The sequence below is a fragment of the Hippopotamus amphibius genome, chromosome X (assembly GCF_030028045.1).
Source record: "Hippopotamus amphibius kiboko isolate mHipAmp2 chromosome X, mHipAmp2.hap2, whole genome shotgun sequence".
NCBI lineage: Eukaryota > Metazoa > Chordata > Mammalia > Artiodactyla > Hippopotamidae > Hippopotamus > Hippopotamus amphibius.
In genome coordinates this window covers 31,474,026-31,545,529 of record NC_080203.1, presented here as the reverse complement: position 1 = coordinate 31,545,529, position 71,504 = coordinate 31,474,026, and the positions used below count along the sequence as shown (strand labels likewise).

General features: G+C 44.0%; 2 protein-coding genes and 2 pseudogenes across 2 annotated transcripts; 2 read left to right on the top strand and 2 right to left on the bottom strand.

The window, feature by feature from the left end:
* Positions 1–13,962: 13,962 nt before the first annotated feature.
* On the bottom strand, positions 13,963–20,310 carry LOC130841399 (rhox homeobox family member 1-like). Its single transcript, XM_057717579.1, has 3 exons — positions 19,919–20,310; positions 17,119–17,164; positions 13,963–14,079 (listed from the first exon to the last, which is right to left on the bottom strand). The coding sequence occupies exons 1-3, from the start codon at positions 20,308–20,310 to the stop codon at positions 13,963–13,965; spliced, it is 555 nt and encodes a 184-aa protein (XP_057573562.1).
* A 19,233-nt stretch (positions 20,311–39,543) lies between these two features.
* LOC130841398 (rhox homeobox family member 1-like) lies at positions 39,544–45,603 on the top strand. Its single transcript, XM_057717578.1, has 4 exons — positions 39,544–39,667; positions 39,833–40,238; positions 41,210–41,255; positions 45,325–45,603. The coding sequence occupies exons 1-4, from the start codon at positions 39,544–39,546 to the stop codon at positions 45,601–45,603; spliced, it is 855 nt and encodes a 284-aa protein (XP_057573561.1).
* On the bottom strand, positions 42,728–42,835 carry LOC130842794 (small Cajal body-specific RNA 20; annotated as a pseudogene).
* A 25,407-nt stretch (positions 45,604–71,010) lies between the features above and the next one.
* Positions 71,011–71,156, top strand: LOC130842793 (small Cajal body-specific RNA 20; annotated as a pseudogene).
* Positions 71,157–71,504: the final 348 nt, after the last annotated feature.

Here is a 71,504-nt window from a genome sequence, read left to right as displayed (position 1 = left end):
CATCTAAGCTGTGAAACTGGTTTGCGATGAACCCTTGTGAGAGGAAATTCCCATGTAATCATGGCACCTTATCTCAGCAGTCACTTCGTACTAGGACCTTCGTGTCCTGCTACAGACACTGCCTTAAAGAAGCCTTGCATTGCTCCAAGCCAAGGTTGTACTGAGAACTTAATGCTTTAAAAAAAAATGGGCCTGAGGACTTCCCTGATGGTCTAGTGGTTAAGACTCCACGATTTCACTGCAGGGAGCATGGGTTCAACCCCTGGTCCAGGAACTAAGATCCCTCATGCTGTGTGGTGCTGCCAAAAAAAAAAAGAAAGTGGGCCTGGCCTCCCTCACCACTCCCGAATTTTGGTTTTGTTTTCTACTCTGGCACTTTCAACATGAAGAAGGCAGCATGAACAAATTACTGCTTCTTATTCTGAGTGATTAGTCTTAATCATTGCTCAGGGGACCATTGCTTCTTTCTTTAAGCAGCACTAAGCCAAAAGATCCGCTTTCAGAGTTGAATTAGCAGGAATCGAGGTTCTCTCAAGGATGACAAAAGTGATGAAATACATTTGAAGGTGTGATTGCTTTTGTGGAAGGTACAAGTATGCCTCACGTAGCCTTGATGGGGTCTCCTATTGTGGTTCCTTCGAAGCAGCCGCACCGGTGTCCCAGACTGGCTCCTATTCCCCAGTGCCCTCCCCAAAGAGGAAGGACAGTGAACCGAATTTGGAGCATACTGGATGAGTGCTCGGCTGCCAAGTTTCCGTGAATCCCTGTGAATAGCCTCTTAGGAAGTTTCCCTTAGAGTCCAGTATTGGGCCTGAACGTTCAAATTAACATGGGTGGGATTCCGCCCTGCCTGGAAACACACTGTTCTCTCACCAGGGACTCATCCAGTCCCATCTTGCATATGTATGTGATCCCAAAGGGTGAGAGTGGGGAAGGGGTGATGGAAGGCAGAAGTAAAAAAAAGGTCAGTATAAACATACCTTGGGTACTTGGAAAACTTCTGTGATGTGCACAGGCCTACGGACAGTGACTGAGGATGTCACCTCACAAAAGGCCTCCTTGCCATTCTGTCTGAAGGACATTCCCTTAGATATCCCCACCCATTCACTATTAACCCCATTTGACGCACAAAAACAAACATGCTAAGAATTCACCTCTTTATGGAAAAATACAAAAATGTGCCCTACTTACATAAAGGGACACTGACTTTTTTCATATTCAACTCATTTAACAGGCATTTGGTGACGTGCTCTTGGTCCTATGTTATGCACAGTAAGAATCTGTCAGAAAAATACTTTGGAAAAACTGACATGGAGACCACAGCTCAGTAATAGGGGACTACAAAATGGTCCCTGATATCAGGGGCTGATCCCAGGCCAAATGGGGCCAGACCAGAGGGAGGCAAGGGCAGAGGAGGCATGGGTGGCATAGGCCACCCGGGTGACGGTGGCTCCAGAAGAACCCATCTCCAATCGGGCTCCAGAACAAGGGTAGAATTATAGGGCCCATCCGAGATTACGCCCACAGGGTGGCCCAGGGTGACGGGGGGCGTATTTCTGAACATTAATTCCCTCTGACGTCTCCTCCACTTGACCCTCCTATTCTTAAACCAAACCTTCAATTAGAGGGGAAAAAAGGGATTGCTTTAGTATATTGAGCAATTACTGTCACAGTAACACCCTCTCCGCCCCCCCCCCCCCCCCCGCCGCCCCACTCCATACACACAACATACAGCTCTTTATGCCATGGCTCTTGTAAACTCCACTAGGAAAAGCTGTTTCCCTATTGGTAAAATATCTTAGGAAAGTTACCACTGCAGCCCCTTGTCTTCAGTTCACCCTTAGTGTGCACTGCCCACGTCTTCAGTTCACCCTTAGTGTGCACTGCCCACGTGCCAAGCTTTCAACTAAGTAGACTTCTTGTTTTGTCTCTCTCCTCCCACCTTTAATACTTATTAATGGCTTTTCTAGCTCTCAGGTGCTGGTCTAGCTGATAAATTGCACTCAGTCCCTGCTGTTAATACTATGCCTGGTACAGGATGAAGACATGTCCGTATATTGACAGCAGATCCTCAGTTACCCAGCTGCCTCTGCCCCCTACTCTCTAGGGATAGTGTCACCCTGGGTGTGGAGGAAGCTGAGCATAGTAAAAGCTCCTTCAGTCTGAAGAAAATATTCAATAGGAGCAGGTTGGATTTTTAAACAGGTTTCCCTCAAGGATATCCAAAGGGTCATTCATCCTCTGAAACCTCTTGAGAGTTAAAAAGACAAGGCAGGCCTGGTTATAGAGGGCCCAGGGGGTTGTGCCTTGTCTTACTGGGACATAAGAGTTGCTGCCGCCCAGGACACTGCCTTGATATCTCAGCCTGTAGAGTTGAGGAAAATTGAGCTAAACTGGGTCCAAGTTCACTAAAACTCACCACCACCAGAGCTGCAGCCCGTTTCCATCACTGCACTCACATATGCACCGTGAAGCAAAACTAATAAACTCATCTGGGATTTTGTTTCTGACAAATACTCTCTCAATACATCTTATGGCTTTCTACGGTCTCAAATGGTAATCTCCTGACCTACAAATCAGTCATCACTGCCTGAGCAAACAAAAAAGTATTTCAAATGAACACAGGTAAGAATCTGTCCCGAACTGAAAGCCTCCCCGCTACCGCCAAACAAATTCCACAAAACCCACCTCTTTAAAACACTACCATCAAAAAAATACCTTTAGATGTCAGAAATTTCTCAAGAGGATATTCACTTATAAAGTTTAATTTGTGCCACATTTGCCAGGTGCATGTTTTGACTGTACACAATTCTTTTCTAACCTGTTCACCGTTCTTAGCTCAGCACAAAACTGTTCTCATTTGTACGCAAACGTTTAGACAAACTTCTAGTTTGCAAACCTTCCTCCTACACTCCACCATGTTGCTATTTTAGCAATATTTTCAGGCAGACACATCAAAGAATTCCATAAAATTAAGATGTAGGGCTGTCACTTTCTACACTGCTTTACTGCAGACTAAAAACAACAGCAGGAAAACCAGGCACTTGTACTTTTAAGCTATCTCCCCACACCAGTCTCAGCCTAACTAAACAGACACTCATACAGTGTGTGAATTATTCCCTTCCTCCAGTGCCTAGATATTTACAAATTCACTCATTTAGCTAAGAACTTACGGTTTTCAATATTTTAAATAATTTAATACAGTTGAACCCTCTCATAACCTAGGCCCTTGGTGCATTAATGTGCACACTTCCCAGATCAGACTGAGCCCCAATGTGATTCCACACAGAAGTGCTTCCTAAAGGATACCAGGGTTAGAAGGAACTGAACTGTACTATATTTAATTTTGCACAGGAAACAGGAGAAGCAGTAGTTCCCTTTTATTTTTTTTTTTCCTTTAGGAAATCATGTTACTTCTGATAATGGGCAATTTCCATAAACTGGGGTTTACTTGTTCCATTTTCCACTTGCCAAACCCCCAGAGTTCAAAATTCGCTTCCAAAACACAGAAAAGGCATCAAAAACAACAACTTGAGAAACGTCTAAAACAAAACTGTCCAAGTCCTGAAGCAGGTTTTATCTTGGCTGCCCCGCCGAGTTGTTGTTTTCAGGTTTACTGAGCGGCACTCCGGTTTCTTTGGTTACTTCAATGCCTATTACGAGCTTCTTCCTGGGGGGTGAAAATCGCAAATATTCAGTATTCGGAGTTGTGAACGAAATTAGAGATACAATTGACATTTTACGCTTGTTTTAAAATGTATATTCTCCCCAAATGCCCGGGCACATATTTCTGTAATACCCAGTTCTAAGCTTTCTTTAGGGAGAATTTTCCTTTGTGCGCAAAGTTTATGGGAGCGCTGAAAAACTCAGTATTCAAGATTAAGAATGTTTCATGGAGTAAACATCAAGACTAAATGCACAAAAAATTCCACGACGGCCACATTATCAAAAATTTTAAATAAAGGCAAGATTCAGCCCTGCACCTGCACAACGGTGCCTCACTCTCCTCAACCTGATCTAAACCCCGATCCAATGGAACGTTATTCATAGAAACGAGCGCGGCCAAAGCTTCCAGATTTAATTCACTTATACACCGCATCGCCCCCACCTGGGAGCTCAAGGGCTGGCGGCCTCCACTGGCCTCGAGCCCCCCAGGTAGCTCTGGCTCTGGAGGGGGGGGAAGAGCCAAAGGCGTCCGGAGAGGAGCCCTAGCACCCCAGAAAATGGGCGCCTCCAGAGCAGGCCGCTTACCGCTCGAACACGTCGGGGTACTGGGTGCGTCGGAAGACTCTCTCCATCTCGGTCAGCTGCAGCCCGGGGAACGGGCTGCGGTGGAGGTGCGGCGGCCTGTCCTGCGGATCCTCGGTGGCCGCGTGGATCGGCTGCTGTTGCTGCTGCGGGAACTCCTCGCCGTCGTCGTCGTCGCCGCTGCCGCCGCCGCCGCCCTTCTGGCCCTCGTCGTCCATGGGGTCGGGAGCTTCCGCGCCAATAAGCCCTTGTTCCCCTGCTGCGGCTGCTGCGGCTGCTCCCTGCTCAGGTTCGGACCCTGGATCCTCCTCGACGGCTTTTCCGGTTACGATGTCCCAGATCTCGGGAGGCTTCGTATCTGGAAAGGAAGAAGACAGAGGTCAGGGCCTTGGAGCCCAGGGTGCGCGGGGCGGCGGGAGGCGCAAGCCCGCGGCCTGAGGGCAGCGACGGAGGCCGCGCAGCAGCGGCGTCCCGTCCACGCTCCTCTCCCAGGGAAACGACGTTTCCTAGAGTTCGCCAGAGCACCCGGCCCGGTCCGGGCACTGACCATGCGGTTCTTCCTGTAACTCATCGACTCCCAGGCTGAGGTAACCGGCGTCTTCGTGGTAGCGCCCGGGCGGAGGCTCCATGTCGCGAGCGCTGTGGATGGAGCTGTGCGCCTCCTCCGACTCTGTGCTGCGGCCTGAGGCGATCCCCGGGTCGGGTCCTCTTTCTGGCGCCTGGTACGGGTGATAGCTGGTCTGCCGCAGGTTCAACGCCCACGCGCTCGCCGTTAGGCGCCAGCTACTGGATTTCCGCGAGTCCCTCAGCAGCAGCGCGTGCGGTGGGCGGGGCCCGCAGGGACGCGCACGTGGACAGGGCGTGGCCATAGAGTCGTCGGGTGGCTGCAGGGAGGGTCCTGGCAGGGGGCGTGTGGGTGCGGGGCGCTAGAGCTCCGACCTGTGGCTTAGCTGAATACTTCCCGCCGGGCCGGGGGGTGGGGGGGGGGGCGGGGGCGGTCAGTCCTGAGGAAGGGGCTTTGCTAGATTGTGCGAGCCGACGTGGGGCGGGGGAACGAGACCTCACGCGTCCCGGGGGCCCGGGAGGAAAGTTAGGAGAACGTCTCCCTGCCTGGCCCTCGGTGGGCGCAGGCTCCTTGCCCTTAGTTCCCTCGGAGCGGGAGAGGCAGAGATGGGGCTGGAGAAAGCGCGGGGCCCCAGCAGCCCTAGCCCACTGAGGCGACGGTCGTCCCCCTCGTCGCTTGGGCACTGAGCACAATTCTCCCCTCCGGGAAGTCTGTAACTAATGGATGGGACTCTGATTCTGTTCCATTCGCCCCTGAAGTCCACGAATCGGGCTAGCGACTTAGATGAAATGATTAGGTGGACGACTACTTGCTGGGTTTTTGCGATAAAGCGCTAACAGCAGAGCCCGCCACGCTCCCTGGGGAGAGGGGGGGACACTGGGGAGCGGGAGTTTGCGGCTGTATTTGCAGAGCACTCAGTGTGCTCAGATCCCGGCTACAAGAAACTCAGCCCCTCCCTTGCGAATGCAACAAGTACTCCAGACTTGTAGCAAGGAACGTGCGTCAGAGTGCACATGTAGAACCCTGTCCAGTGTGTTGTGCATCCAAGAATGCTTACACTGCGCGTGGCCCTTACTGTGGCCCTGGACGCGACTGTGGAGTATACAACATCTCCTATGCTATGCTCAGCTACCGCGCCTTGGGCTGCAGGTCCTCTACGAAAGTGCACGCGTTTCTTGTGCTGGGCGGCACTGTGTGGACTTGGGTTAAATTCCGCTTTTTCTTCTTCGCCTCTGCTAGCCCCCTCCTTGGCCTCCTCCCCTTCTCCTTCTCGCCCTCCTCCTCTCCCCCCTCCTCCCTGTCCTTTTGTCTGGGACCATCTTCCCGAGCTCTTGTTCCCCGCCCTACTCACCTCACCTACAGTGATCAGTTTTGGCTTGGGATCAGTTATAACAGGAGAAACCCACAATAGTTATGATCCTGGTGTGCATTAGCCTAGCTAGAAAATCCGTTACACTTTGGGTCGTGTGATATCTTTCTGTAATGAGCAAGTAGTGCTCTAAATAGATTCACCTAGGGAAAGTTTATATAAAGAGAACTACTCATAAGTAGACTAAGTAGGTGAAGGCAGGAAGCGGGAAAACTTTTTTTTTTTTGTCGAGCCCAACTTCATATTTCTCATAGAATTAATGTTAGGAATATAGATAATTTGTGGTACCTAGGTAACTACCTATCTGGAGATAACTGGAGATAGCTAGAAACCTACTTTTTTTTTTAAAGCTCTTTATTGGAATAGTATTGCTTTACACTCTGGTACCAGTTTTTAAGGTACACCAAAGTCAATCAGCTGTATTTATACACATATCCCCATGTCGCCTCCCTCATGTGACTCCCCCCCACCCTCCCTGTCCCATATTTATGGAATCAAAAAAAAATGGTAATCTTGAACCCAGTGCCAAGAAAATAATAATGATGCAGATGCAGAGAATGGACTGGAGGACACGAGTTTGGGGGGGCGGGGGGGTGCGAAGGGGAATCTGGGACCAAGTGAGAGAGTAGCATAGACATGTATATACTACCAACTGTAAAATAGGTAGCCAGTGGGAAGTTGCTGTGTAACAAAGGGAGATCAACTTGAATACCACCTTTTAAATCACTTGTGTCCCCTTGTTCAAGATATTTTGTATTCCTATTGCCATAATTAAGGTTTCCAAGCTGATGGCTGCTTTCCTTAAGAAGTTATTTTAGCAGGCACGTGCAGCAGGCTGTTGTTCATGAGTTGTGCTGCCAGGTGGCACGCTTGGCTTTGCAGAAATTGGAGAAAATGAGGCCTGTTGTCATGGAATCACACAGCTTTTGTGAGCCTGGTACAAGTCGCATCACTCTCTCAATGCTCTGATGTTTGCTGTGCAGGAGTGAACACCAGGCTACTGCATGCCTTAACGGTGAAGGGTGGGGGTCTTAGTGCTGAGGCAGAGTGAGAAACCTTAAGTCAGCAGCCCTTTGAAGGAAAGAGTTCTGTGCACGATGGAGGTGCTAAGTGCTGAAAAGCTGACCCTGTGTGTGCATTGCCCACAGCTGGACAAATCTGGGCCCAGGGAAGGGCAAGGTCACTCAGAGTCGGGCCTTCTCTGAGACAGACGCCACATGCTCTCTCTTGCAGGCCACCCCACTGCTCTGGACTTGCGTTCCCTCATCTCTACTATGAAGGGAATGGGCTGGATGCCCACAGAAGTCCGTCTCTTGTGATGCAGAGAGACTACTATGGTTTCTTCCTTCAACCTGGGTGTCCCCCAGAAGACAAAAAGGTACTTTTCTTGGAAGAGCAGCATGAAATGATGAGACTGGTTTCTGTGTCGTTTGCCGGCCTTTTACTACAGGGCTGGTGAACATTTGTCTCACTTGTCAAAGATTATCTTGTGTGAGTTCCACAAAGGAAGAAGGAGTATGTGTCTGCTAAAATGAGCTGGCTGAGGCAAGGATTCGCTTTCCTTAAGACATCCTACTGCATTGCTTTAATGGGAGGGAGTGTATCGAAAGTCTCATATGAATCCCCAAACAAAAGTAATGCCATGCAGCATTCTTAGGCTGAGGGGTATGTAATGAGAGTTATTTTGTCATAGCAACTGACTCCTGAGGGGTCCACTCAAGGCTTTTTTGTTTGTTTTGTTTTGTATTTTGTTTTTCATTTTTGTTTGTTTTGTTTTGTTTTTTGCCATGCCATGCAGCATGTGGGATCTTGGTTCTCCTACCAGGGATCAAACCCATGCCCTCTACAGTGGAAATGCGGAGTCCTAAGCACCACTGGACCGTCAGGGAAGTCCCCACTCAAAGATTTTGAGAACCCCAATCCGTGTTGTGTAAATATATATTTTTAAGTCAACAGGACCAAGCCAAAACTTACCAATCAGGAAATCCAGTGAAGTGTTCTATTTTAGCTTCATTTTTTCCTCATTATTTCACTTCCCAAGTCTGATGTTTCCAAGAGGAGCCACGTCAGCACCAGATGACTGCTTGGTAGATCAGTATGTGTGTTCAGAGTGTGCCCTGTGGTGAGCACAGCACCCGATAATCAGAATTCAGGCAAATGTGACAACTCAAAACAAACTTCATTGCTGTGTTGTGTATACACTTATAGGAACTCTTCTCTTAATTTAAAAAGTCACTTTTCACATCTATTTGGAGGCACCACATTCTTGTATTGCCTGATAAAGAACTGTTTCTGGGTCCTTCCTTTCCCCCGGCCTTTGTTTCTAAGTTCTTGTAGTTAAGATAGGAGCTCGGAAATTTGATTGTTAGGCACTTCCTAGTTAGATCTCGAAGGTTCTCATTATATTATATTCATTTGAATCAAGATCCAGGTTACATAAATCTAGTTTTTTAAAAAAGTTTTCCCCTCTTTTGGTATTAAGCTGCATGAGCTGCTTGTATATTTTGGAGGTTAATCCTTTGTCCGTTGTTTCATAGGCAACTATTTTTTCCCATTCTGAGGGTTGCCTTTTAGTCTTGTTTATGGTTTCTTTCGCTGTGCAAAAGCTTTTAAGTTTCATGAGGTCCCATTTGTTTATTCTGGATTTTATTTCCATGATTCTAGGAGGTGGGTCAAAAAGGATGTTGCTTTGATGTATGTCATAGAGTGTTCTGCCTATGTTTTCCTCGAGGAGTTTTATAGTGTCTGGCCTTACATGTAGGTCTTTAATCCATTTGGCATACAGATGGCCAACAAACACATGAAAAGATGCTCAACATCACTAATCATCAGAGAAATGCAAGTCAAAGCCACAATGAGGTATCACCTCACGCCGATCAGAATGGCCATCATCACAAAATCTGGAAACAACAAATGTTGGAGAGGGTGTGGAGAAAAGGGAACTCTCCTGCACTGTTGGTGGGAATGTAAGTTGGTACAGCCACTATGGAAAACAGTTTGGAGGTTCCTTAAAAAACTACAAATAGAACTACTATATGATCCAGTAATCCCACTCCTGGGCATATACCCAAAGAAAACCATAATCCCAAAAGAAACATGTACCATAATGTTTATTGCAGCACTATTTACAATAGCCAGGACATGGAAGCAACCTAAATACCCATCAACAAACGAATGGATACAGAAGATGTGGCATATATATACAATGGAATATTACTCAGCTATAAAAAGGGATGAGATGGAGCTATATGTGATGAGGTGGATAGACCTACAGTCTGTCATACAGAGTGAAGTAAGTCAGAAAGAGAAAGACAAATATTGTATGCTAACTCACATATACGGAATCTAAAAATGGTACTGATGAACTCAGTGACAAGAACAAGGACGCAGGTTCAGAGAATGGACTGGAGAACTCGAGGTTTGGGAGGGGGTGGGGGGTGAAGGGGAAGCTGAGGCGAAGCGAGAGGGTAGCACAGACATATATATACTACCAACTTTAAAGTAGATAGCCAGTGGGAAGTTGTATAAGAAAGGGAGTTCAACTCGAGGATGGAAGATGCCTTAGAGGACTGGGATGGGGAGGGTGGGGGGGACTCGAGGGAGGGTGGGGGGGAGTCAAGGGAGGGAGGGAATACGGGGATATGTGTATAAAAACAGATGATTGAACTTGGTGTACCCCCCCAAAAATAATAAATAAAATTAATAAAAAAAAAGTTTTCCCCTCAAACAGTTCATACTGTGGATGAAAAATATCGCCTGCCATATCAGTAAACAAAGGATGTTGTGGCCATCAAGCCATCAACCACTGCAGCTACCCTGACTGTGTACCCCGAGGGGATTCAAGGTGGAGAAAAGCAGGATACTGGCCGATCAAAGGAATGATTTCAATGAGTCCAGATTCTTGCATCTTCTCACACATAGAAAAGTGCACTATTTATTAACTTGAGATGTCTGGTTTTCTTTAATTAACAGTAATCTTTTGAAGTTCTGACTACCTGGTTTTTCTATATAGCCTGGCTCCTCCCTTACCTCTTGGGAGCAGTCCCTCAGAGCTCTCTGAGAGGCTGTCTTCTGGGCCCAAGTACTCAGTTTTGTCCGGCAAATAAAACATAATTCTCAACTTTTAGGTTGTGCATTTTTTCGGTCGACAATACCTTCTTCCTACTTAATTTGATCACCAACCTTACTATTTTGAAAGTTCACTAGCATGTGTTCTTCATTGTGAAAACCTTTAGAAAGCAAAACTACATCCAGAACTAGTAGACTATTGTAATAGGCTGAATCTACTGCACTCCTTACGAGATTGTGCTTGTAACTTTTTAGCCAAAACTAACACCTACAAAGACAAACTACCTCAGGTCTCTATATTTGTTGGTAGCCAGTTTCTAAAGATTGTTTTTAATAAATCAAAGTTATTTAATTATGTCAGAATAATTAATTTCTGATATATGTCTTTGGGATATTTGAAATGTACATTGAGAGAAATGCTCTTTGGGGCACTAATTAATTTGGGGGATTGATTTTAGAAGACCTATCTCTTTGCAAAACTAGACTGAGGGTAAATTATCATCTACAACAATGTTTTGCTTATTTCTTATGCCTCATGCCACCACTCTGCCTCCATACATCTGGCATCTGAAAGAAGTAGAAACATGTTTTTAAAAAGTGTACATGATGAAGACACCAGCCATTTATAGGAAAGATATTCACTTTTTTTTGTTTGTTTCTCCCAGGCAGCCTGAGCATGAAAAAAGAATGTTGTCAGTGTGTGTCAGACTGGATGTGAGGGTTAACTGGATTTGTGCTGAGTATTCTCTGGCTTTCAGTCTCAGGTTGGAAAGGCCGAATGTGGTCCTTTCTGCTGTGGCCAGAGCGGAGAAGGGGTCAGGACTGGGTCTGATGGTGTCCTGGAGCTTATTTGTACAGGCCCTGTAGTTCTGAGAGTCCTTAAAGCACTGAAACCTAATGTTTAAAAAAGGATAGTGGTCAAAAGCTTTTAAGTTTCGTTAGGTCCCATTTGTTTATTCTTGATTTTATTTCCATTATTCTAGGAGGTGGGTAAAAAGGATTTTGCTTTGATGTATGTCATAGAGTGTTCTGCCTATGTTTTCCTCTAGGAGTTTTATAGTGTCTGGCCTTACATTTAGAAACCATAAATAAGACAAGAAGGCAACCCTCAGAATGGGAAAAAATACTTGCCAACAAAGCAACAGACAAAGGATTAATCTCCAAAATGTACAAGCAGCTCATGCAGCTTAATTCGAAAAAAGCAAATAACCCAATCCACAAATGGGCAGAAGACCTAAATAGACATTTCTCCAAAGAAGACATACAGATGGCCAACAAGCACATGAAAAGATGCTCAACATCACTCATCATCAGAGCAATGCAAGTCAAAGCCACAATGAGGTATCACCTCACACCAGTCAGAATGGCCATCATCAAAATATCTAGAAACAACAAATGTTGGAGAGGGTGTGGAGAAAAGGGAACTCTCCTGCACTGTTGGTGGGAATGTAAGTTGGTACAGCCACTATGGAAAACAGTTTGGAGGTTCCTTAAAAAACTACAAAGAGAACTACCATATGATCCAGGAATCCCACTCCTGGGCATATACCCAGAGAAAACCATAATCCAAAAAGAAACATGTACCGTAATGTTTATTGCAGCACTATTTACAATAGCCAGGACATGGAAGCAACCTAAATGCCCATCAACAAATGAATGGATAAAGAAGATGTGGCACATATCTACAATGGAATATTACTCAGCTATAAAAAGGAATGAAATGGAGCTATATGTAATGAGGTGGATAGACCTAGAGTCTGTCATACAGAGTGAAGTAAGCCAGAAAGAGAAAAACAAATATTGTGTGCTAACTCATATATACGGAATCTAAAAAAAAAAAGAAAAAAAAAGGTACTGATGAACCCAGTGACAGAACAAGAATAAGGATGCAGATGCAGAGAATGGACTGGAGCACACGAGGTTGGGGAGGGCGGGGGGTGAAGGGGAAGCTGGGACGAAGTGAGAGAGTAGCATAGACATATATATGCTACCAACTATAAAATAGCCAGTGGGAAGTTGCTGTATAACAAAGGGAGATCAACTCGATGATGGGTGATGCCTTAGAGGGCTAGGATGGGGAGGGTGGGGGGGGAGTCAAGGGAGGGAGGGAATACGGGGATATGTGTATAAATACAGCTAATTGACTTTGGTGTACCTCAAAAACTGGTACAAGAGTGTAAAGCAATTATATTCCAATAAAAAAATAGGATAGTGGTCAACACTAGGAAATGAGAACTTTTGGTTTCAAAATCATCTGGTGAGAATGACAGTGGGCATACACAGGAACATACTCGAATTTCTCCCACTCCCAAGGCGTGGCGTCTCTGGGTAGCAGTTACATTCTTCTCTCTGTGGACACCTGACATTACAACCACTTGGGTGACATTTGACACCCAGAACTGAGAAGGGTGGGAAGAAGGAATAAAATTTAGTGGACACTGTGGCAAAGGGTGTATGCTTTCCTTAGAAAACAGGGCCTCCTTCCCACTGGGGACATAGGAGTGCTGTGAAACTGGTCTTTGATTAACTCCCCTGAGAAGAAATTCTGATGTAACCACGGCACCTTATCTGTAGTCACTGCAGTCTTTAATCACTTTTAATATCAAACTCCATTTAAGGAGCCTCACATTGCTAAAGTTTACTCAACAAGAAAGGTTCCACTAAGAACGTTAATGCTTTTTAAAAAGCGGGCCTGGCTTTTCACTCTCCTAAACTTATTTTTTTTCCTACCCTGGTAGTTTCACACAAAAAAGAGAACATGAATAAAGCGAAGGGATGACTGCTTCCTTGCAATGAGTGAATATTCTGGAGCACTGCTCGGGAGAACATCTCCTTATTCTTGCTTTGAACACCATTAAACCAAAAGGTTCCCTTTTAGTGTTTAACAGCAGAAATTGGGGTTCTCTCAAGGATGCTGAAGGTGACAAAATCATTTGAAAGTGTGATAGTTAGCTTCTGAGCTGGGTTAGGAGCGATGAATATGTTTTCCTGGGCTGGAGGGGGAAGGGGAGAAAAGGGAGAAGTGCCTCTTTCCAGCCTTGATGAAGCCTCTTCTCCTGTTTCTTTTCAAGCAGCAGAACTGGTGTGCCAGAATGGCTCCCATTCCCCAATCTCCTCCCCAAAGAGTAAAGGACAGTGAAAAGAATTTGGAGCACACTTGATGAGTGCTCAGCTGCCACCTTCCCATGAATCTTTGTGAGCAGCCTCTTAAGGAAGATTCCCTGAGAGTCGTGTTCAGCCTGAACTTGTCAGCATGAACGGAGCTCGTCCCTGCCTGGAAACACGCTGTTCTCATACTAGGGACTCACCCCTTCCAATCATGCATATGCATGCAGTCGCAAAAGGGAGGGTGGGGGTAAGGATGGGGTGATGGGGGAGAGATGGAGGAGAATATATGGGTCAGTGCAAACTCACCAATGGGCACTTGAGAAGCTTCTGTGATGTACAGGATCTACTGATAGTGATTCAGGGATGTCGCCTCATGAAAGGAGGCCTCCTTGTCATTCTGTTTAATTGGCATTTCCTTAACAATTTTCGTACATACCGCACTTGCCCCATTTGACACAAAGACAAATATATTGAGAATTTCTCTCTTTATTGATAATACAAGTAAAGAGGAGGTATGGGTGGTTGTGGGCAGCATAGGCAGCCCAGGTGCCAGTGGCACCAAAAGAACCCATCTCCAAAATGGCTCCTGAACGGGGATGGCATTTTAGGTCCCATTGAACATCATGACGACAAATTGGCCCAGGCCAGCAGCTGGTTCATCTTGAAGCATTGATGCTCTCTCATTTCTCCGATACTTGGCTCTCCTATTCTTAAACCAAGTCTACAATCAGAGGGGAAAAAGTTTGGTTTAATATATTGAACAGTTAACGTCATAATACAAAAAACATAGCATGCACCTTTATATGCCATTGAGATTTTAAACTGCATCAGGAGAAGCTATTTCCTTCTTGCTAAAATACCTCAGGAAAGTCACCACCACACCCCCTCCCTTCAGCTCACTCTGAGTGAGCCCCGGCTGTGTGCCAAGTTCTGGTATAGGCTTATTATTTTGTCTCTCTCCTTGCAATTTTAATTTTAATTTTTAAAAGATTTTTGGCCACACCACACGGCATGTGGCATCTTAGCTCCTGGACCAGGGATCGAACCTGCGCCCCTGCAGTGGAAGCACGGAGTTTCAACCACTGGAGCACCAGGGAAGTCCTGCTCCTTGCAATTTTAATAGTCCAATCTTTTTTTGAGGTATTGGATGCAGGTTTAGCTTATGAATTGTTGTACTAGGTCCTTGCTGTTGATATAATGCCTGGTAACAGGATAAAGAATGGTCTGTACCCTGACAGCTGACCATCAGCCGTCCAGCTGCCTCCTGCCCCCTCCTCACTAGGGATAGGGTCACCTTGTTGGGGGGGGGGCAGATTTGGGCATGGTAAATAGTGGGCCCTATTTAAAGTCATATTGAGGGGAACAGCTCCTTATTTGAAAAGCCTATCTTCAATGTGAAGTAAATAATTAATAAGAAGGAACACGTTCGATTTTATTTTTTATTTTTTTGGTGCTAGGTCTCATTTGCGGCACATGGGATCTTTGTTGTGGCATGCAGACTCCTAGTTGCGGCATGTGGGATCTAGTTCCCAGACCAGGGATGGAACTCGGGACCCCGCATTGGGAGTGCAGAGTCTTACCCACTGGGCCACTAGGGAAGTCCCAGAACATGTTGGATTTTTAGATAGAAGTTTTCCTTCAAGAATGTCTAAGGGGTCATTCATCCTTTGAAAAGTCTTGAGAGGTAAAAAGGTGGTCTGGCATGGGGGCCAAGGGGGATTGTGACTTATCTTACTGGAACATGAGAGTTGCGGAAACCCTGGACACTGCCTTGATATTTTAGCCTGTAGTGTTAAGGAAAGTTGAGATCAACTTACTCAAGTTAACAAAGACTCTCAAAAATCTTAGGCCACCCAAGAGTTTAGGGAAAATAGGCATACCACTGTCACCACTGTCAATTCTGCATGCTCCGACCTGCTCCACCCTACAAACCTTCCTAGGCTCAGGACCAGGTCAGCTCACTCTGCTTTGGCTACAGTTCCAGGATCCTGGACCGGAGCCGCTGTTGTGCAGCATGGCAGGTTATCCTAGGTGCTGCTGTTCAACCAGGAGGTCCCAATCCCATCCCTTAGTCTTAAGGCAAGAAGGTGGAACAGGCATTTTAAGAAGATAGGCGACAACAATGAGGACAAGGGTCATAAAATGGCTCCTCTCTAAATATCTGCCCACTATTTTTGCAAACAAACAAATGAAACTGTCAGTTAGACTTCACTATCTTCTCAATATCCTAGTTAACAAGGGTTAACACTGTATTTAAATCGTTTTGAAAGTTTTCAAACTGTAAATTTTAAGTGACACAAAGGGCCTTCTCTCCCTGCCGGTGTAATAGGGCTCATTTTGGGGGGATCTAAATGTTCCACCAGTGGTCAGATATCTAAAAACACAGCCAAAGCCCAAAGCTGGCTGTGGTGTGGGCTCACATTAGATCTGTATTCCCAATACTGGTTTCACAAAACAGCTCTATTTGCAAATGAGAGGTGGAAAACCACGTATGAAGTTTCTAGTGAAAATTCATGCTGTAGGGTTTGGAAATGGATGAGGATACTCAGTTCTCCCAGTTTGTTTCCTGAGGCTTGTATTCTCTTCAGAATACCATTGAGAGAGGACCCTGTAAACCCAGGGGGCGGGGGATGGGGTGGGGTGGGGGGTGGGGAGCAAGGCTCATCACTGCCTGAGGGAAGGAGAAGTATTTGAAATTAATACAGCTAGGAATCTGCGCTGACAGGAGGCTTACCCATCCCTCACCAAACAAATTTCACAAAACTCACCTCTTCAAAAGAGCACCACCAAAAATGAGGGAAAAAAGGCCTTAGATGTTAGAAATTCCTCAAGAGACTATTTCACTTATACATTTAGTAGATACATAATGTTGAATTTGTGTAGTATCTGTAAGGCCTATTTTGACCATATGTAATTCTCCTCTAATCTTTTCATACTTAGGTCAATTAGTATTAATTCAATATTATTCTTTTTGCTGATTTATTCTTTAGATAAATTTCCAAAGCTTGCAAATTTCCCCCCATTCTCACCATAATGTGACTTTTCTAGCAATGTTTTCAGGTTGATACATCAAAGCATTCTAGAAAATTAAAATTTAGGGCCATCACTCTACACTGCCATACCAAACACTTAACAACAAAAGAAGGAGGACCAGGCAATTGGACTTTTAAGCTATCTTCTCCTATCAGTCTCAGCTTAACTAAACATACATTAATTACCCACATAGTGTGTTCTGTGGATAAATGACTCCCTCACCCCAGTATTTATAAATTCACTCATTTAGCTAAGAGTTTATGCCTCCCTTTAAATAATTTAGTACAATTGAACCCTCTTACAACCTGCTCCTCTGTGCATTAATTTGAATACTTCCAAAGTCAGGCTGAGCCCCAGCATGACTCCACACAGAAGTGCTCCCTAGAAGACACCAGTGTTAGAAGGAGCTGAACTTTATTGAATATACACATATGTATAGATATACATATCTATATCTATATGTTTGTAAAAACATATATATATATTTAATTTTGTACACAGATTAGGAAAAGCAGTTCGTTTTTTCTTTTCCTTTAGGAAATCCTATTCTCCCTGGTAACAGGAAATATGTATAAGCTGGAGTTTACTACCCATAAAGACTACTAAAGTCAAAACTTATTTGCCAACATAAAAAAGACAACATGAGAATGTCCAGGACAAGGTGTCCAAGTCCTCAAGCAGGTTTTAGAATGGCTACCCTGCCAAGTTTTTTTTCAGGCTTACTGACCTGCACTCTGGTTTCAGTCACATCCATGCGTCTCGCAAGCTCGCTTCTGAGGGGAAAAAAAACACAAATGTTTAGTATTTGGAGTTGTAGATAAAATGAAATGTACAGATATACATTTTATGGTTATTTAAAAATTTGTATTCTCCCCTCAAGACCCTTCTAAATAGACTTTTCTGTGATTACCAGCTCCAGGTTTCCTTTATAGATGGTTTCTCCTCCAAATTTAAGGTGGCATCAATAACTCAGTAGTCAAGATAAATAATTTAATGTACTATTTTAAAAGAATAAAAATTAATGCAAAAAATATATGATGAACAAATTACCAACATTTTAAATAAAAGAAGGATCTAGCACTGCAGCTGCCTGACAGTACCTTATTTGCCTTACCCTGATTCCAATAAAATTTTATTTATTAAGACAGGTCACCACCACAGGCAATAAAAGAAAAAATGGATAAATTGGACTACATAAAAATTAAAAACGTCTCTGCATTAAAGAACACAACAGAATGAAAAGGCAACTCATGGAATGGGAGAAAATATTTGCAAGTCATATATCTGATAAGGAATTAATATCTATAATGTATTACAAACTCCTACAATTCAACAATAAATAAACACCCAGATTAAAAAATGGGCAAAGGACTTGAATAGACATTTCTCCAAAGATGATATACACATGTCCACTGAGCACATGAGAAGATGTGCCACATCACTAATTAACCATTAAGGAAATGCAAATCAAAACCACCTGATACCACCTCATCCCATTAAGATGGCTGCTATCCAAAAACCAGAAAATAAGGGTTGACAAGAAAGTGAAGAAATTGGAACCTTTGTGCAATGTTGGTGGGAATGTAAAGTGGTGCAGCTGCTGAGGAAAACAGAAGAGCAGTTGATAAAAAAATAAAAACCAAAGAATTATAATATGATCCAGCAATTCCACTTCTGAGTATATAGCCAGAAGAATTGAAAACAGGGTCTTGGAAAAGTATTTGTACACCCATGTCATAGCAGTGCTATTCACAATAGCCAAAACGTGGAAGCAACTGAGGTGCACATTAATAAATGAATGGATAAACAAAATATGGTTCACACAAGCAAGGGAATATTATTTAGCCTTAAAAAGGAAGGAAATTCTGACATATGCTACCACATGGAGGCATGTTGAAGACTGTGTGCTAAGTGAAGCAAGCCAGTCACAAAAAGATAAACACTGCCTGATTCCATTTGTATGGGATACTTAGGAGTAGCCAAAATCATGGAGACAGAAAGAACAGTGGTTACCAGGGACTGGGGGGAGGAGAGAATGGGCTGTTACTGTATAATGGGTATAGAGTTTCATTTCTGCAAGATGAAAAGGATTCTGGAGATGGGTGATGGTGATAGCTGCATAATAAGAATGTACTTAACATCACTGAAGTGTATACTTAAAAATGGTTAAGATAGTAAATTTTATGTTATGTGTATTTTACCACAATAAAAATTGAGAAAAAATATATTAGTCTTATAAAGTATAAAATGGGCAAAGGATTTGAATAAGCACATTAAAGAATGCTCAACATTACTAATCAATAGGGAAATACAAATCAAAATCACTTCACATGCATTAAGAAGGCTAATATCAAAAAACAGGAAAAAAAAAAAACAAGCAGTGGCAAGAATGTGGAGAAATTAGAATCCTTGTACACTCCTAGTGGGAATACAAAATGGTGCAGTCACTATGGAAAAGAGTAGAACAATAGCTCAAAAAAACTAAAATCAGAATTATCATATGATCCAACAATTCCACTTCTGGGTATACACTCCAAATAATTGAAAACAGTGACTCTGTTATCTGCACACCCATGCTCATTGCAGCATTATTCACAATAGCCAAAAGGTAGAAGCAACCCAAGTTGTCCTTAATAAAGGAACAGGTAAACTGTATTTACATATAATGGAATATCATTGAGCCGTAAAAAGGAAATTCTGACATGCGCTACAACATGGATGACTACTGAGGACATTACACTAAGTGAAATAAGCCAGTTACAAAAAGACAAACACTGTACACTCCATATATATGAGGCACCGAGTAGTCAAATTCATAAAAAGAGAAAGTAGAAAGGTGGTTCCCAGGGGCTTGGTGGGGCGGGGGAGGGGAGGGCAGGGTGGTGGTGGCAGGGGGGAGGGGTGGCGTGGCAGGGGGTGGGGGGGTGGCGTGGCGGGGGGTGGGGGGTGGCGTGGCGGGGGGTGGCGTGGCGGGGGGTGGCGTGGCGGGTGGCGTGGCGGGGGGTGGGGTGGCGGGGGGTGGGGGGTGGCGTGGCGGGGGGTGGCGTGGCGGGGGGTGGGGTGGGGGTGGCGTGGTGGGGGGTGGGGTGGGGTGGGGGGTGGCGTGGCCGGGGAGCGGGGAGCGGGGGATGAGACGGTTGTGACTCCTCTTCCACGTACAGACTTTTAGTTTTGCAAGATGAAAAAATTCTGGTGCTTGCTTGCCCGGCAATATTAATATCCTTAACACTACTGAACTAGACTCTTAAAAATGTTAAAATAGTAAATCTTACGTTTACTTGCATTTTACCGCAATTAAAGAAAAAAGCAAACGACCACTGACCACAGTTTCCAGACTTGATTCACGTAATTACTGTACGAAAATATTCCCCTAAATGCACAGAAGGCATTCTCCTCCCCCCATCCACGGGCACAGGTGGCTTTAATGGCTCCAGAGGGGAAGGAGGAGGCCCGGCAGAGGCACAAAGGTGCCTGGAAATGAGCCCGACCCCCCGGGGACCTGGGTGCCCCCGGAGCCCACCACATACCTGGTGAGCGCGTCCGGGTACTGAGTGTCCTGGAAGAGGTCCTCCAGCGCCTGCAGCTGCACCGGCGTGAACTTTTTGCGCTTGGTGCGACGGCGCGGCGGGTTGCCGGGCTGCTGGGCCTGGGTGGCAGCCGCCGCGTGGCCCGGCTCCTCAGGTGGCTCCTGCCCGGGCTCCTGGCCACCATCGCCACCTTCGTGGTTTCCATAGCCTTCTTGGTTGATGTTGCCCACATGGTTCACGCGGTCCATGAAGCGCAGACCGCTTTCTTCCATGTAGCGTTCTCTGGCTCCTGGAACTGGACCCTGCACAGATGCAGGTCTCAGACCCATGTGACACAACCCCAGGCAGTAGTAGCACGGATCATAGTGGCGGCCCCTGGGTAGAGGCTCCATGGCTGGTGCACCGTGGAAGCCCTGTGCCTGCTCGAGCTCTGCTAGTTGCAAACAAAGGCTAAGACTCGTGCTCTTTCTGGTGCCTGGTACGGGTTATAACGGTCCAGGGTGGGTTCACCTAGACTCCGCCTCGGACGATTCCTATTGGCTTTTTTTTTTTTTTACCACCAGTCTCCAGGGGTGGGACTTGCTTAGGTGTAGAAGTGGCTGGGGCGTGGCCCCAAAATGGGGGCACTCTAGAAAAGCGGGGTGCTGGTGGGGGCATGGGCATCTGCCGAATGGGGGTTTCTGGTTTACAGTTCAACTCACGACTTCCCACTTGAGCCAGAGGGTCTGCCCTGAGGAAGGGGCTGTATTGGGTTATGCAAGCTGATTGTGGGGGAAGGGGAGCGGGAGGAGGGGGGTATGAGACTCACAGTAACCACAGGAGCCCTCGTGGAAAAGTTTGGAAACTGTTGCAGAGTCCAACCTTTCATATTTGGCACCCTGCGCATGCCACGGGCTAGTAATTAAGCTGAAATGATTAACTAGGGTGCTGCTTGCTCTGAGTTTCTGCAGAGCCCACCATGCACCCGGGGGTGCTGGGAGCGGGATCTTGGGGCTGGATTTGCAAAGGATTTTGGGTCAGATAAGCTCTGCAAGAAACTCGCTGCACCCCTTGACAAAGTTCAAGCACTCCAGATTTTTAGTAATGAATCCACATCAGAGTGCAAGTGTGGACCACCACCCAGGGCTTAGTGCATTCAAGAATGCTTGCATTGCATGGGCTCGGGTTAGCACAGTGGAGCATGCATCCTCTACTGTGCTCTATCCCAGCGTCTCTGGTTGCAGGTCTTCTGCACAAGTTCAAGTGGTCCTGTGCTGAGCTCCTGCTGTGAACCCAGGTGAATTTTCCCCTTTTCCCCTCCCCCTCCCTTTGTCTAAAAATAGCATCCTGATCTCTTGCTTAGGAAAAAACTAAAGTATATTTATTGTCAAATAAAAGAGATGGAGGCCAGATTGAGGACTCTATGGTTCTCCCTTCAAGATGTATTTTGTAAATGTTCTGGGAGGTGTTAATGTCCCAGTTATTGAAAATAGCTTCTCATAATGGGCCCTATACTTGGTATCATACATGATTTATTTTTACCGTTGCAATCACCATTGTCTTCAGCATTATTTTGTGAAAAAAATTAAACCATTTTCATGGGATCCTGGGGCTTAGGCACCTCACCTACTGTGCCTAATGGATAAGTGCCCCCACCTCATGTTTCTGAAGGCTGGCTAAGAAATCAGCTAAAAGAAGGTGATTGACCAATTTACTTTATTTTTTAAATAAATTTATTTATTTTGGGCTGCATTGGGTCTTCGATGCTGTGCAACGGTTGCAACAAGCTGGGGCTACTCTTCAATGCGTGCTCGGGCTTCTCAGTGCGGTGGCTTCTCTCATTACAGAGCACGGGCTCCAGGTGCACGGGCTTCAGTAGTTGTGGTGCATGGGCTTAGCTGCCCCGCAGCATGCATGCAGTCTTCCCGGACCAGGGCTCAAACCAGCGTCCCCTGCAATGGCAGGTGGATTCGAAACCACTGAGCTACCAGGGAAGTCCCGACCAATTTACTTTAAAAAAGATGTCCAATAGACAAATCCAAGGCTGTGAGGTGAACGAGTGTCTGCGTTTGGAGTCCACAAAAACAAAATCCATGTTGAACAAAGTGCAGTCCGTATACAATGACATTTTGGATAACCTGTGTGTGTCTGTCCATTGTGTGTGAGCCCCCAGCCCTGTTTTCCTGTGAATATATTTTGAATGGCATCCACTCTGCTCACATTACCCAGGCGTTTGGAGCAGATGCAGCCTTCTCAAGGTAATTTATTTTACGCATTTACTGTTTACTGAGCAAATGTCTGACTGTGCGCTCAGGTGTAGTCAGCAGCGCTGTCAACAGCAGTCCCTACCTTTGCCAGAGTTACTGTGCTCCAAGTAGAGGTTTTTCTCTACCCATCACTGCAATTTGCACATTGCTCCGTGGACCCTCGGAGGCCTTTGTTCTGTTCCCTGTAAACGGAAATGTGCTCTGAGCCTGTCTGCCTCCCTTGGCTGCTCCTGGCCCTCAGCATCAGCCCTGGAGGTGTCCACAACCTCTCGGGACAGAAGGCCAAGGTGGACCCTCAGACAGAAGCTGGACTGGATCGTCAGTGTCAAGCTCGGATTGGCTGTGGCCCAGACGTTGGTCCTGCCCAGAACTGCCAGAAGGGTTTGGCGGCCACCACAGTGCTACAGGGCTTGTCTCCCTCTGCTGAGGTCCAGCGTGCAGCCGGTATGTGGCGAGAGTGGGCAGGAGTGTGCCAGCAGCCCTCAGATGCCTTTCCTGCCACCTTTTTTTGATTTGCTTGTTTGTTTTAGTCCCAAACAAATCACTGAAGTGTCTCAAAGGAGATCAAGTTTTACCAAAATGAACCCTGCTTTAGTTAACTGGTCAGAGGGATGGATTCTGGTCTTCTCAGGATTCCTGCTCCAGTCAGAGTGGGGAACTGGTCCACGCGTTTACTGATGGGTTCACTTCAGCGTCCTACCTGAAAGGTACGAGAAGAAGGAAACAGCGGGTGGAGCTGGGCTTGAGTCCAGTGTCACAGTCTGGCCCCTGCTACACAAGGCTGCCCTGCATGACAGAAGTAGGGAGCTGAAGGACTCGTGAGGGGGCTGGGGATATTTGCGGGGGCGGGGGGGGGGTCTCGTGTTCCAGGTGAATGAGAAGAAAGGGGTTGTTTGAGGGCTGGTGCTACAGTCAAAAGATTTGCAAATGCTAACACATTCCCATGTGAGGCCCGTCACCCTTTGTCAGTTATTGTGAATATGTGTATTTTAAGCAATAAGATTCAGCTGGTCAGACTTTTCTGGGCTGTCTCGATGACGCATTTCCTGTGCTGTGATTGTTCTGAAGACAGAGTGGCTCTAACCACTGGGAGAAACCCAAATAAAATCGATCCCCCCACCACCCCGCAAAAAAGATATCCAAGGATGGCAATTCTACAGCCTCTCTGACTTTAACCAAGATATTCCCTCTTCAGACTGGCTCTTGCCGGATTATGCAGGCGTCCTCATCTCTTGGCTAGGTTTCCTGTGATGAATGTTTGGCCTTGGAGCAGTTATCACATGAGAGACCTACAGGGGTTTTCCTCATAGTTTGCATTAGACTAGCTAGGACATCTATGATAGCTCAGGATGTGTGCTCTGGTGTTAGCTAAACTCCAGTCACTCATGTATCCCATTTAAGTATTACCCTTCCTCCAGACCAGCCATGCCAGTATTTATTTAAACTTTTAAAGGTAAATTTAGTATAATTTTATTTTTAAATTTAAATGGAGCCCCATTCTAAGCAAAGGTAGATGGGAATCATGGTCTGATGTGACAGATTTATGAGAGCAAGGGCCCTGGAGCCAGGCTGCTGGCATCTGAATCCCGGCTTTGTTCATCACATGCTAACTGGCTAATCTGGTAAGCTGCTTATTCTTTGCCTTGGTTCAATTATCTAAAACGAGGATACCAATTGTAGTGAAAGTGTTGTGTGGATCGATGGAGGTGATAATAACAAAATTTCACAAATGACCATATAATGCGGCCCCACATTTCCTACTTCAGTCACTTTCATATTTTTTTATTCACAAGGACCCAAGAGAGGAGAGAGAGATTATTATCCTCTGGCAGTGTGAAATGAAGATAAGATGTTTTCTTGTAAAAATAATACTTGTATCCGGTCTTTTTGTATCCATATGTGCTTCAGTCTAAAAGCCTATGTTAGCAGCTTTGATAGGAATATGATGGGAATAGGATAAGCTTGGGCAGAAAAAACACCCAATTAGGAAAACTTTGGGGCCCAATTGTATACATTTCATGTATCTTTTCTCCTAAGCAAACAAACTGAGCAGGAGTGAACAGGTGCAGGGAGGAATTCACTAAATTTTAAAGCTCTTACTTTGAGGCTCTTTGGTGATTATCTGAATGTTTGTGAAACTTGCAAGGAGAAATTCTGAATCTTGTGAGCTAATTAACTTCTCTTTTTAGGGTATATGACTCACATGTACATCCCTTCAGGAGGTCTCTCCACCCCCTTCTGGTGTCTGTGCCAGACCCTATTGTACTCTCTAACTACTCTCTAATAAAGTGTTCCTTTTTACTTAAACCTGAGCAACGACTTGATATTGATCCGGAGGAGAAATTCTTTTCTTCCAGAGATCAGGAATCCCTTCCCCTAGGCGGATTTCACAGACATCAGCTTCATATATGAGCTCTGTGCCAGGAAGTGGGTCAGGAGAGGGTGTATTTCATCCAACAGGGGGATTCTCTTTCTAGGCCAATTACATTTTGTTCCTAAAAGCCAGAAAATAAATGTAATAATCATTCCCATGTATTAAGTGCCTTTTCTGGGCCCAACAAACACTATAAAATTATAATCAGGACAAGCACTGTAAAAGTTATAATCAGGGGCACAACGGGGTCTAATTCACATTTAAACCATCAGATCACTCTGGCTCCCGAGTGGAGAATGGTCATAGAAAAGAAAGGGTGAAAGCAGGGAGACAGGACGGTAATGCAACCCCCACTTTAAGATGATAGTGGTTAGGTTTAAGGCATGTAGGAAAAGTGAAAGGTTTGGGGACTTTTTTTTTGAGGTGGAGTCCAGAGGATATGCTGATGGATTGGATGTTTGGAGTTGAAGAAAGAGGATGAGACAGCTGACATGCATAAACTGAACTCTCATAAAAACCCTATGATATCAGCACTGTTATATCCCCGATTGTCAGGTGAGGAAGCTGAGAGTCAGGTTCATGAACTGGCCCACGACACACAGCGAGTCAGGCTTCGGGCCTGAGCTCCTGACTGCCTCCTCCCCATGATTGGTGGCCTTTTTTCCTCCCCACAATGTATATCTCTTCCTATTTTCTTTTTTTTTTCTTACCCTATTTCATTATTTTTTCTCCTTCCTCACTCACGCTTGACTGCGGATAGCCCAGTGGCTGTCAGTCAGTTGAAGAGGCAAGTGGTCGAGTCCCGTCATGCTGGTGGCCCGGATGCTACAAAGGGCAAGGGCCTTTCTCTGCTCAAATCACCATGAAGACCATGGTCTCCAGTGCTGCCTCTGTTGGTGAGCTACAGACTCAACTGGTCTGCCTCTCCATTTAATGTGCCAAGAACATTTAAAAAACAAACGAATAACCAATATTCATAAATATATGCAGAAACTTTAAAAATGAATATAACAGCACTTCAGAGTGCACGTGATCTTCCAAAAAATAAAGGATTTGTGAATGGTCCACCCTCAGAAAGCATCCCCATATCCTTCCTCATGACAGACTCTCTAGGGTTTTTCTTTGTGATCTGGCTTATTGGGGGTAGGGGTGGGGGAGGCTGTGTAATTACGAGTCTGTATTATGCAGAAGGAGGCCCAAATCGAGTAAGTTTCCCGATATCCTGAATCTTGAATGGAGATTTGTAGCAAGTATGCCCTCACTGTGAATCTCTCTACATTGCCCCACTCCACGTTTTTTTTTTTTTTTCACTAGGGCCCAATCCTGTGCTTGAAGTCCTGTTTGCTTGTCCTAATAGCACTCCATTTTGCCACGAGTACGGGTCTCTCTTGTCTAGGCAAAGATATTCAATCTCAGACTAGCAGATTCTGCCCAGTGTTTATTTTCACCTACAGATTCTTCTAACTTATTTAAAGGCCTCTATCACTATACTTAATCAGAGATGAGGCTTTCATAAAATCAGAAGGCCTGGGCTAGGCAGCAACTAGTTCTGAGTATTGGACAAGTCCCTTATTTTTCTGGACATTGATGTCCACATCTGTAAGATGAGATGTTCACACAAGATTAGTTCTTAGGAATTGTCTAGGTGGACTTGCAATTCCCCAATTCTGTCAATCTAGGCTCACAGCAAACTACTGCCTTTTCTACAATATAATCCTATTAACACTGTCCCCCATAGACCACTAAAATGCCTTTTGTCTAGAGTGATAGATCTTTGAAAATATCTGTGCACAATATTTTCATTTCACATATATTTCTTTGACACTTGGGTAGTGTTTACTATGCACCAGACATTGTTCTAAATGCTTTTCAAATATTAACTCATTTTTCTTCACTACAACACTAATTGGGAAGGACCCCATGTAAGTGTTCTTGGGTGCACTGGGCAGAGGTTTACACTTGTATTCTGACATGGATTCATCGCTAAAACTCTGGGGCACTTGGACTTTCTCAAGGGGCGCATTTGATTTCTTGCAGAGTGCATCTGAACACCCAAAGTGCTAGGCAAACCCAGCCCTGAGATCCTGTTCTCAGAGCTCCAGGTAGCACAGAGGGCTTTGATTTCAGCATCACTGAAAACACTCAAAGCAAAGCAGTCTTCAGCAAATCATTTCTGTTTAATTACTAGCACCTTCAGGATTACTGGCTGCCAGGTATGGAGGGCTAGGTCGAAAGACATCTTCAAACTTCTCCAGGACTAGAATGAAGTCTCCCCTCTTTCCTCTCTGTGCCCAAATCAGCCTGTAAAGTCAAGCAAAGCCCCTTCCTCTGGGCAGGCACCCCACCAAGTTAGGAGTGGGCTGAGCTGCAATATAGAGCCGCATTCGGTACACACGCACACACTCACACACCCTTCTGTTTTCTTTTCTTTTTTAAAAAATTTTTATTGGAGTATAGTTGATTTACAATGTTGTGTTAGTTTCAAGTGTACAGCAAAGTGAATCAATTATATATATATCCACTCTTTTTTTAGATTCTTTTCCCATATAGGCCATTACAGAGTACTGAGTAGAGTTCCCTGTGCTATACAGTAGGTTCTTATTAGTAATCTATTTTATATACAGTAGTGTGTATATGTCACACCCTTCAGCTTTCTAAACTCATGACTTCGTTGATCAGAAAACTTTTGGTGGCTTTGTAAAATTTTGCATATATATATATATAGAGAGAGAGAGAGAGTGCACTAATAAGAAATGTTATAAAGAATGTTGTGAATAAATCTTGTCAGCCTCAAAATTAAAGTTTACATTTTATAAATATATAAAACATATATTCATAAAAAAATAAAATATTTATAAAATATAAAATTATAACAATACATTATATTTAATATTTATATTTTGGTTTATATAAAGATTTAAAATTTACATATTTATGTTATAAATATATAATGTGTATATACTGATTATATTTATATTATATAAAATAGTATAACATTCTTTTAAAATATATAAACCTGAGGCTGACGGTGTCACCGAGACCAGACACTTCAAGAGGATCCGACTTGGCTGCTGGTTACACCTCTGGACCTGACCAGGCATCACCACGGACCTCAGCGCAGAGTCTGCAGAGACGTACAACTCCATCCACAGCACTGAGCACAGAGAGCCTCCATCCTGGTGCAGCCGCGATGAAAACGGTAAGCTGGGGGTCAACAAGGACTGGGAAGAACTGTGTGGTCAGTGCCTGGACCGTGGCAGGTGCTTCAGCGAACTCCAGGAAACGACCTTTCCCTGGGGCAGCGGAGCGGACAGGACGCAGAGCTACTGCCTCTGCTGATCTGAGTTCGGGGCTCCTGGACTCCTCCTGTCCTTGAACCATGGCATCCAATGCCCTTATCTATTTGCCTTTTCTCCTTTCCAGATGCAAATCCTCCCGTGATCTTGGTGATTGCATCAAAACACGGGAAGGAGGAAATATGGTCTGAATCTAAGGAAAGAGCAGCAGCAGCAACAGCCGCCGCCCTTGCAAAAGGCGTGGGAGCTCCTGGCCTCATGGACAAAGAGAACCTAGAGGTCGCTGGCTGAGGTCCAGGCAGCCTGGGGACAGCCAGCAGCCCCTCTACCGTACCACTTTCACCCCGTTGCAGCTACTGGAGCAGAAGAGCATTTTACAACCAATTCCCTGCTTGGACAAGTTAGCAAGGTAAGCTGCATGCTCAGGCGGTGCCCACTTTTCAGCGAGCACTGGCTGGGCCCAGACCTCGTTCTCTCTCCTGGAGCCTCTCCCAGTCCCTTCTTGAGTGAAAGGCCAACTAGGGGTCCCAAGGCCACTGATAAGAAATGCCATAAAGAGAGTGCCTTTAATAAATCTTGTCAGCCTCAAAAAAGTTTTTAATATTTTTAATATTTTATATAAATTTTATATTTTATATAAAAACTGCCCTTGGGCGCCAGAGTGGAGGCAATGCTTCCTGGCACCAGGGTAAGTATTTTCATGCAGAATTAAAATGAATCAAGTGGAGAAACTTTGGCCTGATGCTAGGTTGTTTTTTTTTTTTTTTAATATTTATTTATTTTGGCTTCGTGGGGGTCTTAGTTGCAGCATGTGGGATCTAGTTCCCCAACCAGGGATGGAACCCCAACATCCTGCATTGGAAGAGTGGAGTCTTACCCCCTGGACCACCAGGGAAGGACCCCCACCAATGCTAGGTTTTTGTAAACAGCTTTTGATTCAAACCAGGGTGGTGATCAGGGTGAGGAGAGTAGGGAGTGGCCAGTTGTGCAAGTGGAGGGTCAGATCCTGCCTTTATTTAAAATTCTGATAATTTTTCCATAAATAATTAATTTTGATTTTTAAAAAAATTGTGGAAAAGTATCATTTTTTCCCCAGCAGTTATCCTTAGCCTCATTTTATTTTTAAAATTTTTTATTTAAGTATAGCTGATTTACAAGTTTGCATTAATTTCTTCTGTAGAGCAAACAAAAGTATCATTTATCTGGAATCCTGAGTTTGGGGGCCCCTTAAATTTAGTCTTGCAGGGAAAACCATTGCTAAAGCAAGACCTCAATTTGGATATTACAGAACCATGCACTGGAGGAGAAGTACTGTGGGGTAGCTATTTAAAAACAAGCATGAGGACTTCCCTGGTGGTCCAGTGATTAAGACTCCACGCTTCCACTGCAGGTGGCTTGGGTTCAATCCCTGGTCAGGGAACTAAGATTAAAACAACAACAACAAAAAAAGCAAGCACGAAGGGAACATGGTGTATTTCATCTACAACTCCAAACATTGAATATCTGTGGTTTTCTCCCCTCAGAAAGGAGCTTGCAAGATGCATGTATGTGACTGAAGCCAGAGTATAGGTCAGTAAACCTGAAAAAATTGTCGAGGCAGCCATTCTAAAACCTGCTGCAGGACTTGTGCACCTTCATCCTAGACATTCTGAAGTTGTGTTTTTGTTGCCTTTTCCATGTTTGGAGAATAAGTTTTGAACTTCAGATCTTTGTGAGTGGAAAGTGGGGTATGTAAACCCCAGCTTCTGGGAATTTCCTATTATCACAAGGAACACGATTTCCTAAAGGAAAAAAAAATAGAACTGGACACTTGTATTCTCTGTATACAATTAAATATATATGGATAATTTATAAGTAAAACATAAATGTCTCATACATATATAATATAAATATGTGCCTAGGTATATGTATGCATAATTTCTAGGGAAAACTGTTTGGAGACTATAAGATAGGAATAACAGTGATATCTTTGCCATAGAATTGATGAGAGGAATAAATGACATAATGTACACAAATACATAGCACAATGTCTAGCCACAGAAGAAGCCCTCAGAAATGTTCACTACTACTCCATATATATCCTTATCACCGCAGTGTACTACCTGTGGAATATGTGGTGTAGTGGAAAGAGGCCTGATTAGGAATCACACATTCTGGTTCTTTCAAAGATATACACTGAAATATTTACAGATGAGATGATGTGATGTCTAGATTTGCATCTAAATAATCCAGGGGCGGGGCTTCCTAGGTGGTGCAGTGGTTGAGAATCCGCCTGCAATGCAGGGGACACGGGTTTGATCCCTGCCCCAGGAAGATGCCACATGCCACGGAGCAACTAAGCCCGTGCGCCACAAGTATTGAGCCTGTGCTCTAGAGCCCGTGAGCCACAACTACTGAGCCCATGTGCTGCAACTACTGAAGCCCACGCGCCTAGGCCCATGCTCCACAGCAAGAGAAGCCACGGCAATGAGCCCGTGCACCACAACGAAGAGTAGCCCCCACTCACCGCAACTGAAAGAAAGCCCGCGCACAGCAAAAAAGACCCAACACAGCAGTAAAATAAATAAATAAATAAATTTATAAAAAAAAAAAATCCAGGGGCAGATGCAGGTGTGTTGGAGTATTGGTTAGGGTGTTGATGAAACAATGTTTGCTATGAGTAATTGTTGAAACCAAGTAAGGAGTACATGGGGTTCCTCCTAAGATTCTTTCTGTTTTTATGTATGTTTCACATTTTGCATAATAAGAAAACATGTTTTTAAATGATCAGCATTATGAACTCAAATGCTGACAAAGCCAGGCCAATAATATAGCAGCGAGGAGGGTGGGGGCTGGCAAACTGGGGAAGAATATGTCTCTTCCAAAGAATATGGCCAGTACTCAGCTCCAGCTCCGTGTTGCTGAGCAGGAATGTTGGGCCAGGACTGCCAGATTTTCCAGTTTTTCAACTGGCCCCAAATCAAAATGTTTATATGATATCATCCATTCTTTAAATGTTGGCGACTAACTGAAATATGTTTTATTGAAAAGCATGCTGGCTATCTAAAGCAGGTCTGTGGAATAGACTCAGGCTGCAGCTGCCAATCTGCAACTTTTGCCTGAGAACCTAACATTAAACTATTGTCATTTTCTGGAGCACAAGAATGTAATTGAAAGCACACCTAAAGCTAACAACTGTTAAGATGCCACTGTTCTGCCAGGTTGGTTCTCATTAGAAGTCCTGCTCCCATACATGCTTTGATCTCTCTCTGCCATCCCTGCCTGTGCGTTTTTCTAACTTGATTCTTCACTCTGTTTAACTAGTTCTGATCTCAAATTTCTGACAGCTGAGGATTAAGACATCATGAGTGTCCAGGACAGGAAGTCCCATGGTAATGAACCAGGTCCCACTTGTTCTAATCATACTTGTTGGCACATTCTGTAGCTGTTATTAATGATAAGCATGCATCTTGGGAGAGTCTTAAGAAACATTATGCCTCAGGGACAAGGTAATAGGTTGGGAAGGTCAGAGTACCCTGGAGAAGAAAAAGGGGATTTTATGAATCCCCTTTGGTCCCTCATGTGGTCAGCAGAACAAGTTCAGCAGTTCTTTCAATCTCCTTTGTTTCTTTTTCTTCTGCTAAATGAAGTAAAATTTAAATATAATACTCTATTTTTTTAAAGCATATGTGGTATGATTCCAGTGTTATTAGATTCTCCTGCTGCACACATGCACCCATTCATCCCTTGTGTGCATAGGGCTGTTGGTGGGAAGGTTCATCAATATCATCAACCCTGATTATTTCATCTTCATCAGATGTGAGTAGATTTGTTCTTTTTACTTTGGACTTCTATGAATTCCTTGTATTTTCATAATGCCAGTTATCATTTTATGACTAAAATGTATTACATAAAAGAACAAATGTATAGAAATTTGAAATTTTAAAAATGCATCGACATTTTAATCTGGTTGATTTTGAAGAATGGGAAATAAACTTACATTGGCAGATAAAATGCAGGACCCTGACTTATACTTGAATTTTAAATAAACAACAAACAATATTTTAGTATAAGTATGTCTCAAGTATTGCATGGGACATTCTTATCCAGAAATATATTTGTTGTTTATCAGTAATTAAAACATAACTAGGCCTCCTGTATTCTTTGTGCTAAATACTGCAGTTGTAATACAAACATATTGTCATTTCCGTGGGAAATATTTTCAACACTTTGTACTTTTCTCCCCATTCCATTTATATTTTTTAATCCAGGGGAGATTTTAAAAATATGTACTTTGGCTTGAGCCATTCCTGTACTAAACACACACATATATATACACATATATACATAGAGATATATGGCACAGTACACACCCTACATTATATATTACATATATGCATATATATAGTGTGTGTGTATGTGTGTATATGTATATACATACACACACACCCCAAACACAAGATGAATTAACTATATTGTTGAAATGGTTTCTTTATGAAATACGTCCTGTGTCCCGTCGCCCTTCCCTTCAGTTATTTCAAATACAGGGCTGAGAAAGCACTCTGAGAGTCTCCTGAGTGAACCGGAAGGATGCAGGAAACCGGTTGCCCTGACGGCTTATTTCCAGGGATGCGCACAGCCCTTCCCAAGACGCGAGAAGGGCGTGGTCGACTCACCTGGAACCGTTTACAAGGGTTTCTCTGCTTTGGGCGGGTCCGTGGCATTGGGATTCTGGAATGTAAGGCGCCAGCTCGAGAGCGCCCCATTTTCTCGCGGCACCGATGGCTCGGGGTGCCCGGCTCTGCAGCCCGGAGTGTGAGAGGTCTCGCGCTTCCAGGGGAAGCGTCGCACTTCGTCGAAGAGCCCCGAGCCCAAGTGGCCGCCGCTCTTGCTCTCAGACTTGCTCTCGGCCCGGGAGACCGGAACGGCCTTGGGCTATAAGCTGGGTAGCCTCAGCTGAGGCTCCAGAAACCAGCCCCTGAGCGGCCCTCGGCAGTTCGGGGCGCGCCCTCCGCTTCTTCCTCCTCTTCGGCTCAGCGCGGCCGGCACTCCCGCCGCTGCGGGAACGACGAGCCAGGACCCAGCCTCCTGGACAAGGACAGGGAGGAGGTGAGTGATGCGGCCGCACCTTCGCTCCGAGGAGCCCACCTGCCTTCAGAGTCCGCTTCATCTCTCATCCCGCTTCTGAACGGTCCCAGTTAAGCATTTTCTACTTTCCTTGTGCCCATCTTCATCCTTTAATTCAATCCATCCGCAACAACCTCTTATAAATCCCACTCCCTCAGATTCTCACTCTTCCTCAGGTTCTTTCACAAGGTGTCCTCGTCTCCCACTCTGCCTTCCATCTCCCCACTTGGAACAGACATGGCCAAGCACTTAATACCTGTAACTATTCCACATATAAGTGAGATCGATCATGCAGTATTTGTCTTTCTGTGACTGGCTTATTTCGCTTAGCATAATGTTCTTTGGGTTCAATTTCATTTCCTTTGATTATATAGCCATAAGGGAGACTGCTGGATCATAGGATAGTTCTATTTTTGGACATTAGTTGAATTTTTCTTCCATAACCTCAAGGCATTTGCTTTTTATTTTTTGTTTATTTATTTATTTATTTATTTATTTTTCTTTAAGAACTTTTATTGAGATACAATTGACATACAATAAACTGCATATATTTAAAGTGTACAATTTGATTTTTTTTCCTATTAGTACTGTATATATGGCATTTGTTGCTAAAGACTTTCTCTCATTACTGACTGTTTTGATCAGATTTTAAAAACTATGATGAAAAGGTCATCTCTCTACCTTCTTTCCTGATTTCTTGGAATTTGGTGTGGCCTAGCCAGAGGTGTGTCCCAGGGCTCAGCCAGGGCAACTCTCCCACCTTCACTTTACTCCCAGATCCCCCAATAAGTCTTTACTGAATGCCTGCTATGTACACAGCACTGCTCTTAGGTACTGCATGGAGAATACTAAGAAGTGTGTACAGCGCCAGGAGATTAAAATCTAATTCAGAAATCATACAATACACATACATATGCATACATACTACATTCACCCAGGTACACACACACACACACACACACACACACACACATGCACCATTTGTGCTTCCATATATTTAACAGTGACTTGCAATAGAAGCAATGTGTGATAGGGATCCAATGAATTGGCCCCATCTCAAGAGCAGTAAGAGCTCAGAAGACTATGGGCTGAGAGCATACTGTAGGCTTCTTCCAAGAGATGGGTATTGAGCTAGAACTTGAAACATCTGAAAGTTGACGGGAATTAGCACATTGAATTTCTTTTACCATTGAGTAGACTAAAAGCTAATAGCTTTTCCCAGTCCTAGCAAGGATCAAGATTGTCATATAAGGTTTTCCTCTGCAGGATGCCCACAGAGAATGCGGCTGTAGGGAACAGCCCTTTGAGGCTTGAGCCCAGGCTGCCTTAGGTAAAGACATCCTTAGTGAGGTACCTGGTTTGCACTTCATCACATAAAGCCATGAACAGTGGGGATTCTACAAGCTTGCTGCTCATAATGGCCTACTATATCAGGCAGAATTTAAAGAAAAATCATTCAATTTTACCCTTAATGCCTGGTTACAGCAAAGGGATGCACTGTCCCAGTGTTCTGGACTGGGATTTCGTGTGCAGATGACTTGGAAGAAACACGAAGGGCCCATGGTGTCCTGAGATAGGTCAGTGAATGCAAACACTGCATCACTTTCATTGCCACATACAACCACCAGCAGTAGTAGAGATCCAGGGCTGTCTTTAATTTCCTCCTCCCCTTTCTAAGGCTGGGATTAGATATGCAAATGCCTCCCCCCCCCCCGAGTTTTCCTCTTATTTTATCAGTGTAGACACAGAAAAATTTATATCCTAAAAAAAATTTAGATCCAACTGTAAAAAGTCATTTTTGAGGCAATCAGGGAGTTCTGAATACAAGTGGCTGGGTGATGGTACAAGGGATTATTATTACCATTCAGGTGCCTGGACGGCACTGTGGTTATGTAGGTAAGAAGTCTGTATTTTTTAGAAAATGCATACACATCAACATATAGGGATGAAAATACATGTTGTTTTGAGTTTCTTTTAAATTAGCACAGCAAGAAGAGGAGAGTGAGTGGGGAGGGGAAGAGGAGAAAAGGACAGAAATAAGGAAAGGAGGGAACAAAGGAGAGAGGGAAGAAAAAAACATGATAGATGAAGCAAGTTTAGCAAAATCCTGATAAATATTGAACCTGGATGATGATTTCTTTGTGAGTTCATTATGGCATTATTCTGTTCTTTCTACTTTTGTGTATGTTTGAAAATTTAATGATAAATGTTATTTAAAAAAATAAAAAGTCAAATCCCTTAACACAAATGACAATAATAAAAATCACCCCTTATATTTTTACTCAGTTAAAATTAATAAAGTATCATTCCATACTTCATTCTAGCTTCATAAGAATTCTGTAAATAGCAAGACATACAAAAAACCTGAGTGTCTACTGATGGATGAATGGATAAAGAAGATGTGGTGTACATATACAGTGGGATGTTGTTCAGTCACGAGAAAAAAGGAAATCCTGCCATTTGCCACAACATGGATGAATCTAGAGGACATTATGCTAAGTGAAATGTAGATAGATAGAGAGAGACTAAAAAATAAAAAAAAAAAGAAAAAAGGAACAAAAAAGTATTTTGTAAGATGATTATCTTTATTTTGGCTAGTAGTAGTAGTGATAATAGTCACCCTATTTTACAATTGGGAAACAGAAGCTCAGAGAGATCAGGCATGCTCAGTATCACATGACAAGAACATGGGGCCAAAGTTCTTGCTATGAAAATGGAATTCGAAGAATAGTGCTGTGTGTTGAAACCAGATTCAGGTGTTCCAACTCTAAAGCCTGGCATCTTTACTCAAAACTCTGGTCTTCTGTGTTCTGGGAGGGGGTAGTTAGTGTCATCATGTACCCCCTGATCATCTGATGAGAGGTGCACGCACTCTTAAAATTTACATTCAAGTTCAAAAAGACTCACCATCTCCGCAGTGGCCAACCATGGCCTCCAAGTCAGGAACCCCATGTCTGGTTGATGTGCCTCACCCCAACAACTGCAATGAACTGAGCAGGGTGCCACATTAGAGACTCTTCCTCTCTATTCCACATCCTAAGAAACTGCTTTCATTATTACTGCCCCTGACCAAAACCATTACAGTTATCCCAGCCTAGAGGCTGGCATTCTGACTCCTTAACTCTGACCCCAATCCACCTTTTAAACTTTATTTCTCACCCACTACAGTGTCATCTTCAGGCTCTCCCTCCAATTCTCTCTCAAGGCCACACTTTACATGAGCTTGCCTGGCCACCCTGGCTGTGTTAGGTTCCCCAAGACAAGCTTGCTCTCATTCCTCCTGGGGCTGCTTGTCTACCTTTTTTTTTTTTTTTTTAAGGATAGTTGATTTACACCATGCTACATCTTTTAACTGGGATTCCCAGCACAACCTGTGTGCATCTGCCAGTGTCTGATCCATCCTGTGAAGAACAAACAATACCCAATGCACAAAAACCAAACCTGCTTCTACCACGGGCTGCTAAGAACAAAGTCTTTTCAAAGATATGAATCCTGACCCAACCTTTGGGCTGTGCAACCTGGGGAAACTCACTGAACCTCTCTGAGCCTCCATTTCTTCTGTGAGGAATAAAGAGAGTGACGGCCCCCTCCTCAGGGGATGGAGATAAGGTTGGTTAGCCAGGCCCTGGTGCACAGAGAGCACCCACATGGTGTCACTGGCATGAGCAAGCACAGCTATGTGCCACTCCACAGCCTCTCATATCCACTTGGGAGCAGGGGAGACACTCCATGTCCTGCATCTTCAGTCCCAGTGCAGGCCCCTGTGCAGACTGACCCCAGTCGGTCCTGGCCCCTTAACTCCAGCATCTGCTAAAGTTATCTGAGCCCTCACCATGGGCCTTACTTGTATTCCTTCATGTAAATTTCACAATATGAAAGGGCAGTTACCATCATGATCTCCATCCTACAGAGGTGGTATCTGAGGCTCTAAGAAGTCAGTTAACTTGCCCAGGGTCACAGAGCTAGTAAGATGTGGGCCTTGGCAGTCTGCCTCCATATTGTGGGTCCTTTTACTCCTAGGTGGGCCAATTTGCCTCCCCAGGTTGTAAGAACCTCCAGCACAATGGCCAGGTGGGCTTTCACAGCCCTTCCCACATTGCTATCCTGTACATGCAGCAGCCAACACAGTCTTACTGCCTGAAGCACATATAGGTACAAAAAGACAGGCAAGGACATTATTTTCACAAGAAAACATCCTCTCTTCATTGCCAAAACTCAGATGATAACCATCTTTATCGCCTCTCCTGGGCCCTGATGAAAAGTAATTACTAAAAAGATGGAAGGAAATGGGAAGTAACATTGTATGGTCACTTATACAGATTTAAAAAATCATCTCCATTAGTCCTCACAACAACCCCATGAATTAGGTACTGTTGTTATCTCAGTCTTGCAGATAAGAAAACTAAGGCTGGGACTTTGCTGGTGGTGCAGTGGTTAAGAATCCATCTGCCAATGCAGAGGACACAGGTTTGATCCCTGGGCAGGGAAGATCCCACATGCCGCACAGCAAGTAAGCCCCTGCACCACAACTACTGAAGCCTGCGCACCTAGAGCCCTGGCTTCACAACAATAGAAGCTACCACACTAAGAAGCCCATGCACCACAACAAACAGTAGCCCCACTGCTGCAACTAGAGAAAGGCTGCGCTTAGCAACAAAGACCCAAAATGCAGTCAAAACAAAACAAAACAAAAACTGGGAAGAAAGAAAGAAAAAGGAAAAGAAAACTAAGGCTAAGGGAGAATAAGTAAGTCAGTTTAGCCAGGTAGCAAGTGGGGAGAAAGCAAGGTTTCTGATGTCAGTAGTTTAGCTCCAGGAAGTGCTATCCTGAGGAGGTAATATCTTGGTCAAAGTCAGACAGAGGCCATCAGACTGCAATCTCTTACCATCTTTTTGAAAGTGAATTGGCCAACCAAAGATTTTAGCTATTTTCTTACCCATTCCCTGGGAGCATGAGGCAGGGAGTATTTATTTATTAGCACAGTACATGGGGTGACTAGGGTCCATGATACATTTGGGGCCCATGAATACAGTTTAATTTCTGATATAAAATAGGGTTGATGAGAATGGTGGTTGTACAGGTAAAATTAAGCTATTTCATGTACATTGTCAAGCATAGGGTCCATTGTTAGAAGCTAGTCTTAATATTTAGAATATTAACATATCCTGAAGCATCCACAAAACACTCCTTGCAGGAAGAATCTCAGGGCCCCCAATCTGGCCTGGCTCTCTGTATTTGACAATAAATAAATTTTATTTATTCCTCAGCAAGAGCTCAGGAAAATATTTCTAGAAAAGGGAGGTTTAGAGGAAAAGGGGAGGAAGCAAAAGCAGGAAAGGGAGGAATTCAACCAGGTTCACAGCACTCGCTCAGCACAGAAACAAGTAGACTTTTTTTTTAATATGTATATTTTTTTATTTTCTTGGGGGGGTACACCAAGTTCAATCATCTGTTTTTATACACATATCCCCGTATTTCCTCCCTTCCTTGACTCCCCCCCCTCGAGTCCCCCCCACCCTCCCCGCACAAGTAGACTTTTGAAGAAGGTCTACAGCCAGACGCAGAGCACAAGTTGCATTATCCATAGTCAAAACCAGGAGCAAAGAGAGGAGCCCTTGCACTTTATGCGTCCTCAGATACTCTAAGCACTGTGCGGGTTTCAGATTCTGCAATGTGATGTGGATTCATTACTAAAAATCTTTAGGCCATGGACTTTCTTAAGGGGTGTGCTTGGTTGGTTCCCCCTGTAGTGCATCTGACCAACCTGCATGCTCAGAAAACCCAAGCTCCTGTTCCTGGAGACCCTGGGGGAGTATGGTGGACTCTGACTTCAGCCTCATTGCAAAAACAAAGAGCAAGGAAACTCCTAGCTAATAATACAGCTGACCTACGAACAACACGACTTTGAACTGCACTGGTCCACATACACACGGATTTTTTCCGTAGGTATACAGGCGGCCCTTCATATCCGTGGGTTTTGCATCTGCAGATGCAGAGGGCCGACTATGCGACTTAAGCATCCACGGATTTTGGTATTGGCGGTGGGTCCTGGAACCAATCCCCCGAGGGTATCAAGGGGCGACCATATTAGTTTGCTTACTGTTCCCTGCTCAGTACTGGCTGCTGGATATGGAGGACTGGAACAAGACATAATCCCCAAACATTTCTCCACGGTCTATGAGGTCTCTTATCCTCCACAAATCGGGCACAGCTGCTTGGACTGGAAAGAGGCCTGATCAAGTGCGGAGTACTTAGACGGCTATGTTGCAACTTGGGGCCCGAGCTCTGCTCTCACGCATACTCCCTACCAGTGCCCCTGGAGCGCGCACTCCCAGGCCCGCCCCTACCTCCCACCCCCACCCCCCGCCCAGGTGGCAGAACCCGGGCCACATGCGCACCTCAGGCTACCCAACCCCCAACAGGCAGTGGGAAACCCACAGAGGGCTTCTATTCAGGCTCCCTGAAACCCGACCCGAAGCCAGAGGAGCCTTGACGGTGCGGAATCGCGGGCCACAGCTCTAGCCCTGGGTCTTGAGCCAGGGTCTCAGGAGATTCAGCGCGGCCTCCGCTAAAGCACACAGCCTCCTCGACAGCACTCTGGACATGGAGCCTCCGCCTCGGAGCAGCCACGATGCCCATGGCCATGCTGACGCGGATGCCGCCGCGGATGCCGCCATCACCGGCTTGCTCAGGCTGGGCATCTGTGAAGAGCGAGAAGAAGCCCATGGTCAGTGGCGGGCGGGGCGCTCGCTTCAGCCAATTTCAGGAAACGAGCTTTCCCAGGGAGGGGCGAGCGGCAGGACCCCCCTCAGACGCAGTCCCTCCCCCCCTGCTCCCCACAGCCGGGCTCGCTCGACGGCCTGGTTTTCTTTCTGGTTTTCGTCCCTTGCAGAGGTGAAGCCCGCGGAGATCTCGCTTCCCGGAGAGGGGGGAGAGGAGCAGAAGGCTCAGTCCGAACCTGAGCAGGGAGCAGCCGCGGAAGGGAAAGAGGCGGGAGACCAAGGAGGAGAAGGAGAAGAAGGCAGAGATGTCCCCGCGGGAGCCGCCGGCCCCAAGGACGGCGAAAGCCAGGAGACCGAGGCGGAGGCTGAGGCGGAGGCTGAGGCGGAGGCCGAGGCGGAGGCCAGCGGCGACGGCGGGGAGCAGGGCGGGGAGGAGCAGCCCCCGCGGGCCGCCGTGGAGGGTCCCGAGGCCGCAGTGGGGCAGCGGCGAATCCCCCGCGCCAGGTTCATGCAGGTGCAGGTGCAGGAGCTGGAGGGCGTTTTCCAGCGCACTCAGTACCCCAGCTGGCCCATGCGGTAAGCGGGCGGCTCGGGTGGTGGCTAACGTGCGCGGCGGTCCGGGCGGCGGGCGGTGCTCTCGCGGGTCCCTGTCCTGGGCTCAGGACTTGGAAGCTCGGGGCCTCGCGGCGGCCGGAGCCTAAGGCGGGGGCGGGGGCTCTGCCTGGTGGAAATCGAGGTCAGTATTTCCCTGTGGTTTCTGAATAAGTCCCTTAGAGAAGCCGTTGGTTAACATAAATAATGAGTTGCCTGAGGCATGGGGGAGGAAATGCGGGTTGGGGGCTATCTTTACTTAAAATTTTGAACATCATTTCTTAATGTATTATAGTTGCATTGATATATTTTTAAATCGTGATTTTGAAAATTATTTATCTTGACTAGTGATTTTTGTGCATTCCCTTAAATTTTGCTCTTGTGACAAAATGGTCTCTAACGCAAGCCTCTAGCTACAGATTACAGAATGATATACTAAGTCGACGCTGGGGAGCTGCTGCTAAAAATTTTGTTTAAAAAAGCTCAACCAAAGAATGAACAGCAGTGTGTGCTGACCTTTCGTATCTGCTAGGAGGTACTCCAACCTGTTCATCACTTATCGATCCATCCATCGATCGAACAAGCTATTTTAAGGGTCTAATGTAATCCCTAAAATGGGCAAGAGAAGTGTTGAAAGTTGGTAAAGATATGTTGTCAGAGATTTTATTCATTTTTGAAGTTGGTGACACTAAAAGCAACTGTGAATTCAAATTTCATTTGTTCTTGGGAACTGTCTCTCCTTTACCAATGAGACTTGGCTTTCCTTAAACACTTTCTCAACTTATTTTCACTGTAAATCCTGAAAATGTGTGAGTTTTCCTACTGTAGAAATTGCTTCTTAATATAAATCACTGGTATTTTCCAGAAAAGAAATTTTTTAAAGGATGAAATAACATTTTATATTCAGTTTCATTCACAACCCCCAATACTGAACACTCTGAATTTTCTCCCCTCAGACAGGAGCTTGCAAGGCGCATGGGTGTGACTGAGGCCAGAGTGCAGGTCAGTAAACCTGAAAAAAAGCAACCTGGCAGGGCAGCCAATCTAAAAGCTGCTTTGGGACTTGGACACCTTTGTCCTGGACATTCTCACATTGGTTTGTTTTTGTAGCCTTTTCCATGTTTTGGAAATAAGGTTTGAACTTTGGGGTCTTGGTTGGTGATAAATGGGATAAGTAAACCCCAGTTTTTGGAAATTGCCCATTAGCAGAAGAATTTGATTTCCTAAAGGAAAAAAAAACTATCATAGTATACCGTTCCTTGTACACAAAAGTGAACATATACATATATACCTTTGTAAAAACTATACCTATATAAACCTATATATTATATGTTACTGAATTATATACACATGCACACACACAAAGTTCAATTGCGTCTAACACTGGTATCCTTTAGGTACCACTTCTGTGTGGAATCACACTGAGGTTAAGTCTGAAGTGAAAATTATTCAGATTAATGCACCGAGGAGTCCGATTATATTAAATTATTTGAAACCAAGCATAAGTTCCTTGCACGAGAACTGAATTTGTAAATACTTAGGCATTGCAGTGAGGGGATAATTCACACTCAGAGCACAACAGATGAGCAGCAATGTAAATTTAGTTAAGCTGACAATGACGGGAGGGGAGAGCACAGAGTCCATGTCAGGTCCTTCTGCAGCTGTTCTTTTGTTGTCTTTTCCTCAAAGAGTGGTTTCTTGCTTTTAAAACAAAATAAAATGTTCTTGGAAGGTTTTATAATGAAGAAAATACTTTTAGGACTTTAGGCATTTTTAGAGCTTGTGTAAAACACCATTTTGTCAGCTGATGAAGGAGGGACATGAACATTGAACACTTTCCAGAGGCGAGGGCCTGGGCTGAGTGGCACAGCTCAGTCTTTGGGTCCCCATGGGTCCCACTGGAGGCAACTCACTGCCTAGGGCAGGGCTTTTGCTGCAGCTAGTGTGCTGAGGGGCGGGTCTGACTTCCTTGCCCTGACCCCTAGGGTGCCCTTCTCCAGCACCTACGCAGGGCTCTTCCTAGCCACCCCCCCAACCCCCCCCCTCGCAGTCCTACAGGGGACCTTGTCCAAGACACACAGCTGGGAGCTGAGGGATGGAGTGGCCTGGCTGGTGCCCAAATCAGTCCAGGCAGGGAAAATGGTGAGCTTCCTCCCTAGTGAGGTGGCCTCAGATGCCTTTCGACAGCCCCCACTCCTGGACCCCGTTCCAGGTGACATCCACTGGGATCAAGCAGTTGTCTAGTAGGAGGGCAGGAGGTGAGACACCTCCTCACTGGCGGGCATCTGTGGGGTAGGTGACCACTTGTTGGGGGTGCGTGTGACCTTGGCTGGGGGCAGGCAGGGGGCCCAGCTACCTTTGGGGCAACCTAGGCCAGGATCAGCCCACGAGAGCCTGGCAGTGTCCAGGGAAAGCCAGAAGCCAAGTTGCCCAGTGCTGGCATGTAAGGCCCAGCCTGGTGTAGACCAAGTAGGGGCTCCCCGCGGTAGGAAAATAAAGCTGCCCAGCTCATGGCAGCCCTGACAGGGATCCTCCAGGGCTGATCTGGGCCTCCAACCAAAGGGCTGAAGAGAAAAGAGGACCCCCCACAAACACACACACATACAGCCGCATGGGTGAGAGTCTGTCTCCTACTGGAGTTTCTAAGTGTTTGGTAAAGTAGTGGAGAGAGTGGCAGCCCTAATTCTTCATTTCGTGGAATTCTTTGTTACGCCAGCCTCAAAGCATTACTAAGATAGTAGGTTATGCATTATAGTGGAGGTGGGAGGGCATGTTGCAACCTTTGAAATATGTCTAAAGAATACACAAACTAAGACAACAATTTCAAAGTTCCACACACCTGACAAAGGTGGAAGTTAGGCACGAGTTATACAGAGTGGAGCCTATGCCGTGAGGATTCCTCACACATTCAACTTTTGAGACTACCAAATGCATTCATGATAGTCTCTTGAAGAATGTCTAATACTTGAGGCTTTTCTTCCTTTTTGTGGTACTGTGAGGAAGAGGTGGGTTGTGTGGAATGTGTTGGTCCTGGAGGATGACTCTGAGTTCAGGCGGGATTCTTCCCTGTGGTAAGGGGAAATCTGTTTCCTCTTGCTGTTCCAGTGATGAAAAATTTGTGAGTCAATGGATCAGGACAGATTATTTGAGACTATAGAAAAGCCTAAGTTATATCAAATGAGTATTTGGGAGGAAAAAAGAGGCAGAAAAGAAAGAAAGAAACAGAAAAATCAGGATGAGTTCACCAGTTTTGATGCAGGGAGCATGTGTGAGGACAGTGATGGACAAGGGCTGCAGAGCTGGTGGGGGGCAAGGGTGTCTGGAAAGCAGTGCTGGCAGCTGAGGGCTTGGGCTTGGCTCACAGTCAGGTGTGGCCAGGGCTTGGGAGGCCCAGGCCTCTGCTTTCTCAAGCAGGCAAAGCAAGTTCAGAGGAAAAGGAAAACTGAAGTTTTGGGGAGTTCCTTCTCCTAAGTTTACACAGTGGTGTCTTAATGGAGTTCAGAAGGCAAAAAGAGCAATAAGAAACAAATGATGAAAAAGAGAGAATGTTTTCATCTATTTCCAAAATCTACAGGCTGCATCTCTAAAAGAAAAATTTAATGGACACCCTCCCTTGTTTTGCAAATACCGTAAGAATTGTTTCATGACACCAGTATTGGAAACATGGACGTAGTATCAGCCTGACCCTCAGTGAGCCAGCTGCGCATTTTGCTTATATTTATGCAGATTTGCTACACTGCATCCCCCCAAATGAGCTCCATTGCACTGGCTTCTTAAGACTGCATATTCATGCAGCAGCAGGACCCAAGAACTAAGATGGGAGAGGGAAAATGAGGTGACAGGAGGCCCCTTGGTCTCTGGGAAAATTTGCAAATTGGAAACATCCAAAAATACAAAATATGATGTGATTCCATTAACTGGGAAGCTGAGTGAGCAGTGGAGTCCACAGGAGAGGTTTTACTTTCAGTTAATAGTTGGCAGATATTTAGGGAGGAGCCACTTTGTGATACCCCACCCACGTGGTTGTGGACTGTCTTCCTACAATGCAGGTTGTACCCTCTTGCCATAAGCATAAGGGACAGGATGGGGATCTCCTGGTTGAGTAGCAGAGTCCAGAGGTCCAACCATGCTGGGCAGCAGAGGCTCTGGTCTGAGGTCCTGCAAATGTAGCTAGAGAAGTGTGAGCTGACCTGGTTCTGAGCCCAGGAAGCTTTGGAGGGTGGGGCAGAGTGGAGAGTGCAGAATTGACAATGGTGACAATGGTATGCCTCTTTCCCCCAAACTCTTGGCTGGGCAAAGAATTTAAGAGTTTTTGTAAATGTGGACCGAGATGGTCTAAACATTCATTGCTCCTATGGTTTAACATTAAGTCAGTGTCCAGGGCTTCAGCTACACTGGTGTCCAGCAAGACAAGCCACAAAGTTCCTGGGCCCCCCATGAGCAGACCTCCCTCACAATACCATCTCCATCTTTTAAACCATTCCAAGTTTCCAGAGAATGAATAACCCTTTAGTCATCCTTGAGGGCAGCTTTTGTTTAAAAATCCAACCTGCTGCTTTGGATTATTTACTGTACACTAAAGATGGGTTTTTCAGAATGGAAACCATTCCCATCAGTATGATTTTAAAAGGCAGCCACTTTTTCCTGTGTTCAACTTCCCCCATAACTAAGGTGACAGCTGCCCAGTGAGTAGGGGTTAGTGTCAGCTGGAGCTGATGGTCCGTTGTCAGGATGCAGACCTACCAGGCATCGTAATAGCAGCAGGGACTGAGTGCAGTTGGTCAGCTCCACCTGCACATGAGAGTGGAGGAGATAATAGTGAATCTGAGAGGAGAGAGACAGAGCCATGTGCCAGTCCAGAGCTTGGCACATAGTTGGTTCTCACTATTGAGGATGGGGGTAATGTGGAGACAATCTTCAGCTAAATATCCTATGATATTTTAGCAAGAAGGAAATAGCTTCTCCTAATGCAGTTTCAAATCTTCAAGGCACCGAGAGCTCCCAGCTGCAATTTCTCGTATCTGACATGAAATGCTCAATATACTAAATCCCCTTTTCTCTCTGATTAAAGGTTTGGTTTAAGAATAGAAGGGCCAAATGGCGGAGACATCAGAGGGCATTTGGGTTCAGGACCGAGCCCCCCATGCTCCTGGTCCCCCCTGTCGCCATCGGCTTTCGTGGACCCTGCAGTGCCATCCTGATTCAGGAACTGGATTGCATCTGGGTTTTTCTGGACCCACTGCCGCTGGGGCAGTCCCCGGGGCCGTCACTGGGGATGCTCCTGCCGCCCTTACCTCCTCTGCTCTTGCCTCCTCTGCCCAGGCATCTTCCACCTTTGCTTCGCTGTTGATGCCCTCATGTGGCTCGGCCAGGTCCCCTACCATAGGTGGTCCTTCTGTAGCCCCCGTTTCCTCTTGAATGGCCTCTCTGACAGTGTTTTTCAAAGTGCCTTTCAGCCAGATTCAAATTCTGCATACCTCACCACCAAGAACGGTTCCCCAAATGCCTACCAAGTGTATTAAATCAAAGTAGCATCAGTGACCCTTTGTTTTAGGGCATGTTTTTGTGTTTTTAATAAAGTTGTGAATTCTCTGCATATTTGTTCTCTGTCACATGGGGTTAGTAAATTTGATGGAAATTGCTAAGCCAATGGCATTCACATCGAATGCCCAGGAGGCCTCGTTTCATGTAGTAACAGCCCTGAGTCACCATCGGTAGGCCATGCACATGTCAGAAGGTTCCCAGGTGCCCATGCGGGCTTTATACAGACCCATCTGTTCTCTTCCACCCTCTCCTCCAACACTCACCCTGCCCCACCCTTCCCCATGGGGACCACCTAGATGTGCAGGACGAGTGGCATGAGTCTCTAATGGGAGAACTGTGTATTTCAAGGCAGCCCTGAGTCCCATTCATGGTGACGAGCTCAGGTACAAGGAGGACTCCAAGGGACACTTCCTACAGTGGCTACTCATAGGGCTTTATGGAGGAGAGGGAGCAGGGCATCATCTGGTTCTCTCCCAGTTCTGTTCACCTCCTTGTCTTTCGTGGAGGGGACATGAGGATAGAAACCATTCTAGCAAGAAGGATGGCCCTACATCTGCAAAAGTGACACAAGAGGGGATCTATCAAGGCCAGTGTGAGGCTCTTCTCCCTCCCCTCCCCCACCTCCAGACGTGGAAAGCGTGTCATAGCTCCTTCCCCAACTCAGAGCTTACAATGTGGACTTCAAATGTATTTTTTCACCTTCAACATGCTTGGGAGAACCCTGGTTCCAGCTAATTCAACCCTGAAAGGGAGCCTTTTGGTGGAGGGCTGCCTGAAGCCAGGAGGTGGCGGTCCCTGAGCCCTGATCCAGGATAATTGCTTTATTGAAGAGAAGCAGGTAGACCTTGCCTTTGTTCATGCTGCCTTCTTCAGATGGAGCTGCCAGGTAGAAAATACATACACACACAAGCACAGACAGATAACACATCGGTATGTACCCTATATCACATATCTGTGATATATACACAAACATACGCACAAAATACCCGGAACAAAATCAGAATTGGCTTGTGTTATTAAAATAACACTTCTGAAATTTATCTTGTGGCCTGTTTTCCTTGCCTTCAGTTATTCAGGTTCGATGCTGAGAAAGAATGTGGCTCTCTGTCCACCTTGGACTTGGAAGGGGGGAGGTAAGGAGCTCATGTGGAACTGAAGCAGCGTCCATGCTGCCTGGCCGGTTTATTTCCACTGGCACACACAGAGCTTCTTGTTGACAGGATGACCCCAGCCTGAGGAAGAGTTTTGCTGATGCACCCAAAAGTGTTTACAGGGCTACCTCAGGTTTGGGCGGTAGCACTGCAGGGGGTTCTTGGAACCTGGACATCTGAGATCTTCTCTAACTAAGATCAGAATCGCCTCCTTCTTCCACAGTAGCAATGGTTTCAGCATCTTTTCTCTAGATGGAGAAAACAGCCTTTCTTTGAAGTTCCCCAAGCGCAGAAAAGCTGCAGGCTGCACGTGTGGACACTACTCTTGTTCCCATTCTACCCTCAGTCCCGCTACCTGCATGGCCTCAGCCATCAGTTGTGCAGGCTTCAGCCCAGGCTCCCGAAACCAAGCCTACAGCTCCCGCTCATGGTGTCTCTGGCAAGAGCTGTCCTGGGTACCATCTTACCTTCTGACTCCAGGATACTTCTGTGCAAATGGCCATTTTGTAACTGCTGCTTGATATGTTCCATGATGGAGGTCTTGCTCTTCTTTTCCTTTGTGTGTTTTAGTAGTGTCAGGTGCTAGAGGAAAACTGGCTATTTTCATTCATTTATTTTATTTGGGTGGGATAATGACATCTTTATTTTGACTAACCTCATAAAGAAGTGTAGCATTTCCTTCTGCCCCTAGTTTTATTGAGATATAATTGACATACAACACTGTATAAATTTAAGGTGTACAGTGTAATGATTTGACTTACATACATCATGACATGATTATTGCAATAAGTTTGGGGACCATCCAACATCTCATATAGATACATAAGCAAATAGAAAGAAAATTTTTGTGTGATGAGAACTCTCAGGATTTACTCTCTTAACCACTTTCATATATAATATACAGCTGTGTTAATTATATTTATCCTGTTGTATATTACGTCCCGAGTACTTATTTGTCTTATAACTGGAAGTTTGTACCCTTTGACTGCCTTCATCCATTCCCCCACCCCACCACAAATCTGATCTCTTTTTCTATGAATTTGTGTGTTTTTTGAAAGTATAACTGACCTCCAATACTCAGTTAGTTCCTGTAACATAGAGATTTGGTATTTCTATGCATTTCAAAATGCTCTCCACCGTAAGCGTAGTTATGATATGTCAACATACAAAGATGTCATATAGGAATTGATTATATTCCCCACACTCTACATTTCATACCTGTGACTCATTTATTTTGTACATGGAAGTTTGTACCTCTTAATTTCCCTCACCTATTTCTTTCCTCTTCCCAACCCCTTTTCCTATGGCAACCACAGGTTTGTTCTCTGTATCTGTGACTCTGTTTCTGTTTTGTTATGTTTATTTATTTGTTTTTTTTTTTTAGGTTCTACATATAAGTGAAATTACACAGTATTTGTCTGACTTACTTCACATACCATAATACCTTCTAGGTCCATCCACATTGTCAGAAATGGCAAGATTTCATTCTTTTTTATGGCAGAGTCATATTCCATTGTGTATATATATATATACAACTTCTTTATTCATTTATTGATGGGCACTTAGGTCACTTCCAGATATTGGCTAATGTAAATAATGCTGCAATGAACATACAGGTGCATATATATTTTCTAATGAGTGTTTTTGTTTTCTTTGGATAAATACCCAGGAGTGGGTCATATGGTAGTTCTATTTTTAATTTTTTGAGGAATCTCCATACTGTTTTCCATAGTGGGTGTATCAATTTACATTCCTACCAACAGTGCACAAGGGTTCCTTTTTGTCCATATCCTCACCAACACTTGTTATTTGTTGTCTTTTTGATAATACCAACCCATTGACAAGAGTGAGGTGATATTTCCTGGTTTTGAATCAATTTCCTTGATGATAAGTGATGCTGAGCATCTTTTAATATTCGTGTTGGCCATTTGTATGTCTTCTTTGGAAAAATGTCTATTCAGACCCCCTGCCCATTTCTTAATCAAGTTGTTTGGTGTTTTTGATGTTGAGTTGTAGGAGTTCTTTGCTTATTTTGGATATTAACTCTTTATCAGGTATTTGTTTGCAAATACCTTCTCCCATTCAGTAGGTGGTGTTTTCGTTTTTGTTTACAATTTCCTTCACTCTGCAGAAGCTTTTGAGTTCCATGTAGTCCCATTTGTTTATTTTTGCTTTTGTTTCCCTTGCCTGAGGGGAAATATCCAAAAATATTACTAAGACTGATGTGAAAGAGAGTACTGCCTATATTTTCTTCCAGAAGTTTTGTGGTTTCAGGTCTTTCATTTAAGTCTTTAATCCATTTTGAATTGATTTCTGTGCACGGTGTGAGAGTAGTACAATTTCATGATTTTGCATGTAGCTATCCAGTTTTCCTAACACCATTATTGAAGAAACTGTTTTATCCCCATTGTATATTCTTGACATCTTTGTCATAGATTAATTGCCCATTTAAGTGTGGGTTTATTTCTGAGCCCTTTGTTCTGTTCCATTGATCTACTTTTCTGTTTTTATGCTAGATTATACTGTTTCAAAGACTGTAACTTTGCAGTATAGCTTGAAATCAGGGAGCGTGATACCTCCTGCTTTGTTTGTCTTTCTCAACATTGTTTTGGCTATTTGGGACCTTTTGAGTTTCCATGCAAGTTTTAGAATTATCTGTTCTAGTTCTGTGATAATGCCATTGCTATTTTGGTAGGGATTGCATTGAATCTGTAGATTGCCATTTTAAATAATCAAAAACAGATTTATTTGCATGCACAACAATGAGGATTAGGATCCAAGATGAAAAGAAAAGCATAGTTCTGTCAAACAGAGAAGAAGATCAAGATTCTTAAGTAGCTGACTTTGGGACCTGCTGGGTGGGAAGACTTTCTATGTTGCCTTCAGCTGTTGTCTACTTGATGCTTCAGCTGTTTCAGCAGCCTTTTCAAGCTGTCCTTCACTCTGGGCCACCTTTGCTGAGTCCTGCTGAGAGTTAAGCTGGTATTCTAGATAGCTTATGTTCCTGGTCTGTTCATCTAGGTTCTTTTTCATGAAGCATGAGAGATTGGTTTCTTTAGTCTTAGAAGCTGAGGTTTCAGGTCTTGCAGGGGCTTGTCTAATGCATTCTCCAACTGCAGAGCAGACTCTATAGCTTGTTTGCAGTTCCCTTGTGTTATATGATCATTTTAACTATATTAATTGTATTCTTCCAGTCCAGGAGCATAATATACCTTTCCATGTGTTTGTGTCAAATTCAGTTTCTTTTATCAGGGTCTTACAGTTTTTTGAGTACAGGTCTTTTACCTCCTTAGATTTATTCCTAGGTATTTTATTTTTTTGATGTAATGGTAAATGGGATTATTTTCCTAATTTTGTTTGTTCTCTCTTTTTTTCTAGTTCCTTTAAGTGTAAGGTAAGGTTGTTTATTTGATATTTTTCTTGTTTCCTGGGGTGGGCTTCTGTTGCTATCAGCTTCATTCTGAGAACTGCTTTTGCTGGGTCCCATAGATTTTGAATTATTATGTTTTCATTTTCATTTGTCTCCACATACGTTTTGTTTTCTTCAGTTTTTCAGTGATCTATGGGTTGTTTATTATCATATTGTTTAGGCTTCATGTGTTTGTGGTTTTTGCAGTTTTTTTCTAATAGTTAATTTCTAATCTCCGAGCATTGTAGTTGGAAAAGATGCCTGATATGATTTCAGCTTTCTAAAATTTATTGAGACTTGCTTTGTGGCCTAGCATTTGGTCTGTCCTGAAGAATGCTACAAGGGCATTTGAAACGAATGTGTATTTTCCTCGTTTTGGATGGAATGTTTTATTTATATATATATATATATACACACACACAAACACACATACACACACACACACATACACACATATACGTGTGTGTGAGTGTGTGTATGTGTGTGTGTATGTATGCATGTGTGTATAAAATCAGTAAGTCTAAACTGTCATTTAAGGCCAGTGTTTCCCTATTGATTTTCAGTCTGGATGATCATTCCATTGATGTAAGTCCCCTACTATTATTGTTTTACTGTCAATTTCTTCCTTCATGTCTGTTAATATTTCCTTTATGTATTCAGGTGCTTCTATATTGGGTGCATATATATTTACAATTGTTATATCTTCCTCTTGGATTGATCCTTTATTCATTATGTAATATCCCTCTTTGTGTCTTGTTTCAGTCTTTGTTTTAAAGTTTTTTGTTTGATATAAGTAGTAGTACCCTAGCTTTCTTTAGATTTCCATTTGCATGGTATACCTCTTTCCATCCCCTCACTTTTAGTCTGTGTGTCTTTAGATTCAAAGTGAGTGTCTTGTAGGCAGCATGTATATGTGTTTTGTTTTCATATGCATTCAGCCACTTTGTGTCTTTTGATTGGAGCATTTATTCCATTTACATTTAAAGTAATTATTGATAGCTATGTACTTATTGCTATTTTTGTGAATTGTTTTGGGGTTGTTTTTGAGACCTTTTTGGTTCCTTTGTTCTTTTCTTCTCTTCCTTTGTGATTTGATGGCCATCTTTAGTGTTATGTTTCAATTCCTTTCTTTTTTTCTTTATGTGTGTCTATTGTAGATTTTTGGTTTGTGGTTACTGTGAGGTTTGTATATAGCAATCTATATATCTACAGATATATGATAGTTTTAAGGTGCTGATCTCTTAAGTTCAAACACATTTTAACAACCCTGCATTTTTATCCCATCCCCAACCCAAGTATTTTTTGACACCATATTTTACCTATTTTTGATTTGTATATCCCTTAACTACTTATTATGGATATAGATGATTTTACTACTTTTGCCTTTTCATCTTTCTACTAGCTATATGTGTGGTTGACTGACAGCCTTTTCTGTATATTTGCCTTTCCCAATGAGCTTTTTTGTTTCATAATTGTCACGTTTCTAGTTGTGGCCTTTTTGTCTTTCCTTAGAGAAATCCCTTTAATATTTCTTGTAAATTTGATCTCTTGATCAAATCTGAATGAAAGCTTTGCTGGGTAGAGTATTTTGGTGTAGGTTTTTACCTTTCATCACTTTATTTATTTATTTATTTGGTCATACCATGTGGCTTGTGGGATCTTAGGTCCCCAACCAGGCATTGAACCCTGGCCATCAGCAGTGAGAGTGTGACATCCTAACCACGGGGTCACTAGGGAATTCCCCCGTTTCATCAGTTTAAATATATCATGTCACTCCCTTATGGCTTGCAAAGTTTCTGCTCAAAATTCAGCTGATAGACTTATGGGAGTTCCCTTGTATGCAACTTGTTGCTTTTCCCTTGCTCTTTAGTATTGCCTCTTTATCTTTAATTTTTGCCATTTTTATGACAGTGTGTCTTGGTATGGCCCCTTTTGGGTTGATCCTCTTTTGGTCTTTCTGTGCTCTCTGAACCTAGATGTCTGTTTCCTTTCCAAGGTTAGGGAAGTTTTTGGCTATTATGTCTTCAAATATGTTCTCTCCCCCTTTCTTTCTCTCTCTCTTTTCCTTCTGTGACCCCTATAATGTGAATATTAGTATGCTGGACATCTCTTAAACTGTCCTCATTTGTTTTTATTCTTTTTTCTCTTCAGCTTCAGTGATTTCCACTACCCTGTCTTTGTATTTACTGATCTGCTCCTCTGTATTAGTAATCTACTGTAGATTTCTTTTTTTTTATTTTTGTTCATGTGAAAGATTTATTTATTTATGTTATTTTTGGTTGCATTCCATCTTTGTTGCTGCACGCGGGCTTTCTCTGATTGTGGTGAGTGGGGTCTACTCCTTGTTGTGGTGTGTGGGCTTCTCATTGCTGTGGCTTCTCTTTTCTTGGAGGATCGAGTTCTAGGTATGCAGGCTTCAGTAGTTGTGGCACACGGGCTTAGTTGCTCCATGGCATGTGGGATCTTCTCAGACCAGGGCTCAAAAACATATCCCCCGCATTGGCAAGTGGATTCTTAACCACTGTACCACCAGGGAAGCCCCCTCTACTGTTGATTTCTAATAGTGTATTTTTCATTTAAATTACCTTAGTGTTCATCTCTGTTTTGTTCCTCTTTATATTTTCTAACTCTTTGTTAAAAACTTCTAACTTCTCAAACAGGCTATTTTTAATTGCAACATATAGCTTCATTGGTCCTCTGGCTTTGATTGTTTCGTGACTATCCTAAGGGATTTAACTACCGTGAGACCTCAGATGGAATGCTGCCATGACATAGGTCGTGTTTTTAACGCTCATTTAAAGTCTTACTTGCATTATCTGCATTCATTTCAGTATAGAAACATAAGTCCAAATATAGCATATAGTTTTAAGCTCTTACGTTAATTTGAAATCTGGGCATCAGTTCCCATTTTTCCATAGGTAAAAATATCATCAAGCATCTCACAATTCAAAAGTTGAAACAAATTTCAGAAGGAATTAAAAATATGAAAGGACTAATTACCTCGTTTTGGATGTAGCCCATTTATATTGAAGGCGTTTCTTCTCAATATTTATTCTGTTATCACCAGCTGCATCCAACAGCACAACAATAGGTGCCCAAAGAAACAAACAAAAATAAGATTTAATGAGAGTGGGATTGGGTTAGGGGAACACCAATACATAAAAGAGGCTTAGGACAGTCAAACTAATGCCTTGTCCCTCATCTTATTCCACTCATACCCTTTATCACAGTCTATCCACAATAATTATTTTTCCCTTATATCATTTTTTTAAATTGTAGTAAAATTCAAATAATATAAAATTACCAGTTCAAAAGTGTACAGTTTAGTGGCATTTAGTACATTCACAATGTTCTGCCACCATCACCACCATCTAATTTTAAAACATATTCATCAGGACTTCCATGGTGGTCTAGTGGTTAAGACTCCGTGCTCCCAATGCAGGGGGCCCAGGTTTGATCCCTGGTCAGGGAACTAGATCCCACATGCTGCAACAAAGAGCCTGCTTGCCACAACTAAAGGTCCCTCATGGCACAACAAAGAACCAATGCATGGTAACAAAGATCCTGATGGTGCAACTAAGACCTGATGAAGCCAAATAAAAAAAAACATATTCATCACCCCAAAATGACACCCCTATTTGTTGAGCAGTCATTCCCCAGTCCTCCCTCCTCCACCCTTGGCTACCACTAATCTGCTTTCTGTCTCCATGGATTTGCCTACTCTGGATATTTAAGATTCATGGAATCATACAATACGTGACCTTCTGTGCCAGCTTCTTTCAGTTGGCATAATGTTTTTGAGGTTCGTCCACATTGTAGGAGAGATTAGTACTTCAGTTTTCTTTTTCCTTGTGTTATTATATGTTAAGATTTATAGGTGACAAAAGAACTGAAGGGGGCCCTGGGGATTTACAAATTTTCCGATGTAAAAAGTAACGGAAAATATTTGTTTATAACAAAACCAAATCATCCTAAAAGGAAGAGAAGCAACTGCTTTCAAATCTCAGATTTCTCTTACCAAGTCAATAAACTGCATTGGATTTTCTAATCACTAATGTTAGAAGAATAATAGGGATGTATAATTTTCCAATTTCTGAAAACATAAAACATATCACTTTAAATGAAAGAAGTATACCCTACATGCAGGAAGCTAGGGTCAGGGGATAATCACCTGGATCTTTACATAAAGCCCCTTTAGTGAGTCAGAGAGGAATAAAGTCAAGTCCCTTTTATAAAATAGCCAACATGAGATAGATACTAATTTTTTCATTCCACAGATGAATAAGTTGTGTCGCAGATGTTTAAAGCCATTTACTGGGAATTCCCTGGTGCTCCAGTGGTTAGTACTCACTGCTGTCACTGCCGAGGGCCCTGGTTCATTCCCTGGTCAAGAAAATAAGTTGCTGCAAGCCACGTAGTATGGCCAAAAACAAACAAACAGGCAAACAAAAAAGAAACAAAAACTCCCCCCAATCATTTGCTTAAACCAGTAGGGGAGCAGAAAAACCAGGGGTAGAATTGTATACTTGCCTCTGCATGTTCTGGGTGTCAGAGTTTGGGGAAGAGGAACTTTTGGTTTTTACTGTGTATTATGAAAACTAAAAATAAGATGTAGTGATGAATTAATTATGCAATAAAAAAGTTAATTCAGCTTCTAGAATACACTTTGTATACAGTGGCCCTCAGAGCAAATCTAATTTATCATTATGCAAGTTGCCAAAACAGATTTGGGCAGGTGGATGCTTGTACTCAAAAATTAATCATTGAACAAGTACCTATAATGCATGATTTCTGGTATTAAAATGATACTATTATTCCCCCTAACTAGCTATAATCTGTTTCTATATATAACATAATTTTACATGATTCTTTTTTTTTAGTTCCTTATTGGAATATAATTGCCTTACAATGTTGTGCCCATTTTTGCTGTACACAAAAGTGAATCAGCTGTATTTATACATATATCCTCATATCCCCCGCAACTCCTTCCCACCCTTCCTATCGCAGCCCTCTAAGTCATCACCCATCATCGTGTTGATCTCCCTATGTTATGCAGCAACTTCCCACTAGCTATCTATTTTACATCTGGTAGTGTATATATGTCTATGCTACTTTCTCACTTCGTTCCAGCTTCCCCTTCGCTGCCCCCCATCCTGGGTCCTCAAGTTGGTTCTCTACACCTGCATCTTGATTCTTGTCCTGTCACTGGGTTCATCAGTACCGTTTTGTTTTACATTTCATATATACGAGTTAGCATACGGTGTTTGTTTTTCTCTTTCTGGCTTACTTCACTATGTATGACCAACTCTAGGTGCATCCACTTCACTACAAATAAATCAATTTCATTCCTTTTTATGGCTGAGTAATATTCCATTGTGTGTGTGTGTGTGTGTGTGTGTGTGTGTGTGTGTATGCCACGTCTTTATCCATTCATCTTTGATGGGCATTTAGGTTGCTTCCATGTCCTGGCTATTGTAAATAGTGCTGCAGTGAACATTGTGGTACATATTTCTTTTTTGATTATGGTTTTCTCAGAGTATATGCCCAGTAATGAGATTGCTGGGTCATATGGTAGTTCTATTTTTAGATTTTTAAAGAACCTCCAAACTGTTTTCCTCAGTGTCTGTACCAATTTACATTCCCACCAACAGTGCAGGAGTACTCCCTTTTCTCTGCACCCTCTCCAGCATTTATTGTTTCTAGATGTTTTGATGATGGCCATTCTGACCAGTGTGAGGTGATACCTCATTGTGGATTTGACTTGCATTTCTCGAATGATTAGTGATATTGAGCATCTTTTCATGTGTTTGTTAGCCATCTGCATGTCTTCTTTGGAGAAATGCCTATTTTGGTCTTCTGCCCATTTTTGGATTGGGTTATTGGCTTTTTTGATATTGAACTGTATGAGCTACTTGTATATTTTGGAGATTAATCCTTTGTTAGTGTCTTCATTGGCAAGTATTTTCTCCCATTCTGAGGGTTGCCTTTTTCTCTTGTTTATGGTTTCTTTTGCTGTGCAGAAGCTTTTGAGTTTCATTAGGTCCCATTTGTTTAGTTTTGATTTTATTTCCAGTATTCTAGAAGGTGGGTCAAAAAGGATCTTGCTTTGATTTATGTCATGGAGTGTTCTGCCTATGTTTTCCTCCAGGAGTTTTATAGTGTCTGGCCTTACATTTTGTTCATTAATCCATTTTGAATTTACTTTTGTGTATGGTGTTAGGAAGTGTTCTAATTTCATTCTTTTACAGGTAGCTGTCCAATTTTCCCAGCTCCGCTTATTGAAGAGGCTATCTATTCTCCATTGTATATTCTTGGCTCCTTTGTCAAAGTTAAGGTGCCCATATGTGTGTGTGTTTATCTCTGGGCTCCCTATTCTGTTCCATTAATATGTATTTCTGTGTTTGTGCCAGTACTATACTGTCTTGATCACTGTGGGCTTGTAGTATAGTTTGAAGTCAGGGAGCCTGATTCCTCTAGGTTCATCTTTCCCTCGCAAGATTGTTTTGGCTATTCGGGGTCTTTTGCATTTCCATACAAATTGTAAAATTTCTTGTTTTAGTTTTGTGAAAAATGCCATTGGTAATTTGATAGGGATTGCATTGAATATGTAAATTGCTTTGGATAGTATCGTCGTTTTCACAATGTTGATTCTTCCAATCCAAGAACATGGTATGTCCCTCAATCTGTTTGTATCATCTTTGATTTGTTTCATCAGAATCTTATAGTTTTCTGCATGCAGGTCTTTTGCCTGTTTAGGCAGGTTTATTCCTAGATATTTTATTCTTTTTGTTGCCGTGGTAAATGGGATTGTATCCTTAATTTCTCTTTCTGCTTTTTTGTTGTTAGTGTATAGGAATGCAAGAGATTTCTGTGCATTAATTCTGTATCCTGCAACTTTACTAAATTCAGCAATTAGTGCTAGCAGTTTTCTGGTTGCTTCTTTAGGATTTTCTGTGTATAATATCATGCCATCTGCAAATAGTGACAATTTTACTTCTTCTTTTCCAATTTGGATTCCTTTTATTTAATTTTCTTCTCTGATTGATGTGGCTAACACTCCCAAAACTATGTTGAATAATAGTGAAGAGAGTGGGCACCCTTGTCTTGTTTCTGTTCTTAGAGGGAAGGCTTTTAGTTCTTCACCATTAAGAATGATGTTGGCTTTTGGTTTCTCATATATGGCTTTTATTACATTGAGGTAACTTCCATCTATGTCCACTTTCTGGAGAGTTTTTAACATAAATGGATGTTGAACTTTGTCAAAAGCCTTTTCTGCATATATTGAGATGATCTATGGTTTTTATCCTTCAATTTATTAATATGATGTATCACATTGATTGATTTGAGTATATTGAAGAATCCTTGCATTCCAGGGATAAACCCCACTTGATCATGGTGTATGACCTTTTTAATGGGCTGTTGGATTCTGTTAGCTAGTATTTTGTTGAGGATTTTTGCATCTATATTGATCAGTGATATAGGCCTGTAATTTTCTTTTGTTGTGACATCTTTTTCTGGTTTTTGTATCAGGGTGATGGTGGCCTCGTAGAATGAGTTTGGGAGTGTTCCTCCATCTCTATTTTGGAAGAGTTTGAGAAGTATAGGTGTTAGCTCTTCTCTAAATGTTTGATAGAAATTGCTTGTGAAGCCATTTGGCCCTGGTGTTTTATATATATATATATATATATATATATATATATATATATATATATATTTAAAGCTATTTATTGGAATATAATTGCTTTACACCCTTGTGCCATTTTTTGAGGTAGACCAAAGTGAATTAGCTGTATTTATACATATATCTCAATATCCCTCCCTCCCACTACTCCCTCCCACCCTCCCTATCCTGGCCCTGTAAGTCATCATTCATCATTGAGTTTATCTCCCTATGTTATGCACCATTGAGCATAATGTTAGCTTTAGGCTTGTAATATATGGCCTTTACTATGTTGAAGTATGTTATGTCTATACCCAATTTGTTTAGTTTTTTATCAGAAATGGATGTTGAATTTTGTCAGAACTTTTTCTGCGTCTACTGAGATGACCATATAATTTTTATTCTTCAGTTTGTTAATGTGGTGTATTACACTGATTGATTTGTGGATACTGAGCCACCCTTGCATCTGCGGGATAAATCCCACTTGATCATGGTGTAGGATCCTTTTAATGTAGTGTTGAATTCAGTCTGTTAATTTTCTGTAGGGAATTTTTGCATGTATGTTCCTCAGTGATATTGGCTTGTACTTTTCTTTTGGTGTGATAGCTTTATCTGGTTTTGGTATCAGAGTGATGCTGGCCTTATAGCATGAGTTTAGAGGCATTCCTTCCTCTGCAGTTGCTTGTAATTGTTAGTGGAGGATGGGTGATAACCCTTCATTAAATGTTTGGTAGAATTCACCTGTGAAGTCATTTGGTCCTGGACTGTTGTTTGTTGGGAGTTTTTAAAAGTACTGATTCAGTTTCATTATTGGTAATTGGTCTGCTCATATTTTCTACTTCTTTCTGGTTCACTCTTTGGAGATTGTACATTTCTAGGAATTTGTCCATTACTTATAGGTTGTCCATGTTGTTGGCATATAATTGTTTATAGTAATGTCAGAGGACCCTCTGTATTTCGGTGGTAGTGGTTGTAAATTCTCCTTTTTCATTTTTCATTGTATTGCTCTGGGTCCTCTCTTTTTATTTCTTGCTGAGTCTGGTGAGGTTTATCAATTTTGTTTAACTTTTCAAAGAACCAGCTCTTAGTTTCATTACTATTTTCTATTGTTTTACTCCCTCTTTAATTTCTTTCTGCTCTGATTTTTCTGATTTCTTTCCTTCTACTAACTTTGAGTTTTGGTTGTTCTTTTTCTAGTTCCTTTAGGTGTAAGGTTAGGTTGTTTATGTGAGATTTTTCCTGCTTCCTGAGGTGGGATTCTATTGCTATCAGCTTCCCTCTGAGAACTGCTTTTGCTGTGTCCCATAGTTTTGGATTATTGTGTTTTCATTTTCATTTCTTTCCGCATACTTTTTGATTTCTTCTTTGGTTTTTCAGTGACCTAGGGGTTGTTTACTAGCATATTGTTTAGCTTCCAAGTGTTTGTGTTTTTTGCAGTTTTTTTCTAATAGGTAATTTCTAATCTCATAGCATTGTGGTTGGTATAGATGCCCAATATGATATCAGCTTTCTTAAATTTATTGGGACTTGTTTTGTGCCTTAGTATTTGATCTGTCTTGGAGAATGCTCTTCATTCATTTGAAAAGAATCGTATTCTGTTAGTTTTGGATGGAATGTTTTAACTATATATATACATTTGTGTGTGTTTGTGTTTGTGTGTGTGTGTGTGTGTGTGTGTGTGTGTGTGTGTATATATATATATATATATATATATATATATATATATAAAACAGTAGGTCTGATATGTCATTTAAGGCCAGTGTTTGTTATTGATTTTTTCTCTGGGTGATTTTTGCATTGATGTAAGTCCCCTCCTATTATTGTTTTCCTGGCAATTTCTCCCTTTATGTTTGTTAATATTTGTTTTATGTATTTAGGTGCTCCTATATTGGGTGCATGTATATTTACAAAGGTTATATCTTCTTCTTGGAATTGATCCTTTAATCATTATGTAATGTCCCTCTTTGTCTCTTGTTTCACTCTTTGTTTTAAAATTTTCTGTTTGATACAAGTAGCACTACCCTAGCTTTCTTTGGATTTCCATGTGCATGGAATACCTTTTTCCATCCCCTCACTTTTAGGCCATGTGACTTTAGATCCAAAGTGAGTCTCTTGTAGGAAGCATGTATGTGGACCTTGTATTTGTATCCATTCAGCCACTCTGTGTCTTTTCATGGGAGCATTTAATCCATTTACATTTAAAGGAATTATTGATAGCTATGTACTTAGTGCTATTTTTAAAATTGTTTTTCGTTGTTTTTGGAGTTCTTTTTGTTCCTTTCCTCTTTTCTTCTCTTCGCTTGTGATTTGATGGCCATCTTTAGTGTTATGGTTCAATTCCTTTCTATTTTCTTGGTGTGTATCTATTGTAGATTTTTGGTTTGTGGTTACTGCGAGCTTTGTATATAGCAATCTATTTCTATGTCTATATAGATATATTATAGTTTTAAGTTGCTGATCTCTTAAGTTCAAACACATTTTAGCAACCCTGCTTGTTTACCGCTCCCCCCCCCCGCAAGTAGTTTTTGACATCATATTTTACCTATTTTTGATTTGTGTATCCCTTAACTACTTATTGTGGATATAGATGACTTTACTACTTTGTCTTTTACTCTTTCTACTAGCTATATGTGTGGCTGACTTAATACCTTTACTGTGTATTTGCCTTTACCAATGAGCTTTTTCCTTTCATAATTGTCCTGTTTCTAGTTGTGGCCCTTTTGTTTTTGCTTAGAAAAGTCCCTTTAATATTTCTTGTAAATTTCATCTCTCCATCAAATCTGAAAGAAAGCCTTGCTGGGTAGAGTATTTTGGCGTAGGTGTTCCCCTTTCATCACTTTATTTTATTTCTTTATTTATTTGTTACACCACAGGCTTGTGGGATCTTAGTTCTCTGACCAGGGATTGAACCTGGGCCCTCATCAATGAGAGTGCTGCATCCTAACCACTAGACCACTAGGGAATTCCCCTTTTCATCACTTTCAATATAGCATGTCACTCCCTTATGGCCAGCAAAATTCCTGCTGAAATGTCAGCTAATAGCCTTTTGGGATTTCCCTTGTATACACCTTGTTGCTTTTCCCTTGCTCCTTTAATATTCTTTCTTTTTCTTAATTTTTGCCATTTTTATGACAATGTGTCTTAATGTGGTCCTGTTTGGGTTGATCCTGTTTGGGAGTCTCCGTGCTCTCTGAACCTAGATATCTGTTTCCTTTCCCAGGCTAGGGAATTTTCAGATATAATGTCTTCAAATATCTTCCCTGCCTCCTTTATTCCTTGTCTTTCTTTTTTCCTTCTATGACCCCTATAATGTTAATATTAGTACACTGGGCATCTCTTAAACTGTCCTCATTTAGTTTTATTCTTTTTTCCTCTTTCCTCTTCAGCTTCAGTGGTTTCCACTGCTCTGTCTTTGCATTTACTGATCTGCTCCTTGGTATTATTAACTTTCTGTTGATTTCTTTCTTTCTTTCTTTCTTTCTTTCTTTCTTTCTTTCTTTCTGCTGCCTTTCAGAGCTCTCTGACCCTAGGACTCCCTGCACTGTGTGGCTCTGACATCATCTAGACTTATAAGTCCCCTCTCCAGTTTCTCTCTCCCTCTGGGATATTTCTCACTTCTCCTCTCCCCTTCTGGGAGGTGGCTCCCATGCCGCAGCCTTTGTGAGGTCTCACCCTGTCAGGGACTTGCCTGCATCTCAAGCTATCAAGTCAATGCCCAAATAATGCTTCTGCCCTTCACAGTCATGTCTTTTCTGTTGATCAACCCTAAAATTCCTCTGTCTTTCTACAGGTGGTGATGAGGAAAGAGGAGGACTTTGGAGATGATCCAGAAACTGATATGGGGGCCACCCAGTCAGCAGGACAACTGGCAAAATGATCTTAGCTGGGATTCCAAGTTTAAAATGCCTCTGTATGAGTTTGGCATTTCATTTCTCTGTGTTGTATTATATGAAAGGAAAATTAAAGTTGACTCAGTACTGCTAAGGGAGCTCTCTTAAATGGAGCTGGGAGGCCAATGAGGAAGTGTGACTTATGCATGTCTCAGCCTGGATGGAATCTGAATTTTTGATAACTTATTGCATTTTGGGGGGGGGGGTGCATTGTATCTTCATTGATGTGTGTCGACTTTTCTCTAGTCATGGTGAGTAGGGTCTTCTCTTGTTGCAGAGCATGGGCTCTATATGCATGGCTTCAGTAGTTGTGGCACATGGGCTCAGTATTGCTGGCTGGCTGGCTTACTCGCTCCACAGCATATGGGATCTACCTGGCCCAGGCATAGAACCCGTGTCCCCTGCATTGGCAGGCAGATTCTTAAGCACTGTGACACCAGGGGAATCCAACCACTTACTGTCTTGACAGAGGCACCCAGAACACCTGCACAATGTTCCAGAAACTCAAGATACTTATTGAACTCTTACCCTAAATAACGCGTGACAACCTATCCCTTAAGAACAAATATTTCCTGTCTTAAATCAGGGTCAGACAACTTTCACAATCTTGTGTTTTTGCCTTTATTAGCCCCTGACTATTTCTTTTCCCCAGAACGCCTTTTCAGTTTTACCCAAATCTGTGTCTCCGGAATTACAATTCCTAAGTCCCCAAATAAACTCTATTCTTATTGCCAGCCTTCTGCATTTCTTGGTTGACAATTACAGTCTATATGTTTCATGCTCTCACCCTCTGCTTCATTAACCTGGCCAAGCAGTAGTGCCAATATTTGAGTGAACCTGATCTTGGGTGGCCTCTGCCTGCAGCAGCTTGAAGCAGTGTTTCAGTTCCCAGTCAGTGACTGAGGTCAGGTTGTGGCAGTGAGAGCATCGAATCCTAGCCACTAGACCAGTAGTCAGTGACAGGGTCCTGGCCCTGTGGCTTTGAAGAAAAGAATTCCCAGAAAGACAGAAAGTAGTGAAACAAGTGAAGTATTTATTAGGGAAAAAAGTGCATGTGGATAGACACATGGGCAGACTTACAGAGCCACGCCCTCGTGGCAGTTTAATTTCCTTTAGGAGCGCCTTAGCCACTTCAGTCGCCTTCTCTGTTCTTGTAGGGAAGGCCTCTATCCATCCAGTAAAGGTATCTATAAAGACTGGCAAGTATGTGAAGCCCTGGAAAGAAGGCATCTGTGTGAAATCTATTTGCCAGTCCGCTCCTGGGTAAGTCCCACGTCGCTGGACTGGGCTAATGAGAGGGGGAGGCTTGAGGTTGCCCCCTGCATTATGGGTGGTGCAAAGGGCACAGGCGCGAGTAACTCTTTTAATTGTCTCCAGGAGCCCTTTCCCTGTCAAAAGTCGGAAAACAACTGTAGACATTGCATCTCTCCCCAGATGGAGAGAATCATGTAGCCCTTTAATAATTTCCCATCAGTCAGAGAGAGGTGTGAGCAATTTCTGACCTATGTGCCACCAGCCATCCGTTCCCTTGGTTCCCGCTCCGTCTCGTGCCCAGTTCTCTTCGGAAGTCGAGTACCTGGGTACAACATTAGAAGGGGTAAGGGATGGGATTAATGCCATTTCGGTTATGGGCATCAGGGCTGCTTTCTTTGCTTCCCAACCTGCCCTATTGTTTCCTTGGGAAACTTGAGAAGTTCCCTTTTGGCGCCCGCGGCAGTAAATGACTGCTACCTGTTTTGGTGTTTGAACTGCTTCTGAGAGATGTAAAAATCTCAGCCCCATATTTTATAGGGGCATTTCTTGCATTTAGAAGTCCTCTCTCTTTCCAGATAGCTGCATGGGCATGTAAAACAAGGAAGGCATATTTTGAGTCTGGGTATATACGTACAATCTTTCCTTCCCCTAGGGTTAAGGCCCGGGTGAGAGCTATCAGTTCAGCCCTTTGGGCTGAAGTGTGAGATGGCAAAGGTTTTGCTTCTACGATGCCATGAGCGCTCTCAATAGCATACCCTGCCCTCGTGACTCCATCTTTAATGAAACCACTGCCATCATAAACCACTCTTCCTCAGGGTTTTCTACGGCCTGGTCTGTTAGGTCAGGTCTACAGGCATAAACCTGGTCAAGGGTTTCCAGGCAAGAATGTGTTAGCTCTGGGCTTTCAGCGGGCATCAATGTGGCAGGGTTAAGGGTGTGGCAAGTTTTGAGAGTTAGCTCTGGGGAGTCAAGCAGCAAAGCCTGGTACTTAAGAAGACGACCTCCAGTTAGCCAATGGTGGCCTTTTATCTCTAGAATCCCTTGCACTTGGTGAGGGGTCTGGACCTCCAGTGGCTGTCCAACGCTGAGCTTGTTAGCTTCTTCCACTGATAAAGCGGTGGCAGCTACTGCCCGGAGGCAGCCAGGCCAACCTCAGGCCACAGAGTCTAATTGCTTGGAAAAGTAGCCTATAGGCTGAGGAACTTCTCCTAGCTTCTGTCTAAGGACCCTCAGAGCTGTCCCCTGATTTTCTGCTACATAAAAGATGAATGGCTTTTTCAAATTGGGGAGACCCAGAGCAGGGGCTCTGGTGAGGGCTCGTTTGATATCATTAAAAGCCTTTTCCTGTTCCCTGTTCCAAAGTAAAGGTTCTGTATATGGGCCTTTAGCGGCCTCATATAGGGGCTTAGCCATTAGCCTGAATCCTGGAATCCAAATTCCACAAAATCCTGCCATGCCTAAGAAGGTACAGAAATGTTTCTTCATCTTTGGAGCACTTAGGCCTAATACAGCTAGTTTTCTATCTGGAGATAACTGTCTACTTCCGGGGCTTATAATACATCCTAGGTATTTAACTTGTTGCTTTGAGATTTAACTTGTTGTTTTGAGATTTGTGCCTTTGTCTGAGAAACTCTGTAAGCCGGGGCCCCAAGGAAATTAAGGACTTCAATAGTATTTTGGTCTGAGGCCTCCATGACCTGTTTGCAGGCTGGGCATGGCCTGGGGGGCTCTTTCTGGCATTCTCGGGCCCGGTGGCCAGTTGACTTGCATTGGTAGCATTCCCCCTCGTTGGTCTCACCTCCAGACGGATAGTTCGACTTCCTTGGCCCCCTTGGGTTGTCCTGAGGTCGCAAGGCATGGCTGACAGCAACGGCTATCAGTTTTGTGTGAGCCCTGGCCTGTCTTCTCTCACGCTGGGTTCTCTCTTCCTCCTCAGCTTGATCTCGATTATTAAATACCCCAAAGGCCACATGCAGGAGTTGGGGTATGGGGGTTTGTGGGCCAAATTGTAATTTTGGGAGTTTCTGCCTAATATCAGGGGCAGATGGGCTGATGAAGTGCTGTCCCAACAGGGACTGACCTTCAGAAGTGCAGGGATCTATGTCAGTAAATGCTTTCTAAATGCCTCCACAAGCCGCCCCGGAAACAGGGCTGGATTTTTTTTTGGTCTTCTTGGGTCGCACCCTTCACCTTTTCATGGTTAACCGACTTTTTGATACACTTTCTCATCCCTTCTAACACACATTGGATCATGTGCTCCCCGGCTTCTGTTCCCGCCTGGGAATTATAATTCCAAGGGGGTTCCTGATTTGGGACTGCATCTCCACCCATAGCATAATGTTCAGGTTGGTCTCTGGCAAGCTGGTCAGCGTGCCCCTGGGCTGCTGCCCAGACTGTCTGTTTTTCCTCAGGGGTGCAGCAGGTGGGTAAGACCCCGTGAACATCCTTCCAAGTTAAGTCACAGGCCAGAGTTAGGGCATGAAACCCTTCAGCAATCTTACTGGGGTCTTCAGAAAACTGGCCCAGTTTCTGTTTGCATTGGTTAAAGAGAAGGGCACGTGTGTTGTCCCTTCACCATTTGCCACTTCCCTAAGAGCGCATACTCTCCCTGATCCTGGGTGATAGGAAGCTCCGCTGCGGGTTACCCCAGAGGGACTAGCCTCTCTTTCTTGGGGTAACGGAGGGTATGGAGGGACACAAGGAGGTGGAGTTTGAGATCGATCAGAGGGACCGGGAGGAGTAGGTGGCTCTGGAGAAGTAGGGATACTGTCAGGAGTAGGAGAAGCGACATTTGCCCCCTGATAGACAGGAGAGCTGAGAAGGGGATCATCTAAAGTGTCCAGAGAGTCTACTGGTTCCCCAAGTTTTGAATTCCGAGAGCCGCATAGGGCGGGATTTTGGTAAAGGACCATAAGAGCCTGAATATAGGGAACCTCACTCAACTTTCCCATGCTGCGGCAGTGAAGATCCAATTGTAGAATGGTATTGCAATTTAGAGACCCGTTTTCTGGCCATTTTTCTCCATTCCCCAACTTATGCAAAGGCCAGGCAGTGCTACAATAGAATTGAAGTTTTTTCTTCCTCAGCCCTTCTATTTTAAAAAATTTCCAATTCTTAAGGATACACTCCAGAGGAGTCTCTTCTGGCTTGGAGGGGGATCCTCCCATGCTGAGTAACCTGCAACCGAGAATGAGACGGCGCTCCTAGAATGATCTGGCGTCCCAGAAACATTTACCAGGAGGCTTTAACCTGAAGAGGTTCGGGGCGTCCCCCAAATTCCCTTCGAGCCTGATGGGGTTTCAAGTGTCCCCTACTCCCCCAACAATTTCTGACCAGACGTCTCTGGTCTTCCTTTGTACCTTGCACGAGGCACCCTCCTAGCACGCACAGGAAAGGGCTTTTGAACCAGTGCAGACTGGTTGCCAGGGCTTTCCTTAGGAGGGATCCCTTGTCTATAGCGCTTATGTCCTGTGATAAGTCTTCCTGTGCCAGGGTGTATTCCTCGCGACTGAGCATCTACAAAGTTCGTAATTCGGGCTTCTGGGTAGCGGCCAGCCTGATAGGCTGTCTGTAGCAGTGTGTAGCCTGCCAAGGCCTGGAGTGAAGGGGGTCCGATAGATGTAAAGACAGACCCTTGGAGAAACCGGAGTTGGGCACTGTGGAGGACGCCATGGGGTTCAGGGCTCTAGGGCTGGGAAGCAGAGAAATTCTCATAGTAAATCTCTGGGCATTGAGTGAGGTGAGAGACTAGACAGCAGAAAATCCCAAAGTCCTTTGCCCTATCTGCCTTGCAGCTAAGATACAATTGGCAATTGTCTGACGACTTTGTCTGACACAGGCAGCCCTGGGTTTGGCAGTGGTGCGGACACAATTTAGGAATGAAATCCAGGAAATCCTTCCCTAAAAGGGCGTGGAGATACGAAGTGAGAAAGAGACCTTGTGGTGCAAGGAAGGTGGGAAAGAAAGGCATAGTGAAGGGTTCCATATGCGACAGTGAGAGAGGAGGAGTGGGAGAAAGAGAAAGCAAGAGCAAAAGACAGGGCCTCAAACCGCAGCTGGGCGAAGCCCGTGGTTTGCCTTGACTTCCCAAATTCCCAGGTTTCAGCACCAAATATGATCTCGGGTGGCCTTGGCCTGCAGCGGCTTGAAGCAGTGTTTCAGTTCCCAGTCAGTAATTGAGGTTGGGTTGCGGAAGTGAAAGTACCGAATCCTAGCCACTAGACCAGTGGTCAGTGACAGGGCCCTGGCCCTACGGCTTTGCAGAAAAGAATTCCCACAAAGATGGAAAGTAGTGAAACAAGTGAAGTATTTATTAGGGAAAAAAAAAAAAGAGCAGAATACGTGTGTATACACACATGGGCGGGCTCAGAGAGAGTCGCCCCTTCATGGCGGTTTGAATGACTTTTATGGGGCATTTCTTCCGTCTTTCTTTTGACCATTTTGATTTGCCTGGTTCAGAGTCCATATCTGGTGTATCTCAGGATTTTCCCACGTGTGCCTGAGCATCTCTTAGCCAAGCTGGATTCCACCGAAGAGGCCTAGGGGTAGGTTTGGCCACTTGACATCACTCCCCTTTGACCTCCGAGGGGGCTGTCTGTGCATATGTAGTCAGCAGAGGTCTGCTGAGGGCAAGAATGAGGAATGTGTGGTCTCCTGTCTTCTACCTGGGCAGGGCCCAGCCTCCTCTCCCAATTGTCTTGTTATTCCTGTCTCAGAGTTATCAGTCCACAGGGAATGAACTCAGACAGTTTGCCCTGGGGGCCCATCTGTCTCCTGCCTCAAACCCATGACATTGGAAATAACTTTTGAGGTCAGAGGTATCAGGCTGCTCTGCGAAGGAGCTCAGCCTGCCTGGATGGTTCCCCCACTAGGCAGGTGCTAGACCTTGTAAGACCTGTGGGCCTAAATACATAAAAAGAGAGCAGTGCATGCCTCTGGACTGAGGGTGGGCTCCCCCTGACCTGATAATGGGCTCTAGTGGGAGGAGCTTCCCATGGGCAGGCTAATGATTTCTGGTACTTAAGGGGAGCAGATTTTGCCCCTTTGACTATCTTTAGCTGGTTCTTTTTAAGAAACAGCAGACAGAGGGGAAGTTCAGAAAACTGAGTAGAAGTTACTAGAGGGGACATCTCCATTTGATAGAGCAGCTCTCTCTCTGTACCAGGCAGAGGGGGATACCTAAATCACTAGAAAGTCTTATCAGTGGAGAAGGCACCCAGGTTTAATCTGCATAACAACCATACCTTGTGTACTATGCTTTTCCTAAAAACCTCCCATAACTGGCTCCCCCCAAACATTTTCTTTTGTCTTTAGCTGGTATTTAAGGTGGTGGTTGGGGCCATTTCGAGGAGTTATTCAGTTTTCCTGGGTCTCTCCCGTGTATACAAGGGTCATACATGTGACTAAACTTCTGTTTGTTCTTCTCCTCTTAATCTTTTATTGCGGTGGGTGGCGGGGCGGGGGGGGGGTAGGGGGGGAGTCGAATGTCCCAGCCAAGAACCTGGAAGGGTAGAGGGAGAATTCTTTTTCTTCTCTGACAGTACTTAGAGCCGGGAGGGTGTCCTTCTCCCTGTCTACTGCTATGGCAGGTTAAGGAGCCCACAAGGCAGACCTCGCAGGCTGAGGCCAGAATCCTAAGGGTACGTAGAGGAGTCACCTTTGTAAATAGCGACCCTGCTGTGCTGCTGTCAGGCTTGCATCTGCTATTGAAGAAGGCATCATTCTAACCCCTCCTCAGAGGAATATGGGGACTCCAACCCTTGGACTGAGCTGGCTAAAGTGATTCTTGAAGTGACTAAAAGCAGAGGTGTTGATATTCCTGTCCCTCCCTGCAAGGAGGGATCTGTCCTACTGAACAGGTGCTTCCGGGCACCGGGTGTGTTGTGGGGGAGTAAGCGCCACCTAATGGGGGCTGAAGACAAACAACTGGCTGCCATAGTCCAGTTAGGAAAAATAGTGTCCCTACTAAGGGATCCCTCACAAAGAGTGTGCAAGATGAGAATGATCCCCAGAGGAGGCTTTATCCGGGTCCACATCACATGCACCTGCTTGATGTGGATTTTGAGGTGTGGAGGGCTCCCAACCTAAGGCAGGCCTCAGAATTACCCAGGCAGACTCAATGGAAAACATAGGCTGAGCCCTCTTCTCTCTGTCTGTCGCCTCAGTTTTGCTCTCCATCTTAGTATACGTAGGTCTTTCTGCTCCATGAATATGTAGTCCAGAACAGCCACTGTAATGGAGCTCATTTTGGGCGGACACAAGTGTACCAGTGGTCAGATATGCATAAACAAACAGCTCAAAGCAGGCTAAGTGAGGTATAGGCTGATACTAGTTCTGTATTTCCAGTGCTGGTTCTGTAAAATCACCTTTACTGCACTTGCGGAATGGGGGGAGGACATCGATTAAATTTTTCTTTGGTTAGACGGAGAAAGACAGATACTGTATAATCTCGTTGCTATGCAGACTTGAGAGAAATCCCACCAAACTCATAGAAAAGGAGATTCGAATTGTGGTTAACAGAGGCCGCGGGTGGGGGAGGGGGAATTGGATAAAGGTGATCAAAAGATATGGACTTCCTGTTATAAGAAAAAGAATTCCTGGGGAGGTAATGTACAGCCTCAGGACCATATTTAACACTGCTCTATGGGATACATGAAAGTTGTTGAGAGTCAATCCTAAAAGTTCTCATCACAAAATAATTTTTTCTTCTTCTTTTATTTTGTATGTATATGAGATGATGAATGGTCACTAAGCTTATTGTGGTAATCATTTCATGATGCCTGTAAGTCAAATCATTACGCTCTGCCCCTTACACTCATACAGTGCTGTATGTGAATTCCTTCTCAACAGAAATGGGAAAAATTTCTTTGGGACACTCATGATGTAAAGTTTGGAAATAGACGAAAACATTGTCTCTTACCCTCATTTGTTTCTTGTCGCTGTTTCTCCCTTCTGAACTCCAATAACAGATCCCTGTGTAAACCTAGGAAAAGCAACTCATGAAAACTTCAGATTTTCTTTTCCTCTGAGCTTGCTATGCCTGCTTGACAAAGCAGAGGCGTGGGCCTCCCAAGCCCTGGCCAGACCTGACTCTGAGCACAGCCTGTGGCCTCAGCCACCAACACTGCTTTCCAGACCACCCCCCCCCCCCACCGCCGCCCCAACTAGCTCTGGAGCCCCTGTCCATCACTGCCTTCACACACACTCTCTGCAGCAAAGCTACTGAAGTCATCCTGATTTATCTTTTTCTGTCTTTCTTTCTTTTCTTCCAATTTTTCCCCCATAATACTCCTTTGACATAACTTTGGCTTTTGTAAGGTCTCAGATAATCAGTCCTGTTCCACTGACTTACAAATTTGTCATAACTGGAAAAGCAAGATAAAATATATTTCACCTTACCACAGGGAAGAATCCAGCCTGAACTTAAAATCATCCTCCACGACCAACACATTCCACACAACCCATCTCTTCATCACAGTACCACAAAAAGAAGAAAAGCCTCAGGTATTAGAAATTCCTCAAGAGACTATTCATGAATGCATTTGGTAGACTCAAAAATTTAAATGTGTGAGGAATCCTCATGGAGTAGGCTCCACTCTGTATAACTCTTGCCTAACTTCCACCTCTCTCAGGTCTGTGGAACTTTGTTTGAAATTGTCTTTTTAGTGTGTTTGTTCTTTAGAAATATTTCAAAGGTTGCAACCCACCCACCCACCTCCACTATAATGCATAACCTACTTTGTTAGCAACACTTTCAGACTGACATATCAAAGAATTGCAGAAAATGAACATTTAGGGCTGCCACTCTCTCCACTACTTTACCAAACACTTAGAAACTCCAGCAGGAGAGGGCCTCTCTCCCGTGGGGCTGTGCGTGTGTTGGGGTGGGGTCTCTTTTCTCCTCAGCCCTTGGGTTGGAGGCCCTGATCAGCCCTGCAGGATCCCTGTCAGGGCCGCCATGAGCTGGGCAGCCTTGTTTTCCTACCTCGGGGAGCCAATACTTGGTGTACACCAGGCTGGGCCTTACGTGGCAGCACTGGGCACTGGGACTCTGGCTTTCCCGAGACACTGCCAGGCTCTCGTGGACTGATCCTGGCCTAGGCTGGCCCCAAAGTAGCTGAGCCTCCTGCCTGCCCCCAAGCAAAGACACATGCACCCCCAACAAGTGGTCACCTACCCCAGAGGTGCCCGCCAGCGAGGGGGCCTCTCACCTTCTGCCCCCCTACTAGACAGCTGCTTGGTCACAGCGGATGTCACCAGGAACACGGTCCAGGCGTGGAGGCTGTTGTAGAAGGGCATCTGAGGCAACCTCGCTTGCAGGGGAAGCTCACCGTTTTCCCTGCC

Coding starts and splice junctions, on each gene's coding strand:
- LOC130841399 (XM_057717579.1), bottom strand. CDS start 20,310: ATGGAGCCTCTACCCAGGGGCCGCCACTATGATCCGTGCTACTACTGC. Junction 17,165..19,918: donor TACCCGGACGCGCTCACCAG/GTATGTGGTGGG, acceptor TTTTCCCCTCAG/AAGCGAGCTTGCGAGACGCA. Junction 14,080..17,118: donor TGACTGAAACCAGAGTGCAG/GTCAGTAAGCCT, acceptor CTCTGATTGTAG/ACTTGGTTTAAGAATAGGAG.
- LOC130841398 (XM_057717578.1), top strand. CDS start 39,544: ATGGAGCCTCCGCCTCGGAGCAGCCACGATGCCCATGGCCATGCTGAC. Junction 39,668..39,832: donor AGAGCGAGAAGAAGCCCATG/GTCAGTGGCGGG, acceptor CGTCCCTTGCAG/AGGTGAAGCCCGCGGAGATC. Junction 40,239..41,209: donor TACCCCAGCTGGCCCATGCG/GTAAGCGGGCGG, acceptor TTCTCCCCTCAG/ACAGGAGCTTGCAAGGCGCA.